This window comes from Sinohyriopsis cumingii, chromosome 16 (assembly GCF_028554795.1).
Source record: "Sinohyriopsis cumingii isolate HCF-2022 chromosome 16, ASM2855479v2, whole genome shotgun sequence".
In the NCBI taxonomy this organism is placed as follows: Eukaryota; Metazoa; Mollusca; class Bivalvia; order Unionida; family Unionidae; genus Sinohyriopsis; species Sinohyriopsis cumingii.
In genome coordinates, this window is record NC_142976.1 from 70,651,771 (window position 1) to 70,723,859 (window position 72,089).

Here is a 72,089-nt window from a genome sequence, read left to right on the forward strand (position 1 = left end):
TATACCATTCACTCCATGTTAAAAATTTCCCATGTTAAATTCCTATCGACACCAATCTCGATATATCATTCACTCCATGTTAAAATTTCCCATTTTAAATTCTCTTGACGCCAAAGTTGCCCACGACATTTTTTACTCTAATTTCCACTGACGCTGAACAGAACAGCCCCCCCCCCCCCCACACACACACACTACTAAGGTGTATATAAGGAAAGAACTCAGCAATCTGGTTCATTCCGATTTTGGAGTCATAATGATATCTCGTGTTCCTGTTTTGTGAGTCTACAGACGTGATTTGTGTTGTACTTATATATTATTCCAGAGGAAAAGCATTTGTTTGGACTGTTCAGTAGAAATAGAAAGTGCCCATTATTTGGACTGTAATATTATTTTGGAACTTGTGAATTATTCGAAGGAGTTTTCGATGGCGCCATTTTGACAACGTCATGATTTTTGTCGGACCAGTACGTTTCTGGTTTTGAAATTAATACATAATTTTTCATTCATTTTATCTTTATCAGAATTATTTTGGGTTCACACCATAATACTGTAAATTTCTCTCAAGTTTTCATTTATGACTTTGATAATTAAATTCTTTGTAAGTTTTACAAATCTTTTTCTGTGTGCTTCTTTCCCTTTTTTTAGTTTGTGACAATAGAATCGTTAATAATAATAATAATAATAATAATAATAATAAAATGTTGATGATGATGATAATCGAGTCACAGGATTTTGAAGTTTAGTCAAGAAAGACAAGCGCAAATATATATATATATATATATATATATATATATATATATATATATATATATATATATATATATATATATATATATATATATATATATATATATATATATATATATTATAATAGTAATAATAATAATAATGAGGACTTTGTATAGCGCCTAATCTTTAGAAGCTCTAAGCGCTTTACAACATTAGACAACACCTATAAGATAAAAAAACATAATGATATGATTACAAAAACAAACACCATGAAATTAGAAAACATTAAAAAAAAAACATGCTGAGAATATTTAAGGTAGGAAACATTATTAGGTCTTTAGGTTTGTTCTTGCAGTCGAAATAAGTGAGTTTTGAGAGCCCTCTTGAATGTGATCACTGTGTCTATGTGTCTAAGTTCAGTGGGCAATTCATTCCACATTGCTGGGTCCTGTTATGCAAAAGAACGCTGTCCATATGACTTTGTTTTCATACTTGGAATAATGAGCATACGATTGTCAGAAGAGGAGCCTAAGTATCTTGCTGGTGTGTACACATGGGTGAGGTCGGATAGGTAAGTTGGACTAGAGTCCGACAGTGAAACGTAGCACAGAGAACAAATTATGTGTTTGATTCTGGATCGAATGGATAGCCAGTGTAGGGTACAGAGCAGCGGGGAGGTGTGCTCTGATCGTGGTACTCTAAGTTTGATCCGAGCAGTTGTGTTTTGAACTTTTTGAAGTTTCTGGAGCAGATATTGAGATGAACCAGACAGAAATGAGTTACAATAGTCCAGTCTTGAAAGTACTAATGAACACACAAGTGTTTTAGTGGCATCAGCTGAAAAATATTTGCAAATTGGGCTGATGAGTCTCAGCTCAAGATATGCAGCCTTGCATATGTTCATGACATGTTGGTGCAATGTGAGAGTACTGTCCAGAGTAACACCTAGGTTTCGTACTGATTGTGTGAATTTAATGTTTGTGTTGCTGATATTTATTGTCTGAGTTAAGGATGTGAATGAGAAAGTCTTTGTGTTGTTATCAGAATGGCCTCAGTTTTATCATCATTCATCTGCAGCTTGTTACATGGCATCCATGATTTCACATCAGAAATGCACCTCTCTACACCTTGGATGGTAGCATCAACTTCAGTTGGATGGCTAGATTTGTATATTTGAGTGTCATCAGGTTACAGTTGGTGAGACACTGGATGATGAGCTATGACACTTGAGAGCGACTGAGTGTACATAATGAAGAGAACAGGTCCAAGAACAGACCCCTGTGGAACACCACAGCATAGATTAACTGGGCTGGAGTGTATTCCATTTGCAGATACAATTTGTGTCCTGTTGACCAAGTAGGACTTGAACCACAGTAAGGTTGTATCATGAATGCCAAATACATGCTGGAGACGGTGAAGTAATATATCATGGTCTATTGTGTCAAATGCTGCAGACAAATCAAGGAGGGTGAGGACTGTAATCTTTCCGCTATCCAACGCAGAGAGAATGTCATTAACTACTTTTAGAAGAGTAGTTTCAGTACTGTGGCAAGGGCGATATGCAGATTGTATATTGCTAAAAAGACTGTTTGAATTTAGGTGCGATACAAGCTGTCATAGAACAACCTTTTCTAAGATTTTTTATATGAATGGGAGATTAGAAACTGGGCGGTATTTCTTTAAATCGTTATGGTCTAGTGTTGGTTTTTTCAGCAGAGGCTTTACAATGGCAGTTTTGAAAAATGATGGAAATTCCCCGGATGAGAGAGAGGTATTAATAACATCAGTTAGTGAAGGCAATACTGGATCTAAGCACTCAAGCAGCAGTGATGTTGGAATTGGATCAAGTTCAAATGACTTTGGTGCACTCTTCATCAGGATTGTACGCACGAAATCCATAGAGACAGGTTCAAATGCTGATAATGGTTGCCGCTCAAATTCTGTATCCCAACTGTATGGTGACGACGAGTCAATTGAAATTGTGGTGCTAAGCTTATCTCTAATGGTTTGTACTTTGTCACGCAAGAAATTTGCAAACATGTCCGGAAGGTCAACTGGAGAGAAGGTAGTTGGAAGTGTTGTAGATTTGTTCCTTGACATTTATATATATAATTTGCAGATTTACTGGTCTCTCGAAATTTGTTTTACTTTTTTGTGGAATATCGCTTCAGTAAAACTTTCACTCCGCGTTTGTTTCAGTCTAGTTTACCTCATAGATAATTAATTGACCGGAAGTTGATATGCAGTTTGCCAAAAATGGCGGAGGTTCTAGTCAACGTGCAAGCCTATGCCAAACTCACACTTCATGCTGCGAAATATCCACACTGTGCAGTAAATGGCGTATTGTTAGCAGAAGATTCTAAATCTAAAGACCGGAAGACAATCAGATTTGTGGACTGTATTCCTCTTTTTCACCTGTCCTTGAGTTTAGCGCCGATGTTGGAGTCTGCGTTGTTGCAGGTATTTGTTAAACTTTTCACACGTTGCAAGGACTCGCTACAGATATAGTATCGGTTAGAGATATAGGGCTGGGGTCGTTACCTGTCTGGAATCCCTGGCTCTTTGTCATTTGATTGATACTCGTACTTTTATTTGGAACGAGCAACGGTACACAGTATTGATGGGTCCCATAAGGACTCGTACCGTTGTAGACCTTTTGCATATAAACAATATATCTTATGTACTATATATAATAACACAAATGGGGACATTTCTTCCATATTTGATGCATAGACATAAAATATGTAACCTAATTTAGGTAAATAAGCATTACATTATGTTTGTTGCACACTCTTGTGTGTGCGACACACTTATTGTTTTAGGGATTACTTACTTAGATAAAACGTTTTTGTGGTCAGAATTTAACTGAGTAACACAGGATGCCGCTACAAGTATGCCAGTCGTCGACTGTAAAGGGCACAAGTCGCTTATATCAATGAAAAATAATAAAAAATTACTTTATAAAACAAGTCTGTATCTAGTCCTACTCCTACATGTAAGACCTTGATGCTGATACTTATGTTTTAGGCGTCTGGGTCTTACTGCCCAAATAACATGCTGTATGGTGTGTTCCGATGTTGATTTACTCAGAAAAACAAATCGGAATTTCAGGAATATCTCACACACATGGCAGCCCATATCGGTACTTTCCTACAAATTAAAGTTATACTATCTTAGTCCTGCTTTACTTACTCTGATGTCTTTTTCCAACCAAATTCAAATTCTCACACAAGCAAATGGACATGTTTTGAAGTTCTGATGGTCTAAATTTCAGTTGGCTGGAATGCAATAGAAGCCAGGAATACCGAAATTGGTTAAAAGGATGATAAGAATCTTGAACGAAACAAGGCTATATAAACATGTTCTTTAACATTAATATATTATTATTCATTTCATTAAAGAAGTATAATTCAATTTAACCTGATTTTGGCATTCCCGGCTTCCATTATATTTCAGCCAACTCTAATGTAGGACAATGTAACTTGAAAACAGGTCCATTTCTTTTGTGAGAATTTGAATTTATTAGAGAAAGACATCAGAGTCTATAGACTCTGAAAAATTTAATGAGAATTTGATGGCCCACTATGGAGAATTATGATTTCAGGAAGGCATTTAAGAAATTTTCTGGGGGAAAAATTCAGGCAGATATTGATGAAGTATCAGTGACATTGTTCATAAAGACTAAGCTGTATTTTGTATTATCAGTTATAAGGAAACATTTTTATTCATTCTTGCTTTTCCTATGCTATACATTGAACTTCATGTATATAAAACGGTATTGTTGTATTTATCAGTAATTTTTTTTGTGCTTTGAAAAGTAATAAAAACATGTAAGAACTAATCTACCCTGACAGGTATTAGGATCCCCTCCCAGAAGCATGTTGCAGTGACTAAATATCCATTAAAATACCAGGAATAAACACAGAACTTTGTCAGTTTTATTTATTTGTAATTATTTATTATTCTTTAAAACATGTATTAAAATTGATATGTACAAATATCATATTCTTTAACTACAATATAGTCCACTTTCATCTATGTTGCATTTCACAAAATTTTCTGATGCTGGGCTTTGGATCTTATTCCTCCACACTAGGTCCCTCTTTTTGGACTCGCGTCAATTTTGTTAAGGTCTCATGTTTTATTCTGGACCTTCCCATCATTTTGATTTTGTCAGCACACTGAAGCCTCTCACGTGCCACAAATGTCACTGATGGCACCAACACAGTTGCAGCTAGGACTGAAAAGTCTGGAAATACATATCTGTAATCTTGAGGCAGAGTTGTACAGGCTTCTGTCATTGTGCAGTTCAATAATGTTTTGATTACCAATCAAGTTGGTGGTCTCATGTTGTCTCATGCCAAGAAAATGTGTAACTTTGCAGGTTAGAAGAACCCGCATGGAGTTTAATTTCCACATTGTTTACACCACTGGCATGTAGCTTACTTTTGTCCATTATAATAATTTATTTATTTTCAATCCAAGGAAAGTTTTTATTCCAAACTCTAAGCCAGGCATCACACAATTTATTACACTTGGCTACTGTCCGATCCAAACTATCAGCTCTAGCTACTTTAGCACCGTTCTGAATCTCATTAGAATCTTCATCAGTTTTCTGTTTAACCCCAAAATACTCATCCAAATTTGCAAACAGCATTTTGTCTAAGTCTCTGCATGTCTTGATTTTGAGGTTGCATACAATATTTATATGGCTACAAACAGAAATGAACACAACAACAGGTATCATGCTGGGCTTCGCCAGTGTTGCAAATTGTTATTTTGTTTTCCTTATTAGCGATAAAATATACCATCTGGCAATATTTTTGGTGACAACTTTTTTGCTGATAAAAGCTGTATATACAGTCTTGGGATTGTAGTGGAGAAATTCAAAGGCATCATGACTGGAAGCTGCAAATGTGGATATAAAAATGCACTGGAATCTTTTGTTACATATACATGAACAAATCCTTGTTTCATATTGCCAAACAACCCTAACAGTGCATTGTTATGTCATAATTCACTTAAGCTGAAGTCTGGCCTTGGTATTTTATGCTGTAATATAATGAAAATAGCCATGTAACTGACTAGCTACAATCAACCACCTCTGAAGGTGCGAACGGGAAATGACTACAGTCAATTAGGTGACTGAAATTTTTTTATAAAATGTACAGTACCAGAAAAAATAGTTTGCTGCAACTTCAAAGAAAAATGATTACCTTTGAAGCACCGGTACATACTAAGCAAATAAAAAAATCTGTCTCGGTGTTCTACAATTATTTGATGTTGCCACAACAATAACAAACAGGTTTTGGTTTGGTCCTTCAAAGAGGGTCTATTGCGGCACCTTCAATAACACACGTACCTGCATCAAAGCAAGCCAATGAAAATCAAAGGAAGTCAGCAACAAACTTAAAATAAAAGCATTGTTTAATTTTTCATAGTGATTTGAACATATTTATTGTGTCACAAAACTTTCCTGTTTGCAACAAAAAATGTGCATACAGAGAACTCCTGCAAAAAAGTTTGCATCCAGATATGCGTAATCAAGCATTTCTGAGATCTCTGCTTGTGACCCTCATACAAAGGAATTTATTTATTTTAGCTACATCTCTGAAACCACTGGATATATTGGGTTTGGAAGAAGGAAATAGAGTGGGCATTTCTAATCTCAACTGGAATACTATTCCAGAGCAATGTTCTTGAGTATTGGAAACTTTTTATATGTGCAATAAAATCAGACTTTAAATAAACATTACCACTGTTCACAAACTTCAACATTCTAATTCAAGGCAATGTAATAACTTTTGGTCTTGTATATGCATGTCAAATCTCTTTGATTTACCTATTATGGATTGTTCCACTTCCTGATCCTACATTTGCAAATTAGCAAAATGGGCTCACCCTCTGCAAACACATCTCACTAGCTCTTGTCAGCAAATTAAGTAATATGTGAAATGGTGGCTTATAACTGGCCTCCTTACCATTAATTTCCACTATTTAAACTGCCCAATGGATAGTTTTACATCTCTAATCATCACTGTTTACCGTTTATACATGATACATGTAATGGGTATGTACTAAAAGTGGTGGGTTTTTTAAATAATTTCTTTGAAAACTACTGAAAATCCTGTTTTCTTGAAACGATCATATCATGAGCTTTGGGGGCACAAAATCATAATTTTTGCATGATATGCCATGCTTCCATCTGATTAAAATCAGATCTTAATTTCACATAGGACAGTGGTGATCTGATTTAGACCACAAGAGGGTCAAATCATTGCTTACAATGACAGTTAAATTGTAAGCAATGTTATGAGCTCCTGTAATTTAGATTGCACTGTGTTATGGGAGGTATGTCAACATCTTGAAAATACATTTACACATTTCATCAGCATGATCAGTTTCCTCAGGCAAGTTTAATTTGTCACTTAATATAATTTAACACAGACAGTGAGGCAGAATTTTGCCATATGTATATACCTTTATGCCACCAGATTCCATCAAAGAGATAAAGCCAGCTCTTCTTCTGGTCCGATGTTGTCAATCACTGATCATACCACTTCAGTGTCCTAAGTGGTTAGAGCAACTGCCTCAGATGCTGGAGGTCACAGGTTGAAACCCCAGCCATGTCATGCCAAAGACTTATTAAAAATGGTATAGCAGCTACTTCATATGGTGCTTAACACGTATGTAAGGAAGACCTGCCAACCATTGTGATTTTGCCCTAAGGCTAATGAAAATGACCCTTAAAATGTGGACTTCTGGAATAAAAGCAAAAATTACAGAAATATAATTTGTTGTGGTAAAATCCGGATAATTAGCTTGTTCATGTGATTTGATTCTGCATTTCATATTAGATTTAGTTGAGTTAGGCAACCAGGCTTACTTTACAGTAGTACCTAAGACACTTTAAACTGCATATACATTCTCATAACAAGCGTCTGCATGATCAGACTGCGTCAGTTGCGAATACCAAATTTTTAAAGGGGCCCCAAGTGGTCTAAAGCACTCACTGTTATGGATCACTGCCATCTCACCTCTGTCTGTGTGGGTTGGAGTCACGGGTTCAGCCAATGTAGGTATGTGAGAAAGCTTGCCAGTAGCTTTGCGTGGGTCAGGGTTTCCCCGGGATTTTCCTCCACCTTTTATATTGGCTGCCATGTATCTTGTGCTGAAAAATTGCGTTAAACACTACAACAGCAACAACATCCACACTTTTAAACACACATTTTGAAACTTTACAAGTACATGATATTTTGATACACCTTACTGAACAAAGGTCAGATTTATGGGAAAATTCAACTGCTTTTCTGAGACAGCATTACTAGGGTTGGCAGGTCTGACGTAAGCTTCTATTTGTAGATCATATGCATTTTTATGTCCTTTAACATCTTAAAAAAGACCATATGCATGTGCACAATTTCAAATAAAAACAATCACTACAATTTACAACCATTAATTTTTTTTAAAAATTACACAAATTAGACAAAATCATGTACCAGGAGTTACAAACAGTATAGATACAATAACCATTAACAGCTTTGAAAGAAACGTCAGCATGAAGCATTATTCTGACCCAGATTTCTTGGTTAACTACACATGTATTGATTGTTAGGTGATGTCAGAGGTAAGCAGCCACTTTTTTTTACAAAATAACAGTTGTCTGGGACTAAACACTTGCTATCTGTTGCCAGGTATTGGTGTAATATCGTTTGTATGTAATAATTACAATACCAACTCTTCTGTGCTTTAATGAGATGCTTAATTTATTTATTTTACTGTCATTTTACTAACTTTTTCAGATTGATGCTTACTGCAAGAGTAAAGGTTTAATCATCGGTGGTTATTACCAGGCCAATGAGCATTATGAAGATAATGAGTAAGTATAGCTGGATTCTACTTTACGACAAAGGTATCCGATTTTGTCTGGTCTGCGTCATTTTAGACAGATTTATAGCCCTTATCAATCGGCTTCATACCTTTACATGGGATGTTGTCTGTATTAATGAGACCTTGTAAGGAGTTCTATTCCAAGTCATCATCTAGAGTTGTTGTGGCCCCATAATGACTGTCTTCACCAAAGTTTGGTTTCCTAGTACAAGTTTTTTTAAAGGCTTAATGGATTATATCATGTTGTGTGGATTTAGTTTTGTGTTTTTAATGTCATTTGTCAGCACAATAGACTTTTTCATCTCAGTGTGTTTGGTGGAGGAATAACTTGGGTTAGAATTACTGACCCATGGGAAGCTACTGGCAAGCTTTCTCACATACCCGAGCCAAGATTTAAACCCATGCAGCCAGAGGCAAAATGTCAGTGATCTAAAAATGCAAATGCTTGATACCACCCTGGGGCCTATGAACCCATTGTGATGCATCCATTAGTATAGTTCAGTTCAATGATACCTTAGCTTCAAACAGGCTTGCTTATGAAGAAAAGTTTATTTTACTTAGAGATTCGATCAGGGTTCTCAACAGATTTCCAAACTGAGGAGTCAGTTGATCTTTGAGTCCAAAATCTCAAGAGTCAAAACTGAAATCTCGAGTCAATTCTTTTGAACTGTCATGAGTCCATAGATGTGATTCCTCATTATTGGTGGAAACAAATGATGTTTAAGATTTCTTGTCTCGTACTGAATAATGAGAAATACATGTACAGTATTTTGTAAGAAACATACAATCAGATTTTTGTGAAACATTCTCTTTCTGACTATGTCTTAACTGTGAGTATCTTTTGTATATGAAACAGACAGGATTATTTTATATTTTATTATATTTTCAGATTCTCAACATATTCTCTTATGATCTGCTCAAATCATTTTATATTCAAGCATATACCCATACAACTATGAAGGTTATTATTCAGGTATCAAGGATGTACATCACAGAATTATCAGTTCACTTTTCCACTCATTCTTAAATTTTCTATCAAATTTCGGAGATTGACTCTCCTTCTCAGAGCTGACACTATCTTTATGTTTCTTTGGAGTCAGAGGGTCAGACAATTCATATCCGGCAGGTCATTTTTGAGACTGAGACAAAAAAGAAAATATACTTCTTTGCACAATTGTGATTTTAAAGTCCAGATGTATGCACCAAGTGTTATGTCCATTCAATTTTTTCTGAATGATCCATTAATTAAAACACTCAAGATTTTAAGTTTTGCTGTCTGAAGCAAATTAATCGCCAATAAAGCACAATCCCAAGCTGAGAACTGGCTTCATGAAAAGCCATAAATTCCTGTTTTGCCTAACTGATTATAATTTAAAGCGCAATCAAACAAACACCAATATTTTATCAGAAATAAATCTAGTGAAGTCATACCTGATTCTGAAGTTTTAAACTTTCCGCCAAGTGAAGCAAATTAATTGCCAATAAATTTAAGTTGGTTCACACCTTGACAACTGGCTTCGCGAGCCGTCATATGCTCTAGTTCTGACCAGTTGATTATAATTTGGTGTTCCAATGTACTAATTCTGATATTTGATCCAAAGGCAGTCCATTCTTGTCATAATTTTTCCCTCTTCCTCTATCATAAATTTCAAACATAATCTCAAAACAATTCAACCAAATAAAGTTGCACCTAAGTGTTAGCTCCCAGTTCACCCAGTTTATATATATCTTTCATTGGTACAATATTATTGGCTGTCACAGTTAGACTGTTCTCTAGCAGATGTCACTCAATGCCTCCTACAGTAAATTTGTTATGGACAGCACACTTTGAGCAAGAAACAAAGCCGGAGGTGAATCGAGGGTAATTAATCAAGATTGATGCTCCAGCCCAAGTCAGAATTTCTGCGTGTAAAAAATGGTTAATATTTAAATTTTACATGTCAAAACCCAAGGGTACATGTCTGTTGAAAAAAAATGTAGATCATACCTTGCATAGAAAATTTTCTCATCCATCTATCATGTAATGTTCTACATTTTGTGTTTGTTGGGAAATTAGAGCTGTTGTGAAAATGAGTACAGGTTTGTCATGATTTTTAATAAATTGTGTGGAGCCTGCATACATAAAATAACCCCAGAATTGTTTATTGATAAATTGTCCTGTAAAGTATAAGCAGCTGAGGCTGAATGTCTTTTACAACTTGGAAACTTCCAAGTTTAAGTAAAATACAGCATAAGAGAAATGATTTGATAATGCTTCAGATTTATTTTGCAGTCTTTTGCCCTTTCTAAAAGCATCATTGTACAATACTTTTATTAGTTAGCTGTGCCTTGAAGCAGTCTCTCCATTGTGATTGTCACATGTCTCCATGCGGTTGAAAGGTGTACAAGGCAATTCTCTATATTCAGATGCTGCAATTCTATGTTTGCCGAATTTCAATATGAGGGGCTTTTCCCTAATCCTTTCCCTGTTCTAGTCCCCTAATCATCTCCATTTTCTGTACCCAAACCACAGTGTGAAATATCATGTCTCTAATCATCTCCATTTTCTGTACACAAACCACAGTGTGAAATATCATGTCTCTAATCATCTACATTTTCTGTATCCAAACCAGTGAGAAATATCATGTCTCTAATCATCTCCATTTTCTGTATCCAAAGCACAGTGTGAAATATCTTGTCGTTAATCATCTACATTTTCTGTATCCAAACCAGTGAGAAATATCATGTCTCTAATCATTTCCATTTTCTGTATCCAAACCACAGTGTGAAATATCATGTCACTAATCATCTACATTTTCTGTATCCAAACCACAGTGTGAAATATCATGTCTCTAATCATCTCCATTTTCTGTACCCCAACCACAATGGAAACATCATGTGCCATGTATTGTATAATCATTGTCATGGGCATTTTTACATATATTTGGACAACAGTTATTCTTGTGGAAAGCCATAGATCAATCTAAGGTCATATGGATAAAAGATATTTAAAAAAGTAATCTGGGAGTAAATTCATTTTTTTCTTCAATCTTAACATTTTTTAATTTAGCTGGATACTCTAACCATTCCCACCAGATTTAATCTGTTAAAGGTATCAGTTCTTGTTTTCAAGCCAGTACTTCATATTTTATTTTCAGACTTAACAATATAGCCAAGTCTGTTGGTAAAAGGATACAGGATTGTTTTCCAGATGCCTGTGTATTTATGGTAAGTCTAGATTTGTTTAGCTACTGCTACGCCTGACTGAAAGATCATACTGACATGGGGTTTTCATCAGAGGGTTTCCTATGATGTCTGGTTAGTTCTAAATGAAAATGGTACAAATCTGTATCACAGTGGCCATCCTGAAAATCTTATTGCTACTTGTCCTTAACTGCTGATCATATCAACAAATACTTGATTCATGAAAAGACCTTTTGTGAAGTCCAGTTTGTCATTGCAATTCATCCTAAATGGAAAGTCATGTTGATTTTGCCTGAGGACTTATGGTTTGTCCTAAATAATAAATGATGCCAGACTGATGTCTCTTATTTCCACCATAGTGGCTATCTTGTAAAAGTTGTTATTGCTACTGAATGGATGATAATATGAATATGGGTTTTTCTCTGGTAGTTGTGAATTATGATGTTTGTGCTAATTGAAAATGGTGCCTATATAACATCCATTACATCCTAGGATCTTCATCCACCAGATGCACTGGCCACCTTGCATGGAATATCATGTGCCCAAAAATGGTGTTAAACCCACAAAACTTAAAATGAGTTGTCAAAAACCACTGAACCACAAAACAACCTAGTTGAACCAAATTTTGCCACTGTTAAACTAGAATAAACTGTCAACAATGATATGTTAAGAATCTCTGAACCAAATTTGACAGAAAGCATTATTGTGTAAGGAGCTTTCAAGTAATGGTGTAATGATTAGTTGGTATGTTGTTTGTACTGGTACACTACTGTATCACAATTCATATTGTGGGTGAATTGGGAACAGTTTATGATTGACTTCTATTTCTAGGAGTCACAAATGGTGGACTATTCCATCCTATATGCTCAGAGAATGTTCATTTACTACTATTAAGAGTTCTAGGGCAGCCCTTTCAAGTTATGAAAAGACCAACGCATTGGTTTGAACCACCAAATTTTCACATATCAGGTATTTTGAGCTGCAATGATGGGGGATTTGCTAACTGATAGTGATACCATGATTGAATCTCTCATGGGTTTTGGTCTTTGTCAAAAAAAACCTACGAACTGTTGAGTGAAGCTTCTTCAGAGAACCATCTCTTTCAGACTTTTTTCAAGCTGTCCTTGGTGTCTGTGAGATGAAGAAGCAAGCTTCACGTCCTGTCTACAGGAGAAGTTTGTCTGTGGTTCAATGTCAGTTACCTTTTTTCCTCCTTTGTTTACCAGGTTGGTTTTTTTTAAAGCCATAAAACCAGTTTCCATACAGAGATCTCCGGTCTCAGTCGTATCTATGCTGGGGATGATGGAGACCAACTCTTATGCTTGGGTTAAGGCATAACAGTTCTATTTGGCTTTTTTTGAAAGGAAGAAGGAAGGGTAGAAAATGTCTTTCCTCCTTCTTAAGGGCTGTCATCTTGGCATCTGCAGTCTTTAGGTGGATTGTCCTTACAATCAAAAGGGCTTATCAGTGTCTTACTGAGTGGGATATCTTGTTCATGATGACTAAAGGCTATGAAAGCTGCATGTTAGCGGTCACACTATTTTATTCTCCTTCTGTCATTGCTCTTTGGAACACAAGAATAAAGTCTTAGGGGTCAATAGTTACAGCATAAAATATTGCCCAAGCTGGTAATAACTTAACTGATGGGAACATTCCTATAGTAAGAATAAGTGTATCCTTTTTTTATGTCATTATCCTCCTACTGCACTGGCACAGTAATTATTGCATTAGTGACAAGTAATGTATTACTGATATTAAAATTTAGTTGCCGGAGTGGGGGGGGAATCAGATTAATTTTAACGATGTACTACTGAACTATCACTTTTGCCAGATTCCATCCTCTCACTCCACTTTGATGTCCCACAAGTAGACACTGTCCCAAAAACAGGATGACTGCTGTGTGTGGGCCTTGACATTGTTGGGTGAGGAACAGACTGGGTTTTGTCTTCCGTCTGGTTCTGGGCTTATGGAACTTTACATTTTATGGGGAGATGGAATTGTCTATGGCTTGGTTTGGTGCTTTACAGCACAGCAACACATGTAGGTTATTTATTGCCAAGGCAATTGGAGTAAAGTGCCTTGCCCAAGGACATTCCATGGTAACTGACCAGGTAGAATTTGAATTTCATTTCTGACATGATTCTAGCACACTAACCACAGAGCCAGTGCAGCTCCCTCCTAAAGGGTGAACCTCTACCACAGTGTATACCCTTGCCAGTATCCACTGTTCACAGGACACATTTGAAGTGCAGACAAAATTCTTCTTCCTTCAATATCATTATTTAATTTTATCAACAATTTTATCAAGTCTCCATGATGGTCCAGAGGGCAGTGTGATTTATTCCTGTTTTGAGAGCCTATATAGAATCCCTCGTTTTATGAATAGACCCTACTTGTGCAAAGGTCTTTTACATTACTACAAACAACATATCTTTATAAAGTCCCTATTTGTATTACTGCAAGAGAGTCACCCTACTTGCATGAAGGCCTTTTACGTTATTGCAGGTGATAGATAGAGACACTACTTGTATGAATGTCTTTTACATTACTACAAGGGAACCGCGAATGGCCTAGTAGTCTAAAATGTTCGCTGTTCCGGATCACTGCCACCTCACCTCAGTCTTCATATGTTTGAGTCTCAGGCTCGGCTAACGTGGGTACATCAGAAAGCTTGCCAGAAGCTTCTTGTGGATTGTGATGGTTTTTCCAGGGTTCTTTCTCCACCAGTTATACTGGCCACCATGTATAGTCTATCTTGCGCTGAAAAATGGCATTAAACTCTACAAGCTGATCTCTTTAAAAGGACTAGACCCTACTCATCAGACTGATCTCTTTAAAAGGAATATACCTACACATCAAATGATCTCTTTAAAAGGAATAGACCCTACTCATCTGACTGATCTCTTTAAAAGGAATAGACTGTACTCATCGGACAATCTCTTTAAAAGGAATAGACCCTACTCATCAGGCTGATCTCTTTAAAAGGAATAGACTCTACTCATGAGGCTGATCTCTTTGAAAGGAATTGACACTGCTCATCAAACTGATCTCTTTAAAAGGAATAGACCCTACTAATCAGACTGAACTCTTTGAAAGGAATAGACTCTACTCATCAGGCTGATCTCTTTAAAAGGAATAGACCCTACTCATCAGGCTGATCTCTTTAAAAGGAATAGACCCTACTTATCAGACTGATCTCTTTAAAAGGAATAGACCCTACTCATCAAGCTGATCTCTTTAAAAGGAATAGACCCTACTCATCAGACTGATCTCTTTGAAAGGAATAGACCCTACTTAGCAGACTGATCAAATTTGACAAAATGAATCCTGGCTTTTTTTTTATCTTGGTTTGTTGAAGACTTTGGGTTTTTTTTATAAAAATGATGTTTATCTGCCATCAAAAACAGTTTCAGTACTGTCAGTGAAAATAAGTATAACCATAAAACTCTTTTCTCATGGGCACTGAAGAGAATTTTTAAAAAAATTTCTACTGATACAACCTTGTTTTGGTTTTTGATATTCTCGCATTAACTTGTTTTTCTACTTGCATATTCATTTGGCAAGAGGAAAACTTGCATATATCCCATTTTTGCTGACAGTATTTCTTCTGATAGTTACCATTATTATATATACTACATTTCCAGAGGTAGAGAATAATAAGGAACTGCAATACTTGTATGTCATTGTCATTATAAGTTTTATTTAAAAAAATTCAATGAATAATTTTTAAAAGAATTAAAACTGTTATTGCTGAATTGTTTTTCTTGTTTATAACTGAAGTTTGTTATTTCTATACACATGTCCAGGTTGTAGTTTTGGATTAGGAACAATCATCCTCACAACAATTCAGTAAGATTGTATTAGGCACAATCATTTCATTATAAGGGGTTAGTTTAAAATATTTGACACAGATAGCTGTGATCATTTCTCCCACACAAAAAAATACTAGCAGAGCATTTCATCGAAGGAGACATAATTACAGACTTTACCTAATTGAAGATGATATCAGATAAATATTTCTTCATCTGGTTGGAAATAAATTATTGTCTAAATATACCTTCCCATTTGTACCCCCCCCCCCCCATTCAATAACGGCAGTCTATAATGTGATAAAAAGTGAACAGAAAGTCGATTCATTCATTCATTTATAATTTCTTACCTGGTTGTGACCAGAGTGACCCTACCACTGGCATCATGTGTACCTTTCATGATTAACAAACATTCATTTTTCTCAGACAAAAGAGTGATGTAGTTCATCCGTTTCGGTTACTGATGGATAATTCCATAATTTACCATAATGTTGAGAGTATATAGTTATATCCCTTTGCACACATGCACATAGAAATTACACTACTTGTTAAATCCATGTGAAAGGCAAATTTGTATCTTTCATTCTTTTACTTCGCTTGATTCAACATTGTAAATATCAGAAGCAGACAAAATAGTATTTTTTTCAATGTACATATATATGTAGTCGTGCATAAACCCCTTTGCTGAAAATGGACTTTAAATGTCAACTTACATTTTCCGTAATTAAATAAAATTTTATGATTATTTAAGTGTTCATTAAGTCCTTTGAGTTTTCAGATTGAGATACTCTTTTCTGTTATTAGACTGTTTTCTCCTTTGCAGATTGAGAACAATAAGGTATCCTTGGAGTCACGTTCAGAAGTTTACAAGACATATGTTTACAAAGACACAAATTGGGTTAAATATGATCAGTAAGTCATTCTACACATGATTTTGGTTTGATTTCAGTTTGATAGTTTATGTAGGCATATATGTGTTCAAGCCAGAGATGTTAACTTAAGAAGTACAGTTCTAACTAGGATTTCTAACTCTGATAGATGGTAGTCTTTTCTCAACCAGACTCTTGTGTCTCTCATTAGATTACCAACAAATGAGGGCCTGGTAAATAAAGAACAACAAAAAAAAACAAGACTTTTATTGTAACACTGTAACATGGTTTTACCAAAAATTTGGACAGATGATTTGATTGACTGATGGGATGTGGTGATGAGCTGTCATGTTTTGTGTAAATGTCAGAATTTCATTGCTTGATTGAAGTACACCTCTTGCATTGGTGTCTAATTAGAAAATAATGATTAATTATACTCTTTATTCTTTTAAGCCTACAATAGAACTTTAGCACATGGCATCATGATAAAGATGAATGTTGTATAAAAAATAAAGCATTAAAAAATAAAGCATTGTTATGGTAAATACATGTGTTGTATACATAAAAATTAAAAAAAGTTGTGTCAGTTTCATCAGCATAATGCCCTTTTTACAATTATCTATTTCAGACGTACTATTGAAGAAGAGGCAATCTCGATCACAAACTCTTTATTACAGGATGGTGCACATAGGGAATTGATAGATTTTGACAATCACTTAGATGATGTGTCAAATGACTGGAGGAATTTAACAGTTAATGAAAATATAAAGAGATGTATTTAGAGCATTTCATTGACTATGGAGAGAGAGAGAGAGTGAGAGAGAGAGATGAAAGTCCAGATATTGAAACTTGCAAATAAACATGATAAGCAGATTGTTCATGTCTTAAATTAGTTTTCCATGTGCAAGAGATAGGAATTTGCTTTTCTTTTTATGGCATTAGTATCAGTGACATCACATTAGGTTTGGCGTTTTTGTCTTGTATGGGATTTAAGCATTTTGCATACAACATTAGCATCCACTTTTCAAAGAAACTATTTCATGGATTTAATATACATTTTAAAAAAAAAAGAGGAAAATTTAATTTGAATTTAAGATTATATTTTCATAGATTTGTGAAAATCTAATGATTTAATATTTTTGTAGTTGTTTATCTTACATGATTTGGAAATGTATAAACGAAGAGCCTAGAATTTATCCCAACAAGCATACAGTGATAAAATATCCCTACTCCTCATTTCCCGTATTCAAGAAATACCAGCTATTACAGATTTTGTCAAGATTATTACAAGAGCAAATTCAACATTATGAATTACTCTTAATTCACTACCTTTCCTTGGATACCAAGTTTTGCCACCAACTATGAAATTAAACACTGAAAAGACAATAACTCTTTTGTTGGAACAATAGCTACCCACACCAATGGAACAATAGCTACCCACACCAATGAATTTAAGTAGAGATGAGAGTTAAATCTTTCCAAAGCCATAAATAATTAGCATTTTATTGATGAAATGCTTGAAAATCCATTTTGCGAATAACATTTGTGTAGAGGCATCTTCTATGTTGACATGGATTGGGAATAAAGTATTTTTGCACCAGTATGATAGACTGGTATATAGAATATAGTTTGCTTTAAAAAAAAAACAGGATGTAGATAGCATAAATCATTCAATCAGAATATGTGAAAAATTGTGGTAGAGATGGAAAGAAAAGGAAGATGCAGTTAATTTGTGAGGAAAACTGATGTTTTACTGTTTGGGCCAAAAACATGGAAAGAATTCAGGGTTCTGGAATTGGAAGAATGGATGAACCATTTACTTGCATTGGACACTAGCAAAAATTACTGTATGGTCATGTATAGACACATATAAAGATGCTGTATGATTGTATATATAATTTTATTATATTATTGTTAACAGACGTGTTATCCATTCCAGAGAGGCTGTCTAGATTCTGAAAAGTTTAGGTTATTTTTCCTTATAAGTATGCACATAATTTGGCAATTCTGCATATTCGGATCTTGGAGTGGATGTAAAAATTCATTGGATTAATTTTTACTCCATTTATTTGCATTGTACATAAAGATGCCAATAGGTATCCGGGTACTTAGCCATTGATAATAGCAAGGTTTAGCAAATGAGCCATCGGATACCCGTATGCTTTGTTCATGTTTTCTGCCAGTGCATGCAAAAGCACTCACTCAGTTTTCAAGTTGACAGTCCTCTCGATTGACCTGCAAATACATGTACTTTTTTAGTGCCACGCAGAGGTCTGCCTCTTCTGTAAATAATTGACCTTAATCCCATAGTTTGTTTCCCATGAGACTGTCCCAACTCTTTGATTGAGCTGCAAGTTTGGTAACAGAGGGTGGTTATTTGATCTTCCCACACAACTGACATGTATTCATTTGCAACCTTGAATAGGTTTCACAAATTGAATGATCGAAGTGTTACTTACAGGCTCCATTTTAGTCTCTAAATAATCATCTACAGGTGACACTGAGGCCAGGGAAATTAATTCAGGCAACATTTATGATGACTAGACTACAACGATTTACTAGACAGCAATGGAGGATTTCGGAACTTTATCAGACTATGAGGATCAATTCTTGGACTTTGTACCGTATAACATTAGGTAGTGATATTTATAGGATACTGTGAATTTGAAAAAAATATGCACTTAGCTTTAGGTTTGTATGCATTTAATACAATTGCCCATTGATCGGGTACCCAGGTAACCAGTCATTATGATCAGTTTGTACCTGGTATAAGGTTTCTAAAATTTTGACAGCTTTTTAGTTGTAGATATAATATGCAGTTTAAGCAACATATAAGTTAAAAATACAAACATTCTAACATTGTTGATCGTTTTGTCTGCAGAGTATATTTTTTTAGCATTACTGGTTAGGCAGTAGAATTTATGGGACATTGTTTCATCGTCTGTCTTCCATCTGACCATCACTGCAGCCATCTTAAAAATCTTGTTATTGCTGCTCCTCGCAAACAGAAGTTTTTACCAGAAGACTTGATATGATGTCTACTTGGTTCTGAATGAAATAGGTGCCAATCTGATATCTAGTATGGATGGTCATATAAACAATGGGTTTTTACAGTAAATACTATTGTGATGTGTTATTGGTTGTAAATGAATTGGATGCCAGTCTAAATGTCAAATATGGCCAACACTGCAACCAGCTTTAATTTTTTTATATCAATATTCATGAACAACCAACATCATAGGATTTCTAGTTGGCCCTAAATGAAAATAGTGCCAGTCGCATGTACAACGTAGCACCAACTGCTGCCATCTTGATATTGCTTAACCTGAATGGATGCTTTTATCAACATGGTTTTTTTTTATACTAAAAGACTACTTATGATGTTTAGTTGGTTCAAAATGAAAATGGTGTTTCTCAGATATCCAATATGGTCACTACAGTGGCTGTCTTGAAATTATTATCACTAATTCTCCTCAATGATTACATCACTGAAAACTTTGTATGATGTCTAGTTGGTTGTAAATGGAAATCGTGCCAATCTGACCTCCCCAAAATGGCCATCAGGAATATCTTATTATGGCTACTTCAAGTATCTGTCATATCAACATTGTGCATTCAACAGAAGACTTCTCATAATGTCTAGTTGGTCCTAAATGAAAATGGTGCACATCTGACATCCAGTATGGCCTCAATGGCAGCCATGTTGAAAGTCTTGTTATTTTTAGTCTCCCAAAACAGAAAGTTATATCAACATGGGATTGTCACAAAAGACTTCTTATAATGTCTTATTGGTCCTAAATTAAAATGGTTCTAATCAAATGTCTGGTGAAAATTTTGTTGTTGCTACTTTTAAATAGAAAAACATTTTGATATGGATGTCTTATCAGAAGAGTTCTTGTAGTGTCTGATTGGTCTTAAATGAAAAGGATGCAGATTTGATGATCAATATGGCATTCATAGTGACCATCATGAAAATATTGTTACCTCTACTTCCCCAAAATAGATGGCTATATCAGCATGGAATTTTCATCTGTCAAGTAATTATCACACCTTGTTGATTGTAAATGAAATTGGTGTAAATCTGACATCCAGTATGTCCACCACAGCAGCTAATTTGAAAATCTTGTTATTGCTGAAGAATTTCAGAGATTGTATCAAGATTCAGTACTTAGAAGGAAGAAATGGGCCTGTGTTGAATAGAAATTCTCTTTGACCAGTAGTGTGTCAGTCTTAGAGAGGGATTTTCCAGTAGAGTGTCAGTCTTAGAGAGGGATTTTCCAGTAGAGTGTCAGTCTTAGAGAGGGATTTTCCAGTAGAGTGTCAGTCTTAGAGAGGGATTTTCCAGTAGAGTGTCAGTCTTAAAGAGAGATTTTCGTTTATGCATTATATAGTTAGCTCTTTATGTAAAACGTTTGCTCAGCATTTAACTGAGAAAGTACATTTCTCTTGAGAATTACTGCTCACCTTTGGTTAAAGTAGGTCAGAATGAACTATTTTTCATTCTCCAATGATTTATTGTGTATAGCTCCATTTCCATGACACAGTTGCATGTAATCAACTGAAAATGCATGCATCTTGAGGTCTGCTATTCATTCTCTTGGAAAGCATTTCTCTGTGACTCACTTATCTGGCTGAGTTCATTATTATATATCTTTGGGTCTTGCAGCTGAAGTGCAGGTGAGAGACAGCATTTCACAAAATTCTTTTGATTTGTTTGGAAGTCTGATGTTAGTATTGTGACCCGCTATACCTCTAGCAGAATGGTATTAGAGATCTCAGGTATGCTGTTGTACATCACACTGTTTTCAGTCAGTTACATGAAATGTAGCAGTTGACCACATGTTGTGTTGATCCCTATGTGAAATTTGGGAAAATTTATCTACAAGAGCTGGAGTAACTTTATCACAGACAGTATTCTGTAGATATGAAAATATGCACCTCATTTTTAGTGTCAAAATAGACAATTATTACTTGGATTTTTTGTTCAGATAATTGAGTGTCATGTATCAGGAACTTATTTCTATTATTATTTTAAAGTTTTGACAATTTGTAGATAATGAATATGTAAAGGTGATGTATGCCATTTCCTAATGAAGTGATTTAACTTTGTATATTTTATGTGTCTTAGATTGTATACATATTTATTCATCGTCGATGATCGGTGAGCTATGATTTTTGTGTTAGTGCAATAATTATAGGACAGACAAGAATTGTTTGTATATATAAATACACAATATACGTCTGTATTAATTTGATGATTACTATAAAATTCAGTGACAAATTCACACTTTTTAAACTTTTAATGATCAAACATAGGCACAATTTTATCCTTAAATTTCTATCCAACATGATCTTCATCAGGTGTGGTGAAGATGTTATTTGTAATGGAGATTCTGATTTTGAATGTTGTACATTTCCCTGGACAGTTTGTAATGGTAGGTAATTATTGAAAGGCTGGATTAATTTATTACTACAATTAAGAACAGCTTCATTTAATACCAAGTAAATCATGTTATAATATTTAATTTTGTTATAATTTATTTTGTGCTGATAAATTCAGTTTGGGTATTGGATTATTTCTTGAAAAATTGTTAGTAAATAATTCCATGATGTAACTAATTCAGGTTTTGTCATTTTGCAGAATTTGAAGATGGTGACATGTTCATATGGCTTTATGTTAATTATGTGTTCATTACTCTTTACATGAAAGGAACAATATGCATGTTTTTAATTTACTAATCAGTCTCACCAACAGACATCAATAGTCAACCGGTATGGGCTTCCCACAGTAACTTCCGCCACTAGTGTAATATATTGTACCATGTGTTTATTACTACGAGTGTTCAAATGCTCTTCTTGTCCCACATGGTGTTATATAATCAGGCTGGAGTGAGACTTATCTCTACAGATAACTGGTCGGCCAAGACTGACTTGCTTTGAAATTGTCAACCTGAGGATGCCATCTGTGGGCAGCTTGTGATGTATTTGATTGAAGACTATGAGTACAGCTCAGTTCTTTATGGTGTTCATTATCGGAAACAATCACTGTGAAATCTCCAGTAACAAACCTTAGGGTTTAGCCAATTAAAGACAGATTGATCTTCAATATTGGTGTTCACAATACGATGACTACCAAAATTACTGTGTAATATATGAGAACTGTTGACTGAAATGAAACGACGGTTATTTACGATTATTGACAGTGGTATCGGATAAACGGATTACATTCTGATACCTGCTGAAGTATTTCAATAATGATACAGAAAAACCTGTAAATAATTGCCAGATGTAAATGGCTTGGCTTAGTTTATGATATGTAGATGTTTACACAATCAATAAACACATAATTGAACATGCACATGGATGTCACTGATGCAGGAGCTAGCCATTTCAGTTAAATTATTTATTTCAACATATCTACTTAAGAGGATTGTTTATCAGAAGTTTCAGTTTATTCTTTCATTGGAGTTCACATCTTTGATTTTCTCACTCAGTGTAGCATCACTAGGAAAAAGCTTAAGTTGTCAAACACTGGTTATTGTGCACATTACACGGGTTGATTCGCTAATGATGCTGATAAAAATATCTTTAAACTAATATATTTACCTTAAACAACATGGCTTTTAACAGAACATTTGATTAGTAACATTTATTAAAAATAAAAACCATTTCAAGTCTAGAGCCTAAAAAATCATCATATATGTATGCCCATGCAGTACATCCAGTTCCATTATCAATTTTGTGCATTTATATATATATAGGAAACAATTTCTCAACAATATTTGGAATATTTTATTTAAACTGTCATATACATCAAACACCTGTCTTGTAAACTGAATCTTGTTATAATTGAAGGTAAAAGACATAAGCAAATGAAACGACAGGTCAAGTAAGTACTGCATGCACATTATAACAGCCTTTAATTGTCCTTTAAGTATACTTGATAGATACAGTAAAGTTTGACTTCATTTGCTTCAACTATACTGCTTCATTTTGATTATTATAAATTGTATATATGTTTAGATAATTTGGTAAAAATCACAGCCTTAAAAATGGTTACCTATGGGAAGAGGTCCAAATGGTTTCTTTAAACAGGTGACCTCTTTATGCATGTTCACCTTTCAGAATTGGTCTTTGAATAAATGCATTAACTGAATCCCATTACTTTTATTATTATTATTATCAACAGATTTAGTTCAGTGCACTATTGAACAAAATCATAAAATATATATTTTTTGTATCTCCTAAACCTATGTTGCACACATGATTACTGTATCCAGATCACTTGAATCCATCCTCCGAGTGGCTGAGTGGTCTAAAGCGCTCACCGTTCCGGATCACTGCCATCTCACCTCTGTCTGCGTGGGATCGAGTCTAAGGCTTGGCTAGCGTGGGTACGCGGGAAAGCCTGCCAGTAGCTTCTTGTGGGTCGGTGGTTTTCCAGGGTTCTTCCTCCACCCAGTTAAACTGGCCGCCATGTATAGCCTATCTTGTGCGGAAAAATGGCATTAAACCCTAGAACAACAACAATAATGAATCCATCCTACAAATTAAATCAATACCAACTCTTTAAAAAATATCACAGGTTGTTTTGACAACATTTACATTTCAACATTGATTGACTGCATTAAAAAAGTGTTAAACACACTGGCTTTTTTTATGGCCAACTTTTAAAAATTAAGTTTACAGAGATGTTTACACTTCACAGTATGAGTTGACCAGTTTGAAAACTTGCTCATATCAAAAGACAGTCTCATGTGAGAGGTTTAAGACAACTATGGAATAGAGAGAAGCCTTGTATGCATGAAGTGTTCCTCTTTAAACTTGTGATTATGTATGTGTGTGTGTGTATATATGTGTGTGTGTGTGTATATATATATATATATATATATAAAAGCACTAATTAATGAAGAGGCAGTCTCTGTTTATGTTTGCATTATTTGCCAGTAGATTTGCTAACATTTGTATGCATTGTTATGTAGTTGCTCTTTTTCTCTCTCAAAGGAATGCAATATGTCATACAATACCTTCTATTCTTTACACCACAAGTATGTACAATACCTGGTCAATTCCTGTTTGGCAGGTTTTCAATGATTAGCAGCAAAGCCCCAAAGATTGGGTCAGGAAGACGTCATCCACAAGTGCATTTTTGGGTGAGATAGTTACTTTAAAATACTTACTAATATACTTAATCAAAAAACTTTAGTCAGCATCTAGTTTTAGGAAAGTAAGTGAGGAAATTTGTTTTTGCAGACATTAATATTATATACTTATAATGCAAATACCAACAAGTGACGATTTTAATGTGAGTCAGGTTTTGACCTAACAGGTGGGATTAAACACATTATCTCTTCCTAATTGTTTAATTAAGCACTATATAGCTACAAATTACAAGACTGATTATGTGTGAAAGCTTATATCATGGTCATAATCCTGTATTTAAACGATTCTGGAAGATGAATCACAATTTTTTTAAACTACATGTATATTGTGTGGCAGTGTGTCCAACTTTTAAAACAAATGATATAGTCTAAGCCCTAATTTAAAAGCAAATAAAAACTAGCAATAACAACCTTTAATATCATTGTTCAGCGTTTGTTTAAAGACCTTTATTACCATCCTCCAGTGCTATTTTAAAGACCATTATTGACTATACTCCAGCACTTGTTTAAAGACCTTTATCGTCATACTCCAGCACTTGTATAAAGACCTTTATTGATGTGCACCTTTCAAAAAAAACTGCAAGCTCTACCTGGTCAATTTCACTTCCTCAACTTTTTTTAAAAAAAACCCAGCCAATAACCTTTTTTTGTTGATTTTTTTAAATATATATTTGGTAATTAATTTATTGCACTTTCAGAAACTAGTATTGTCTAGTCTGGCAAACTGTTTTCCATCTTTTAATAACTGAATGATTGTGTACTTTAGACTAATTCAGGTTGATTTTTTGAGCATATGAGATCAGTTATTTAGTTAGCTGCATGCTTACATCATGTACAATTTCCACAAGTACAATATCCAAAGAAATTTTGTCACAATACATAAAAGTGACATAGGGGTATAAACACATTCTCTCAACTGTGCATGCTGCAAATGTAAGCAACTTCACCTTACATCCGTCAATTTTGTAAAGTTCATAGTAGCTGTAGAGCAATCACAACAGTCAAAATGTCATATTCCAGAACTAATATTTCATTTTTTAGTTCCAATAAATAATCTAAACAAATGTTTTTTCCCTCAAAATACAACATGAAATACGTCTGAAGACATGTTAAAACAAGATAAAAAAGTTCAAAAATTATAAAAAATTACTAAACTGTTCACTCCATGTACATATATACAAACATAAGGGGTGAACATGCATTTTGCTCCAACTAGTTATGTGACTTTTGCAAATATCACACATTGTAATGGAACCTACTTAACCCGAACCCATCCAATGGGAAATAACTTGATTCTTCAAAGAACCAACCGGACCCCATAAGTCAATGAGAAATTACACCAAAGTTGTCAACTAATTTTAATATTATTATTATTATTAATGATCATAAACACCAATGTCAAAAACTCGTTATAAATCTGTTGCAATCTACTCCTATTATATTAACATAGACTTTTATACCTGTGTACAAAAATTAACTATCTAATTATAGTCATTACAATAAGTCATGAACACAAATTACACATAATATAGATATGGCTATAATGTACCAAGAGTTACAACAACATACATAACAATTTAGACTACACCCAATCATATCGCAAAGTTTCAAGTCTGTGTCTTTATGGTGTTGGAGATTTATTGCCTTACTAATGGATGGACAGACAGGAAGACTTAATTTACACATTTTTAGAAGATGCATGTGGATAAAATTCATATTTATAAAAGTTTCTTATTTAAACATTATGACTGTCAATGGTAATTACAAAAATATTTCAGATACTATAAATCCTTTAAGAAAAATCCTTGGTGACAAAATAAACCTTAAGTGGATTGTACATTGTAATTGCATATTTCCTAAGTTTTATTATTTTAAAAATAAAGCATTTAAAGTTTACAGTTTTTGTATGAAGCTATCAATAGTTGATTTCATGGTATTTGTGTTAATTCCACAGATTACTAAAATTCTACTAATGTTGGCAATTTAATTTTTCTTCTTTAGGTGATAATTATAATGGATACTGAAATAATTATATTTTGTATAATATTGGATCACAACACATATTTTTAATGCGCATACAATCACACAAACCATCATTTTTCTCTTCCAAGACTACTTCAGTGTATTTTGCAAACAAAAACCAAACCAGTTCGTTTAATGCTTGTAGGTCATGCACAGATCTGATCTAGGTTAAAATACAAATAAAATCCTTGACCATAATAGTTACACTTCTGTGTCAGACAAGTTCACAGTTGTCTAAAGGGATAAAAGGATAATATAAGAGAGTCAGCGCCAGGCTTAAATTTTCACTCTTCAAAACAAAAGCTAAACCCAGGTCAGACATGGATCTAATCAAGGTAGAAGTAGACATAGAATCCTTCACCAAAACAGTTACAAATCAGCTAAGTTCACATAGAGTTTAAGGGACAAAGGGTTTTTTATTCTAATTTCTAATATATGAGTCACTGCCAGGTCTATACTTAGTTTGCTTATATATTTCTGTCAAACAATGATTTAAAATGTACTTTATGTGAGGATGTACCTGAAACAAAATAAAAAAAGAATATAAACTAAAACAAAAATATGAAATAAGATGCCCTGCTGAATGACATCTGCAGTATACAAGGAAAAATGTTGAGTTAAGCAAGTAAATTGGAGTTTAACAGTTTCCTTAATTAATATTAATGACATAAGAAACAGTTTCATATAGATAGTATGCACTGCAATAAAAGCCAAAAGGATGAGTACTGATAATTTCTACATACGGGCAACAACAGTCTTTACACCCAATTACGGTAGGTGAAAATATTTTGTTTTTCCAAGCATCGATTGGAAATCATGCTATGAACGAGACAATTACTAATGCAGTGTTTGCAGTTACAGGTTTGAGATAAACCTCTTTCATTTATTCAAATAATTTTCGATCAGTTGGAAGGATCTGGCTTCATTGTACATGCATGTTTTACTCCCTGCCATTTCTTCATTTGGCTGCCTCCTTCATAAACTAGTCCTTTTTTTTCTGCAAGATTTTTTTGTCCTCTAGGATGTGGGTGTTCACTACTCCCATATTTACATGGAGTCATCGGCTTCAACAGTAACAGCCACAGTTCGAATATTTATTTATTTATTCCTGTGAACTATTTAAAAAAATAAAAAATGCCACACTTTTGAAGTCTGAGTGTTTGACTTTGATTTTCTATATAAATCCAAATGTTTGACTACTTTATGGTCAGGAAATATAACTTGTACAAGGACTATAAATTCCCTAGAGTTGTCTGGAATTTTAAACTTTCTAATTTTGTGGGGAGAAAACGTGACTGACCTTGACATTGACTACAAGGTAATAACAGGCTGACAGTAAAGTAAAGGACTGATGGAGAATGTTGTACATATAAATTCCAAAGGTGCCGAAACATATACCATGACAAGATTGCATAAAACTACAAACACAATACACGACAAACTAGACTCTCTCTACAACTAGCAATTGTGGAAGTACCTTGGAAAATGAACTAGGCCAAGCCAAATTTGAACTAGTACTGGGAGTCAGGCAAGTTGATTTGTAAAACATCCTGTAACAGAGACGCATTCATTTACCATATGTCTTTGAGATATAAACAGAACCCAATAAATGAACTTTACACAAAATGTATACATTCTCACTGAAGAATAAACACCAGGTCGGAGAGAAACTCTTCGCAATCAAGATGCATCCCCTCACAAAGTTTTGTAATTCTAAGTTCTATAGCATGCATATATACTAAAAGATAAAATGCAGGCAACAATGACCTTCTTTTGGCATTGTGTGAAACAGATTATCCATTTATTGATTTGATTCTAGCATCAACATTGCCATGAAAAGGAATTTAAACCAGGTCACTTTAGTGTAAAACGGGGCCATTGTGACCTGCTTCAGCATCGTGTGAGTTATTTAAGAAACGTGTCATCACAGAGTTTAATTATTCCAGATAGCACAGTATGTTCAAGGCCTAGAACTTTGGTCAAAGTAAGTGGTTTTTAACGAAACTCATTGTGCAAAAACTGTTACTTCATTCTTTTTTTTTCTTTTTTTACAAAGCCCAAACTATGACCCTTTTTCTTTACAACAGACATAATTCAGCAAAATTAATTTTTCTATGAGTCACAATGATTTAGACCCTTGACTTTAAGTCAACAGGCCTCTTCCATACCATAAGTGCAAGCTCTACTCAAACTTTGGTTAAGGTACATGGTCTAAAAATTTAAGTTAATACACAATAAACATTCTTAATTTTATCACAAAAATCTTGACCTTTGTCCACAAAATCACTTCCCAGTGTGTAAGTGATTCACATACTTGGGTGAAGCTACATGGTTGAGAACTAAATATTATGTATGGATCATAGCTCTTCTATCAGCAACAGTGATCTTGATCCCAAAATAAACAGGCTTGTTTCTTACCCTAAGTGCAAGCCATCAACAAAGTTTGATCATGCTCTGTGGTCTAGAACCAATATTATTGAGCAGACACGTTTTTATTCTTTCAATGCGAGAAATCTTGACCTTTTAACTTCAATATGCATTTTCCTTACCCCAAATGCAAGCCATCCACAATGTTTTATTTGGATTGTGCAAAAAACGTTTTTCACTGTGGTGTTAACCTTTGATCTTTTGAACCAAAGATCAACAGGTTTCTTCTTTACCCTTCTGCAAGCCATTTTCAAAGCATGGGCCAAGTATGTGATGCAAAACTGATGTTATTGGGTGAAAGCCACTTTCTTTAATCACAGTGGTACTGACCCTGATAAATCAGCAGACTTCTTCCTAAGCACAAATGTTAGCTAAGCCAGTCACAAAGTATGGTAACTGGACTGTGGAGATCAAAGTGTGAAGAAATGAAAGTAACAGATAAATGGACAAACAACATAATACAAGGCTATGGTACTGCAGATACTGCATCAAGCAGCTTGTTTGATGATTCTACCAGAAAAAAAAAAAAGGAAAGTGCAAGATTGATCTGGCCAGTGAAAAGTGAAAGAGGAGTGTAAATATTAATCAATATGCATCCCCTTGCCAAATTTCACAATTCCAAGGATAACAGTATGTTTACCTGACCTAGATAAATAAAAAATCTTAAAAAAAATGTACAAAGCTCATCTCGTTAGCCCCTACTAAAAATGTACAAAGTTTGTCTCCTTAGCCCCTTTTCAAAATGTACAAAGCTTATCTCCTTAGCCCCCTCTCAAAATGTACAAAGTTCGTCTCCTTAGCCCCTGCTAAAAATGTACGAAATTTGTCTTGTTAGTCACATCTCAAAATACACAAAGTTTGTCTCCTTAGCCGCCACTCAAAATGTACAAAAGTCTCCTTAGCCCCCCTCTCAAAATTTACAAAGTTGGGTTTTCTTAGCCCTTTCTCAAGCAGGTAGGTGCTGTTAAACCTGTTTACCAGGAACTCTGAAGAAAGAAATGCTGATGATGGTATTGAGGGTTATCTGGTATTTTACTTCAATTTTGTAAAGGTGAGCTAAAAGGATATTACTCGGAAGAGCTGTAGCATTCTGCTTGTTCCTAACTGTGAGCCATCAAAGGACTGAACTGGGCACTATGGTGAGACAATTCAAATAATGAAACCGGGTTACTTGACACTCTCCTCCCCTTACCACTTTTACAAGCAAAAAAAAAAAAAAAAAAAAAAAAAATTACATCTAGCAATACAAAAATATATATTAAAACTACTTAACTCATTTGAATATGTAAACACCACTAGAAAGCAATAAATATGTTGAGATTTAAAAATATTTATTTCACCAGTCTTTTAATGCCAAAACAATGGATATGAAGATATCAAATATTTATCTCACCAGAGTCTTTTTAATGCCAGTTATAAATAATAAATACAAACTGTACATTAAAAAAAAAATCACAGCATTAACATGTCTATAACAAACAATCTGTAACAACTTTAACATGAAATATTAAAACAAAGAATGAAGATGTCTAAACATTTATTAGGACTTTTAAAAAAAAATTTAAAAAATGTAGTTTTCATTGTGCCGATACACTATAAAACAACCTGTATAAGCATGTTGAAACATCATTTTTCTTGAACCCACTGACCTATCTTTACAGATAAATGTTGGCAAATGTCCAATTAAAGAAAATTAGAATAATGTCATTGTTAGATCTTATGCCTCACTGATACTGATCAAATTCTGATAAATTTGTATTGTCCAAAGAAATAATAGTGAGGACTTGTTAATTTTCCACTTGACTGTCCCAAGATGTTGTGGCAAGTATTTGTCAATTTTCATGAAAATGCAAATGATGTTCAATTAACTTAGTTACATGTATTAGCACTAACACATGAAGTTCAATACATATGGAAATTGAAGATGTTAACCTATATTGCTAATAATGATAATTTAACTTTATATATGCCTATCTTTAGGCAGTGGTGTTATAGCATTGTCCATCCATTAGTTTGTCCCTGACTTTGTATATGCCCATTTCAAAGGGTTATTACAATAAGGTATTGTCCATCCGTTTATTTGTCCCAAACTATGTATATGCCCATCTCAAGGCAGGAGTGTTATGGTATTGTTCATCCATTTGTTTGTCTCTAACTTTGTATATGCACATCTCAAGGAAGTTGTATTATAATATGGAACTGTCCATCCAAAACTCTGTATGCACCTATTTGAAGTAGGGTGACATAATACTGTCCATCCATTTGTTTGAACATAGCTTTGTATACAGTCCATTTCAAGTCAGGGGTCTTATGGTACTGTGTTGTCCATCCATTTCTCCATTATTTTGTATATGCTCATCTTAAGTCTGAGGTATTATAAAATGGCACTGTTCATCCATTTGTTTGTCTCTAACTTTGAAGTATGGGGTATTAAAATAATGTATATAATGACCATCCATATGTATGCCCACAACAGTGTAACAGTTGGAGAGAATTTTTAATGAAATTTTGCCCTTAAATATATCTGGACAGTGTGCTGTGTAATAAAACCACATCCTCTGCTTCATGATATAGATAACCTTGTCTCAAGTATACAAATGAACCAATGAAATTATTTTCATACAACTTTATCCAAGTAATGTGTCATGTAACCGGCCACACCCTCCCACTACCTCATGGACGAGGTCACAGCAACAAAAAATTTCAGTTTATGACTTACATCCTTGTCTAGATAATAACTTCTGAACCACCAATATATGAAAATAAAACGTTAGCTAATTAAATATCACATTTAGGCAGCGTATAGCATCCTACAGCTACACACTCTTAGTGAAGGCCAAGGTTATGGCAATGAAAAATGTCATACTAATTTTCATCCTTGTTTACTATGTACTTTTTAAACAGTGAAAATATTTTAATGAAACTTTGCCAAAGTATTATAACTAGACTAGTGTGTTGCATACCAGTCAAATGTTCAGCCTCAAGGTCAAGGCAAGAAAAAACTACAAGTATAACTTGAACCACTGATGACAATGAAACTTTAGCTAGTTGTATATTATATACAGCTGGTGTGTCATATAACATAGCCATACCCACTGCCTCAAGGTGAAGGCCACAGCAAGAGAAAATGCAACTCTTGTATCCTTATCTGGAGTGCAACCTTTCAACCACTTTAAATACTTGTATGAAATTTTAACCAGGTATGTATCATTGTTAGATAGTTTGTCACATAGCACAGCCATACTCCCTGCCTCAGAAACAAGGTCATGGCATGAGAAAAGGTAAACAAGTTACCTCTATCCATTACTTTTGAACCAATGAAGATATTTTAATGAAGCTCTTGCCAGTTATATCTCTTTAGTTTCTCACAAGCCTCAAGGTAGATTAGTTCTAAAGCTAATTGTGTTACCCTCCTTAAATAAAGTCATTATTATTATTATTATTATACCACCTGCACTTAAAACCAAGTTCACAAAACAGCACAACATAAGTTATTGGTATGTTTCTTTATAGATGGCATTGCTTTGTAACTAACAAGAGATTTATTGACAAAACTTTAACCAGATTCACACCATATCATACAATAATCAAGTCACAAGCTCGAAGGCCTGATCATTAGTAATGAAAAAGTGGTAAGCATATAAAATCTAAGCATAAAAATACTTCATCACACATCTTCTACTGTAAAAGTAATTATTGCTTCTAAAGAATCATTGTTGCTTACCTCAATTAAAGGTGAAATAATGATAAACTTTAAGGCTGGTTTAGCTGGGGAAAACTGCTAAAATAAAATGATAGCTGGTCATTGAATAAAACATTTCTTAATAATGATTGTTCTAACAATAACTGTCTTAACGATTGTCAGTTATCTCAGTAGAAAGCTGACATTCAGGTTTTGAGTTACCTGACATGTATTACTTGGACACCTAGGCAGTGTTCCGTATGCATAAAAAACAAAATCATGTGTTATAACTCTGCTGTTTTTGAGCTGAGATTTAGCAAATATTTTAACACAAAGTATTAAGGGGTATACATTTCAAGAAAACAAATGTTTAGTTATATAGATATATAAGTTAATATCGTAAATGCTGCAGGAGGAAGGTCAATAAATAATTTGCAGAAAGCTTGTTAATACAATGTGCCAATGAATATGATCTTTCTATGGTATCAGTAATGTTCAAGAAAATCACAAACTTATTAGCATTTATCAAAATATTACCACTTACACGAATGGCTGTTGTGTAATTCAAAATAGTTACATGGCCAAAATGGGTATTTCATGAAAAGGATACATATATTCCACAGTAGAAACTCTCATGTATCCATCTAATGTAAACTGTACATATAATCCACAGTAGAAACTAAACTGTACATATAATCCACAGTAGTTGTTGTTGTTGTGGGGTTTAACGCCATTTTTCAGCACACTGTAGGCTATACATGGCAGCCAGTATTAATGGTGGAGGAAGAACCCGGAAAACCCCGGAAAGAACCACCGACCCACGAGAAGCTACTGGCAAGTTTTCTCACATGCCCACATTGGCTGAATCTTAGACTCGAACCGCTGCAGACAAGGTGAGATGGCAGTGATCCGTAACGAAAAGCGCTTTAGACCAATCGGACACTCGGGGCCCCCATAATCCACAGTAGAAACTCTCATCTATATCCATATACTGTAAAATGTACACATATAATCCACAGTAGAAACTCATATGTATCCATCTACTGTAAAATGTACACATATAATCCACAGTAGAAGCTCATATGTATCCATCTACTGAATAATGTATACATATAATCCATAGTAGAAATTATCCTGTGTAAACATCTACTTATAATGTGCATATAAAAACCTAACTCTGTAAACATGTACTAAAACTGTACACATATAATCCACATTTAAAGCAAGCATCTATATTTATATACTGTATCTTGTTCACATATAATCTACAGTCATGCTCACCTGCACCCATATGTTGTAAACTGCACTAAAATATGCTTGAAAATTCTCATCAGAATTTCTCATAATTTTATGTGGTGAATTTACTGAAAAAATTCTCTAGTGAATTATGGTCATTGTAATTAGCATGACCCCCATAGCAGTGTCTGTGGTTGGTGCTAGTAGATGCAAGTCTCAACACAGAACTCTGGACCTCGCATGGCCTATGCAGTGCAGCATATGCACGACTCTAGCCAGCATGTACAGTACAGTATATTATAGATGACACTAGCAAATATGTACATCATAGTAAATGCATGACACTAGCCAACATGTACAACATAGTATATGCATGACACTAGCCAACATGTACAACATAGTATATGCATGACACTAGCCAACATGTACAGCATAGTATATGCATGACACTAGCCAACACGTGCAGCACAGCATATGCATGACACTAGCCAACATGTGCAGCACAGTATATGCATGACACTAGCCAGCATGTGCAGCATAGTATATGCACGAAACTAGCCAGCATGTTGGCTAGTGTCATGCATATACTATGCTGCACATGCATAGTATATGCAGGACACCAGCCAGCAAGTCCAGCATAGTATATGCAGGACACCAGCCAGCAAGTCCAATATAGATATGCAGGACACAAACCAGCAAGTTCAGCATAGATATGCATGGCACTAGCCAGCAAGTCCAGTATATTATATGCATGGCACTAGCCAGCAAAGATATGCATGACACTAGCCAGCATGTGAAGCATAGTATATGCACGACACAAGCCAATTTGTACATCATAGTATATGCAGGATACCAGCCAGCAAGTCCAGCATAGATATGCCGGACACTAACCTGCAAGTCCAGTATAGTATATGCATGGCACTAGCCGGCAAGTCCAGCATAGATATGCATGACACTAGCCAGCAAGTCCAGTATAGTATATGCATGGCACTAGCCAGCAAGTCCAGCATAGATATGCATGACACTAGCCAGCAAGTTCAGCATAGATATGCATGACACAAGCCAGCAAGTCCAGTATATACATGACACTAGCCAGCAAGTCCAGCATAGTATATGATGGACACCAGCCAGCAAGTCCAGCATAATATATGCATGACACTAGCCAGCATGTGCAGCATAGTATATGCACGACACAAGCCAGCATGTCCAACATAATATATGCATGACACTAGCCAGCATGTGCAGCACAGTATATGCATGACACTAGCCAGCATGTGCAGCACAGTATATGCATGACACTAGACAGCATGTGCAGCACAGTATATGTATCACATACTAGCTAGCTTGTGTAGAAAATCCCTGAAGTCTGAGTTGCTGTCAATCTACCAGAAACACCCTTTAAAAACTAAATGAGACTGAAATGAAAAAATATATGAGCTCTTTAACGCAGACAACATTCTAGTACATTATGGAAAACCATGAACAGGGATTTCATTCAATGAACTTAATGAAGACTTCATTCAGGAATTCTGTTGACCAAAAGAGTTTGCAGATTCTTATGAACATTTCATGAAAAAGACCACATCTTGAGGACTCCAACCCAGACTACTATCAACTTTTGACTTAGTGCTGGTCCTGGTGGTAGACATGTACGTGGTTACTTTTTAAAAATTCAGCAGCTAAAATATAATCCCTGAGTAGTAAATGTATAATATCAGCCAATGCTTTTGAAAAAAATAAATTCTTTTAAGAAATAAATAAGTTGTACCTTAGTTATTGCGTTCATTCTATGGATCTCAAAATCCTGACAAGTTATAAAGTTTTGGGACAAGTGAATGAAATAAATTTAATCAGTCCCGCTGTTTTCAATAAATGCAGTAAACAAAACAACTGATCACATAAAGCCTGCAATACAGTTCATTTTTGAATTTCTTGTATGGTATGGTTGATAAGAATAAAAAAATATAAAGTCTGATTAATGATTTAAATACCTGTATATAAAACCAATCTTGTTAATATTACATTTACATTTTCAATGGCAAATGAAGCTCAAGATATACAAGTCTGTAAGTTGTGTAAAAGTGTCTAGTGTCAGAATTTTTGGACAACAGATTACGATCATATGAAGTAAAATGAAAACCTTAAAATCACTAGTCCTCTACATGTGTAAGTAAAACCACAATTAGCAAAATGTACACATCTGTTCTCATTTTGAAAACAACCTGGCATACAGACAACAGAATTTTTTTTAAACCTCATTTCTTGTTAATCCCCTGATGATTTTAAATGTTTTCTAAAATCAAACTGATAGGTGACCATGAATGTTGAACATGACCAAAAATAATCAATATTCATTTGCCCCACAAAAAGAAGAGGTCTTGTCAATGTTAGAATAAAAGTCAAACACTAAGCTGTAAAAATTACTTGATCTGTATTATGACTTTACACATGTAGCAGGATCATATATTTTAGAACTTTATGTATTCATGTTTTAATTAGACAGAAATGGGTATTTTATTATTTATTGTAATTAATATTCATTGATGAGTAAAATAAAGTCATCAGTTGCAATTATTGTTATTCTCATTTTACACATATTTAGCCACTTGGGTAACCTTGAACCAGGATTACCTGTTGAGTTTTGTTCATTGAGCAATGAAACTACCCTATTACTGTTCATGCTGTGTTGTTCTATTATAAGACAAGTGGTAAGTAACGTTCTGATTGGTTAGTTTGCTACTTGTCTGTATAAACAACAAATATGAACAGCATATTAGTGGTGGTCATTCCACTGGAGCTTATGAAGGGTACTGGTCATGGAATTGCAGTAAGAAGAGTGCCTGATGATTCTTTTGCTTCAAGGAAAAATGTGACTTGACCTTTGTCCCATATAAGGTACATAGATTTATGATATAGTTAATGCATCAGTTTTTTTTTCAAACATGTACTCTGTATATTTCTCTCTGAAATGTACAATGATTTATTTCAGTACCTTTCATAGGTTATCAATCTGTATATTCTTTTCTTTTCTGTCCATAACGCCTGTCTGCTCTCTACTTTTGCTCTACACATTTTGTACTTAGGTTTATTTGGTTCACTATCTCTCTATATGGACGATTAATAAATATAAGAGGCAGTAAGTCATTTGTATTGAATGTACTGTAAACTGAATGTATACATGCAGAACAAAATGCACTGATGAGGATAATGTTATGTATAGTTGTAGTAAATGGATTTTTATTGCATTTGCTGGTTATAAGAAAGCAGGAGAAATGTATTTATCTCTATTTACCAACCTCATGCACGATAAACCCAATTTCTTATAACAAATACTTGACCTGTATTTTCTATTATGTGAGTGGAAGGCAAGTGCTGTAACACACATATAAAAGGTTTCTTGAAAAGCCACTAGACAAATACACAAAAAATTAAGTCAATTTGATATTTTCAAATTTCTCTGAATTTGTTTTATATAATCTTGCACATAATATACAAATCTTTCTAAAGTAAATGCACAACCCAAAGGAAATTTGAGAAAATTTCTATAAAAAATTGTTGCAGTTTTTCTTTAAAACGGTTGATTCATTGTACCATGGGCAGATCATCTTCTCCAATGTCTACTTGAAATCACTGCTTATGAACCCTGATCTGTCGATTCATGGTGCCAAGGTAGATCATCTTCTCCAATGTCTACTTGAAATCACTGCTTATGAACCCTGATCTGTTGATTCATGGTGCCATGGTAGATCATCTTCTCCAATGTCTACTTGAAATCACTGCTTATGAACCCTGATCTGTTGATTCATGGTGCCATGGTAGATCATCTTCTCCAATGTCTACTTGAAATCACTGCTTATGAACCCTGATCTGTTGATTCATGGTGCCATGGCAGATCATCTTCTCCAATGTCTACTTGAAATCACTGCTTATGAACCCTGATCTGTTGATTCATGGTGCCATGGTAGATCATCTTCTCCAATGTCTACTTGAAATCACTGCTTATGAACCCTGATCTGTTGATTCATGGTGCCATGGCAGATCATCTTCTCCAATGTCTATTTGAAATCACTGCTTATGAACCCTGATCTGCCAATTCATGGTACCATGGCAGATCAGGGCCTACAATGTCTACCTGAAATCACTGCTTATGAACCTTGATCTGTTGATGCATGGTACCATAGCAAAGTTGTGCCTACAATGTTCATTTGGAATCCTAGTCGGAATATGCCATGACCTGCTGACATATTATACCATAGCATACTGGGTCTTTGTCAATGGTTTGGTGCATCCTATACACAATATGATCAACTAGCTACTATATGCTTCAGTTTATAAAGCCCCACTAATCATTCTTTTCTGTACAGACTGAATTGATTTAGACGCCGATTCCAATTTCTCAACAGCATTGTATGTAATATTGGCACAGAAGGACACATCCAAGTGCTTCAGTTTCTTACAATAGGTTTGAATAAGCTTAATGCTCTTGTCCGTCAGCTTATCACAACCAAATATGTTCAAACTTTGTAACCTTGGTAACTTGGTTACTATAGCTTCCATAGCTACATCAGTCAATGGGACACAATGGGACAAATTCAGTTCTTCTAAACTGGGATTGTTTTGAGCAATCATTATCATTCCTTCATCTGTCATCCCATGGACCATTCCAAGTTGTAGTACTTTAAGTTCTTGGAATTGAATTGCTTGTGTCAGTCCAAGATCCGTTAACTTGCTACAGTTGGTAAGATCTAAATATTGAAGGCCTGATAAGTTACTAAGCTTATTAACAATGTGACTTGACTGCAAGAGGTTTTGGATCTGTCCTGCAGTGAGTTTAGAGTCTTTGTCCAAGTCAGCAGCTGGCTTTCTAAAAATTTCCGTGCTTTTGTACTTCCTGGTACATCTACAAATGCCATGATCATGTTTATGGTCAATGTCAGTTGATGTATCATTCATCAACAAACCAAGAAGCCCCAGATCTGTAATTTCCTTGCACCAGGCCAGTCTCAAAAAGCGCAGATGCTTCAAGTAGCTGGAAATGGCATGGACACTATGATCAGATATTAGGAAACATGATCCCAAGTCGAGATGCATCAGGCTTCCCACACACTGACACAACTGGATAACAAATTTGTCGGTGATATTTGTACAACCACTCAGATTAAGATGTGTCAAAGATACAGACCCTTTTGGGTCATTACAAAGTCCTAAAGTCAATCCATCTGTTGTCAGTTGGTAGCATTCACAAAAATCCAGAACCTGAAGTTGAGGAAGCTGTGATAGTTGTTTAACACTGCCATCTGTTATCAGACGACACTTACTCAGCTTAAGGATTTGTAAATGGTGGAGCTCTGCTGCTATCATTTTCACAGCTCCATCTTCCAAATGTACACAACCACTAAAATCCAGGGATTGAAGACTTTTCTGATATTGGCATAGTTCCACAATTCCTCCAGTGTCTATGTCTTTACATCCAACCAACACAAGCTCCTTGAGTTTCAAGTCCTTTATACTGGCTATGGACTCAAGGTGGGAACTCGTCATGGAACTTCTGCTCAGATTCAAGGACACCAAATTTGCAGCCTGAATTTTAATGAAATCCAGAATGTTATCAAAAGTCAGTAAAGAACTATTTGCACATCTTGTTTCACCCTTTGGGTAGTATGCTGTGCTATTGAACGTAATCTGTACCGAACCCAGTGACAATTTCTCAACATTCTCACAAATTGTCATGACCCTGTTAAATGTTGCATCAGATAAAAACCTAATGGAAGATAAATTTATTTCTTTCACCTTTTTCAGCACATGCCTTAATTTCTGAATTTCTGAATTTTTCTCCAGAAGTTTTCCAGACATGAAGAGTGAGTCACAGCAACTTAAGTCCAAACTCACAAGCATTTCACAATGTGACAATAACTCAACAAATGTACTCTCTGTAATATTACTACCTTTCAGTGAAAGGCTCAACAAGTTCTTGGTCAAATATTCACAGGATTTGTGCATGACAGAACTGGCATCAAGGGAAGTGTCAAAATGGTGAAGCACCAGGTGTGGCATCTTCCTTCGGCTTAACCCTCGGATTGCTTCTCCAGTTGAAGAGGTAGCATAGAAGTGGATGATGATATCCCGCTGTAGAATGGGATCCAAAGATGCCTCATACCAGGATCGTGACACAACAGCAGCTTCCTTCCTGTCTGATACTGACAGGAAACGCATAATGTGGGCTACTACCTAAAAGAAGAAAGATTTTTCTTATTAAAAACATGGTGTAAAAATATTTTTTTACCTCTAAATTTATTGCTTATAATAACGATAATGATGTGGTGGTAAATCTGAACTAGCTTCAGATTATCTTTTTGTTCCTGCCATGAAGATTGATACATAAATGAAAATAAGTCAACAGACAAGTTGCATACAAGAGCCTAGTCTTTCACGAATGCCACCACCCAGTTTTAATATCTTATAAGGAAAGGTTAAAGTATTGATGACATTTAACTATCAAGTAATCATGTCAAATTACACCCAAGATAATACAGATTATATAGATCTCTAAATGCACTTCCAGCACATTCATGGACTCACAAATGTTAGTCCTGGACTACCAGTCTTCTAAGGTTAAGTATCTTGGGGACCTTCTATAGATGAGCCCTTAATCATCAATGTTAAACCTGGCCCACCCATGTTATTGTGGACTTTCTATAGATGAGCCCTACACTCGCAAATGTTAAGTCTGAGCCACCCAGGTCCTAAGGTTATCTTGTGGACTTTCTATAGATGAGCCCTACACTCGCAAATGTTAAGCCCGGACCACCCATGATCTAAGGTTATCTTGTAGCAGACAAATTCACTGTGCTTGATTTTGGCCTTCTAATAAATCCATACGTACGCTCATCTAAAACATCAGTTTTATACAGAAAATACTAGTACTTGGTTTACCCTGAGGACGTTGAAAGGCGTGAGCCTGATTATCTAAAAATCCAGCCTAGACTCTTGGTACATGTATTGCATTCTAAATTTGCTGTCTTCCGGTAATGTTTTACATCAACAGTCTTTCACGGTCAAATGATAGACTGCTGCTTGCATGAGTGCACTTTTATTACTCTTTCCAATTTTTGCAGATTAAATGGTCCATTTATTAAATGCATAGGAACAATAAATATTCAAGGTCCAACAGGCTAGTATTAGATGCATGTGACAGGTCATAAGATAACGAAGTTCAGTCTCGCTTCTCTGACCACAGCAATTTCCAAGACTTTAAGTTTCTGTATTTTTTAAAAAATGTTGGTATGGACATAATATTTAGGAGAATAAAATGCAACAAGATGTTATAATTTTTGGGAAATCACACTGGCCTCCTTTTCGTTTCAGACCAACTACATACATGTATAGCAAGAAGTGTTTTAGTGACAACCCCAAATCAATATGGAATAACAAGATTTTCAATATCACAAAGTCATGGCCACATGTCTTCAGGACAAAATAGGCATCAGATGTATGAGCATTTTATTATGAATTCTATGTGAATTGATATTACAATCTGCTCATAATTTGCCATAAGAAGATTTTCAAGATGGCCACCATGACAGCCACATTGGTTATTCAAGGGGAACTGTTGTTGAACAGGTTGCCAAAAAGATCTGCTATCATTTGCATGTGTTGTAAATTTGTTTATTGCAAACTTGAGTGTGAGATACACTTGGGACAGCTTAGTATTTTAGGGATTATTTACTTAGATAACACATTTTTGTGGTCTGAACTTAAATGAGTAACACAGGATGCCACCATAAGGATACGTCATCGACAGTAAAGAGCCGGAGTCGCTTATATCAAAGAAAAAACCAAAGATTTACTTTATAAAACAAGTCTGTATCAAGTACAAAGAATACGGCTAATCGAGCTCTGAAAAACAAAGATTTATATTCAGCTGCATCTGAGGCAGCCACCAGGTTACTTATTGCCCCTATTTCTACTGCAGACTGTGAGAGGGAGTTCAATCGCCAGAATGTGATCAAAACAAACTTACGAAATTTTATGGGTATATCTATGAAAAATGTAATGAGAATTTCTAGTGTTCAGAACTTTGATTTCTGGAAGGCATTTAAGAAATGGTCTGGGGAAAAAAATGAGGCAGATATTGATGAAATGTCAGTGATATTGTTCATCATGACTAAGCAGTATTTTGTTATAAAGAAATATTCTTGTTCATTCTTGCTTTTCATATGCTATACATTGAACTTCACGTGTATATAATGGTACTATTATACTTATTAATAATTATTATTGTGCTCTGAAATGTAATAAAAACATGTAAAAACTGTCTTATTGTCATATTTATATAGATTAAAAATAGTACCAATATACTATTATGCATATATATATTTAAGTCCAGGAATCATGGCATTAAATGGCTTCTTTGGTTGAAAAGAGGCTCCACATATTTTAATTTGGTGAATTTTGTGGCACAAAGAAAATATTTCCAGGGGGTACCCTGCAAGATAGCCATATTTGAACAATTCACACTATTTTCATCTTAAGTTCAATTTGACCTCATATAAAATCTGTCAGTTGTCCGTCAGGTCCATATGACAATCCATAAAGGAGTAATGATAACAAGATTTCCAAGATGGTCACCAACGCAACTATAATCTTCTCATTTTGGATTAACTAAACTTCACAAGAATACTTATAATAATAAACCTGTATCAATATGACCAGACTAGGGAGAAGCAGCAATAATTATTCAAGACTAAGTCTTTGAGTGAAAACTTGTGTCAATATGAAGAAGAAACAAAGATTTTTAAGATGGCAAACCATGCATCGTTTTCAACAAAAGTAACTGTAGATAATAGTGTTTTAGATGGAGCAGCAATATTAAACTTAAACTGAGGTCAAAGGTACTGGTGACAAGTACACTAGACAACATGCCAAAGCAATGAGCTCTTCTGATCTAAAGAAGGCTGTAGTTTGATAAGTCAGTTTGTCTTCGCCCCTTGGCAAGCTGAAAACATGCCTTTGGGACATTATTGCAATAAATTACAAATAAGATGAAATAAAAGAGGGAATGCTTTCAGATGATAGTTAAAGTTATAAAAAAGATGTAAGTAAAAAGTACATGTAGATGACTTAAATGAATGATCATGTCAATCCCTCAGGCTGTCTTGAGATTTATGGGGGCAGGGCCATCACATGTGACCCATAAAGTAACATTATACACTTGAAAATAAATTCTCCATGCAATCCATTATAAAATTAAAATGATTACAAATTTAAATTTGAAGAAAATAATATAAAATATTCTTTATCTTAAGCATTTTATACATAACACTGTCCGATATCATCACATACACACACCAAATCACATCATTCAAAATTAAACCATGTACTGTATATACATGCTTACAAGTCCAACTGCAAACTGCAGATCTGGTCTGTGCAGTTTGCTTGGAGTAATCATTGTAACAAACAGACTGATCTGTATGCACATTATGCGACAGCAGATTAGGATCTTAATTGTTTGCAGTCACTCAACTTATAAGCAAGTATATACAATATGTATCTTTAAAATCCACTGGACAGCAGAACAGTCTCAACTAGATAGTCTTTCCTGCTCTCAACAGTTGTGGAGGGGGTATACGGTAATGTAAGTATTCATATTTGCAATCAACAGAGATGATGGTAAGTAAATCAAAACATCAAATAAATTGCAATGTTCCATGTGTACTTTGGGGACAGTCCATTTAATGAGGGGATGGAGGTCTTACTTTGGATCAGGAGAATGTTTATCTTTTGACTAAAAATAACTCTTAAAATAACTGAACTGAAATAAACAAATTCTCCTAAACAGAAAGAGAAAAAATTTCAAGCTGTGTGCACCAGCATATTTTCCCTCACAATTAAATACCAGCTCCTTACCCACACCATTAAATATTCATTCATTTACCTAAGCAAATTAGCCAAATGGACTCTCCCAGTTTACAGGACCAATTCAATATGGAGTGAAATAAGTATCATGTGCAACAGTGGTTCTATACCACTAAACACCTTACCTTTAATGGCTAAATGAGTTTACCAATTACATCAAACATGACTCCTTACTGTTAATGCAGGTCACAGGGCTCCATATGAAAAGTATACCTGAGGCTAGTACAATTTCCTGTTGGACTACCGGTAGTACTTTTCATAATTTCACTGATAGTTAGGAAAATTTCAGCTGTCACATAGATATTTTATGGTAAATACCAGTAGATCTCTGTATTCTTTCCCTAAGATTACTACAAATGAATATTTTGGAAAGGAGTTGGGAAGTTAAAAACCATGTGTCATCTGACAGGTCATATTCTGGAAGGGATGAAAGGTTAGAATGCATATAGGTAAAAAGCAAATACAGATACATGTATGATGTATATACACAGACACAAAAATACAGACTTGGAAAATACTGAGATTGCTAAGAGAGAGAGAGAGATGATTAGCTGACAAATTAAACATAACCAAAACTTATATTAAAACCTATTTGAATATATGACCATAGCATTTTTCTTCATCTACTTTTCTACTAGATTCAACTGTATATTCAGATTCATCTCTTCAATTATATCAAAAATAATTAGAAAAGCCTGGCTATTCGTACTGATTTATGTACAATCACAACTGGATGATTCGAGTTACAGTATGTATCAGTCTCCAGTAATTATTGTTAACAAAATGATGATAAACACAGCTTGTGGGTACCAGATTTTTTTTATTAAAATGACCATGCTTTAAATAAAACCAGATGGCTAATCAAATGAGGCAAGTTCCTTTATGTCCAAACACATATGTCAAAGAAATCTCACGAGTTATATTAACAATTATAACAGTCACCTTAAAATCTGTGACATGCATGATCAAAATCTATGACAAGCAGCTTTTTATACTAGTCTGCCGATTCTGCATATTTTGGAGCCCTATTTTTAATCTGTCCATAGCTAGGTTTAAGGCTTGAAACTAGACACATCCATTATACTTGCATATATTAGTTAAATATTACTAATAAGTTACAAAAGACATGTATTCCCCCTTTGTCAAAATATGCTTTGAACAGTAAATGTTCACAATATCATGTCCACAAGAAGATGCCACTCGTTGCTGTTTATTCGAGCCTAAACACATAAGAATTAAAATACAAGATGGAATTGGAGCCGAGTTAGCTGGAACTTCAGAAAGATAAAAACAAACGCAGTTGCAATTGGAAAAAGAAATGAAATTGGAGAAAGAAAAGAACAAATGAAAAATACAAAGATGAGTAGAGAGTGAGACTGGAAAGAGAAAAGAAAAACAAATGCAAATAGATAAAGAAAGAACATCAATTTAGAATAAAAGAAATGGAGCTGGCAAGTGAAAAGCATATTCCTACATCAAATACAAATTTAAGTTTTGATGTTGCAAAGAATATTGGATTAGTGCCCCTTTTTAGAGAAAAAGATCAAGACAAAATATTTTCCTTATTTTAACAAGTTGCTGAAAATTTTAAATGGCCAAGGGAGCATTAGACTCAATTATTACAATGTGTTCTCATTGTTAAAGCTAGTGATATTTACCGTTCAGTGTAAGTTCAACAAAGTGGTGACTGATATGGTTAAAGAATGCATCTTAAGGGTTATGAGTTAGTCTCTGAAGCTGGACAAAGTCAATGAGCAGTTATTTGATAGATGGTGCTTAGCCAAAAAAGTTGAACAAGATGATGAGTCTCAAACAAATTAATTACTTGAGTTCAAAAACTGTCCATAGTGACATTAAGTCTTTTCCCAGATGAGCCCCCAGTTCTTATATGTTTAGGCTCAAGTAAACAGCAACACAAGAAAAGAGTGAAAACAAGCTTAGAAAAAATTTAACAAATTATTTATTTCCCTGGAAAAATGAAAAAAAAAAAAACTTACGGTTTTAAGAATCAAATCCAAAAATAATCCACAAATAAAATTGTATAAGTCCTAATAACAAAATGTTCTAATGAATTCAAGTCACAAAGAAGAACACAAGATGGAAGGCAATGATGTATACTGTATCCTATAGTGTGGTTGTTTACAGTTCCTTGTAGAAACAAAAAAAATAATCACGTGTTTGAATTAATGAAATTTCTTTGTCCAAGAATTCTGAAGGAGCACTCAAAATCTTTCCAGAGAAACAAATCAATCTTTTAGAATCCAAATAATTAAAATGTAAACATTAAAATGTAATTCCCAAAATGACACAACAAAAGAAACACCATTAGGTTTCAGTGTTTGAGAGATGAGATCTCTCTCTAAGCAATGGTTTAAAACTTTAATATTGCGCAAAACAGGAGCCCAGAAAAGGGTCATGTGATCATGTTTACATCATTTACTCACGGCATGGCCCTGACAGGAACCAATCATGTTACTCCACGAATAAAATATATAGAAAAAAGTTGTTTACTTCAATAAAGCTATTTACAAGCTTAGTCACGTATTCAATACAGCCTCAATTTCACTCTAATTATTCCCACAATAAAAATAAATTTAAAAAAAACTTTAAGTGACTGTTACTAATTTTGAATTAAGGTCAGCCTAATGTATTTACAAACAGGAACAGTCTAGATCAAACAATTTTCTGAAAATGTTTTTAGTACCTAATAAACAGAACTATATTATTTTGACATATAGTGAAATCGAAAACTAAAAAGATTTTAAAACTTACAATTAAATCAAATATACAAACACTTCCCACCCAGACAGACCAGTTTAGAAATAAAATCTGTCAGCACTGCTGACTGACGATAGAACCTGCAGATATTTAGGTAATAAATATGTTGTAAATGCTAAATAAATGTGCTGACATTTATACTGTGGAAAGATCAGAGTATAAAACTTGCAGAACATAAACATCATCCCTCACTCATGTACTTTCTCAATATTTTGACCTTGCCCATAAGAAAAATCCTTGCAAACTCAGCTTGCCCAAGCCAAATTAAATTTGTTCCAGTTTAGTTAATATTTGCAGCAATGAATTTTTCAACGTACACAAGATAATATAATTGTTAATTTTATTCATGTGATTTCATGTACAAGTCAATGATGATACGATGAGTAGCACAAACTTGGTAATAAATCAACATTGTTTCATGAACAAATAAATATATAATTATGGTTGCAGAAAGTCAGTGAGTGTTTGATTTCTTGGTAACACATGCATGATCTTACAATGGCTGTGATGATTCTTCCCTCAGTCAAATTGTAGCCTCAAATCACAACGTTTTAAATTCACAACTTGACCTGAATACCATTCTTACATTAGCGACCACCTTGGGGTCATGTTCTGGTGACCTTTAACCAATGTAAATGCAGCTTTCAGAAATGTGAAAGTGAATCAAATCATTCAGCATACACTGATGTTTTTCAGGGATGCTACTCAGTCTCCCAAACATTAAGATATAAGACTTAATCTAACTGGCTAATAAAATTAGCATTTATGGCAATAACACTGGTAACCAGCACATGACCTCTGAGTGGTGATTGTCAAATCTTCACACAAAACTATGTTCTGAGTGTTACATCTGATCCTATGGATAAAGGCTATTATAGACCAGTCAGCATTCTATCTTGCACTTGAAATGGTTTTTGTGCAATCAGCTCCAACCACATTTTGATAATATTTTTCATAACTTTGTTTTGAGAAAAGGGTATTGAATTTGATATCAAACCACACCACTAACATTGGTAGATGATTGGATGGGCACCCTAAATAGGTCCATACTAACTGACCTGGTTGTCAACCGTCCTCATCACTGAAAAACCCCATAAAACTGATCCAACTCAAAAGTGAAAACTAGTAAAACCAAAACAATGCATTAGACTGGGATCCTCATATAGTAACTGAGATAAAGCCTCTAATTTAATATGCCTGGCTCAAGGGAGATTGTGCCTGATGTGAATCAAAGAAAATTAAGACTTGATTCTACAGCTTGTATTCCTGCAACAAAATACAAATCACAGCACTATTGTTTTAAGCACGGAGGTATGGCACGTAGATGGTCTTCATAATGGTAAGGGGCATATATGTGGATAAATATTAATAATCGACTAGTCTTTCTACAATGTGGAATACATTTCTGCATATCACCAGCACAACTAAATTTCAAAAGCAAATCACATTTTTTTGAAAAACATGATAGGTACTTTACTTAAAGGAGGAATCCTCTTCATAGGAAACTATATACTAACTGGAAACAGACAAGATTTTACCCTTATGAATTCAGTGAAAATATATATATATATATATATGAACGAGTGTGTGTGCCACATTTCTTTATGGTCATAAGAATTCTTTACACTTGCAAATGTCAATAAACATAAACCCAGATTATTAATGTGTGATTAGGATTTTTAAGGTAGCTTTAACAATTTTTCAGTCGTATTGCTACAATGTCTGCAGTGTGGCAGTTTATAGTGATGTCTAACACTGGGGCATCATGCTGCAGACATGTAGCATGATGTCCCACCCAGTCACATTGTCTGTCCTGACACCAGGCCAGTCTGAACACCAACCTCCTAATGCTGTGTGCCTAGCGAGGCAGCTTTAACTGTTTGTACCATTTCTGTAAGTCTTTGGTATGATTCGGCCAGATATCAAACCCATGACCTTCCACTTTCGAGACAGAAGAGCTAACCACCAGGCCACTGGAGTGGTCCAGATTATTAATGAGATAATATTAATGAAAGCTCAAAAATTGTTACATGATATGAAAATGGGGTTGGACACAGTATACCCATGTGTACACACCAGCAAGATACTTGTGCTCCTCTTCTGACAATCGTATACTCATTATTCCCACTATGAAAACAAAGTCATGTGGACAGCGTTCTTTTGCATACCAGGGCCCAGCAACGTGGAATGAATTGCCCTCTGAACTTTGACACAAAGACAATGATCCCATTCAAGTGTGCTCTCAAAACTCACTTATTTCGACTGCAAGAACAAACTTAAAGACCTAATAATGTTTCCTACCTGAAATATTCTCGGCATGTTTTTTTATTTTTTTTAAATGTTTTTCTAATTTCATGTTTGTTTTTGTAATAATATTATGCTTCTTATCTTATAGGTGTTGTCTAATGTTGTAAAGCGCTTAGAGCTTCTAAAGATTAGGCGCTATAGAAAGTCATTATTATTATACAGTATGTCCCAGATCATAGAGGTGCCGACAAACGCAAACTTATTTTAGCTTTAATTTGTCCCGCACGTTAACGACTCAGCAGACATTTTGTCTTATTTTATCCTCACTTTTATTCACGAAACTGTTCACCATCTGAATGACATTTTGTTTTTACAATTCATTTTTTTTCCAACTGCATTACCTCAGAGTCATTACAGCTGGAAAGATCGCGCCAAATATAAGCAACTGCACAGATTTCAGTCTTTTCTTTTTTATAATTGCGGGTTGCATCTACAATGAAAAATACTTTGTTTTATTGCAAAATCTGGTACTTCATAATTCATCTTCCATAACTTAGCTAACAGCAGAATGACGATGAATCAGGAAGACTGGGCAGAATAGAGGACACTATAATTGTATTATAAACACTACGCATGCCATCCGTGTGAAAACATTTTATAAATCTTACCTCGACAGGCAAATAGTGTGCCATGTTATGACTTTGATCACTCTCAGGCATGCTAAACAACACAAGTCATAAATGAATCTGTGCTGATCAAACTTGTAAGTAGCATTCACTCTCGTCAACTGCTTTGAAAATGTTAGTTTAACCTCTTCTTTTAAAGTCAATAGAGATGTTCCGAACATTCCACAGCTGGTCTAGTAGTCTGGTTCCCTGACCTCATAACAAAGATTAACGGAGTGGAGAGATTTCAGTGAACCAGACTATTGGTCTAGTCGGCTTTCCTGACCTACTCTTTGGTTACGAAGGACAAAGAGTGGTCCCATGAAAGAAAATGGGTCTATCCTAAAATCAAATTACTATTTAGGTGGGGAACAGGGACCCTTATGGGAAAAGTACGTGATAATGACATCATAGGGCTATGTCACATGGCGCCACACAAAGTGAACAGGTCCATGAAAGAGTCCGGAAAAACGTCCCCATAGGGAATACACTCACACAACAATACACGCAAACCATGTTTCAAATCTTACTCCTCTTATAGTAATACCTTCCTACTGTACAGCTCCCTTACTGTACAGAATTTTCCCCTTTAAATGGGAATCTAAACCCTTTAGAAAATCTTTGGCAATAAACTAATTAAAAAAAAAGAGGCAGCCTAATTCGAGTTGGGAGATACACATAAAAAATAAAGAGTATTGACACCACCCGAACACAGCTGACCTCATTTCCCAAAACTAGTAATGCGAAGAACACCACATCATATGGCACTCATGATACATTAGGATTTTTTTTTTTTCTGTAAAACCTTAGTACACTTCAGTCAAATTATCTAACCAGACTACATAAATAAAATTTTTAAAATTTGATCCAATAATAAGGATCTTAGAACAAGTGGAAAAATTTGAAATAGATGGCTATCCCGACACGAAAACAAAGTATAGCATACATACAATATAGCATATACATAAATAGCACACATGGGATATTAGGGGACCTCTAGCCAAGGTCAACTAAAAAGAATAGGGAAAGAATCCCGAGTTAGGTGATTGAAACCTATTCGGCTGAACAACCCTATAGAATACACTATGGAAATCAAAAATACCCCGTCAAAATTCGTAAATCTTTTTGACCGAAATTCTTTTGAATAAAGTAGACAAACACATCTAAGGGGGGCACAATTACACACAACACCTTTTATTTTTTAGGACGGGGTGGGGGCATCTGTCTGGTGCACCCCTCCAAAAAAAAAAAGACTCAAGACTTTTCAAGACTGTCCCAAAACACTCTTCCCTACCCAGAATGCATTTATGTAATTTATATTTATATAAAAAGTGATCAGTAAAATTCTGCAATGTATAATTATCGAGTAATATCAGCTTTTTGTCTCTTGTAGGCAAGAGATTACCTCGATTATATGGGGCACCTGGGGGACCATCGGGCATCCACGTTAAACGTCAAAAGGCACTTGGGGGATAATGTGAATTTAACATGGGAGGGCACTTGGGGGACATTGGGAAATTTAACATGGGTGACATTGGTTGATAGGGACAAACAAAACAAACAAGACAAAGGGGGCCGAGTGGTCTAAAGCCCTCATCGTTGTCATCTCGCCTCTGTCTGCGTGGGTTGGAGCCAGCGACGTAATGGGCCCCCCTCCACCCACCCAAATTTGCATGTGCTGTAAAACTGCTGTAGCCTATACAAGCCAGTCAAGTTTTATCTCCCCCCAATCAAGTTATGCCCCTCTCCCCGAAAAAATTCTGATTCGGCCAATGTAGGTATGTGAGAAAGCTTGCCAATATTTTCTCGTGGGTCGGTGGTTCTTTCTGGGGTTTCCCGGGTTCCTCCTCTACCATTTATACTGGCCGCCATGTGCTGAAAAATTGCGTTAAACCCTACAAGACAAAGACAATACATTTTTTATGTAAAGGGTATTTTCGAGGCATAGAAGTGGCCATGAAAAGGACCATTGGTTTCTTTTTTTTTTTTTTCAATTCTACCTGATCTCTTTGTCTTCCACCAGTTTTTTGCATTGTATACCAACGTCACTTTCTTTTCTTCCTTCTTAGGCACCCAGTCTAGATGGCCCATAGCTATGAACTTGTCATGCACCTTGATCGAGCTGTTATTCAACCTGTAAACATTTTTCTTTATCTTCTTATTTTCCTTTTTTTTTTTCCTTAACTTTGCCCAGGTAGCCTGATCTTCACTGCTTCTTCCTCCAGGACTTTTTTCACAAAGCACTCAGCTCTAATTAAAGGATATAATTGAGCCCCATGGGACATATTAGCATGAGTGGGAATAGAATCACACACATACTTATCTTGATACAGTCTGTATCACATAAAGACGCGCGGTAGGGATTGATACAAGACGTCGCTGTAACAATAAAAACCGAGTGGGTTTTGGACTAAATGAATAACGCAAACACAATGTGATGGACAATGAAAATGTATAAAATGAATTTAGAAAAAAATATATGGTGTATGAATACAACGATGCTCTCATGCTTGATCCAATCACTCTACACAAACATTCAGAAATTGAAAAACGAAAATAGGATTCATGTAATCATACGTATGGAAAGTGAGATTCAATTAATATCAAGAAATGCAAATATGTTTCAAATACTAGTATGCGCTGTAAGTGAGATTAACATAATCTCCTATAATATGCAATGTAAGTGAGATTCACATAATCTCTGGAATACAAACAAGATTCAAAATAATCTCATGTAATTGAAAGTGTAGTCAATTGAAATATTTGGAACAAACACATGCCTCTTGACACTTGTACGATTCATAAAACTCATGAACCACACAGTTTCACCGAGTCCTTGGGTTGGCACACGCTTTTATCGGCCGCTCACACACTTTACGGATCCACCAAATGTACAGACATACGTATACACATACGTACAGACAGCAGACAGCCTCCTTGTATTGGTTATTTCTACATTTGTGGCTCCATCACGTGTACAGACAAACGTATACACATACGTATAGACAGCACGCAGCACTGAACAGCTACCATCAGCCCATTACATCTTCAGTCAGCTCTACACAGCCCTGAACAGCTTCAGACAGCTCAACACAGCCCTGAACAGCTACAATAAAACCAAACTGGTCATAATAATGGGTTCTGAAAAATCTTTTGATATATGCTAATAAATTAAACTCTAATAGCAACTTGTAATTCAAAGTTCACAACGTTTCAAATCTGGGTAGTAGTAAATGCATCATTACACGATATGGCATTAAAACCTGAATAAGCTTCACATATCAAATAAAATAAGAATTTAACACTTACCCCTATGGCTGGAGAACACAATGCAGAACGTTCACTCCTTGACAAGAACCAAAACGACCAGTGTCGGTTAGAAATGGAATCTATCTTGAATCCATATGAGAGTGAGTAATAGTCATGGTAAAATACCCGTGTATACCGTGCTATTAGTGTCTCTCGCCGTAAGTAACTTTTGACGAGATACATGCAAGTACAGTCGCTTACCTGGAAAAACAATTATTCACCCTACGTAATGTTGTACGCATGTACAACGAAAAATAGTCAAGTCGTTCTAACGTTAAAGCAAGTTATTTCTTGCCTTATTCTGTGACAGTCACCCCAGTTCCGTGCATATGTGCTCATCGGGGCACCTGTTTAGTAGAAGAGTGAGAATCAGTCCACACACTTGTTACTGCATGGCCGAGAGAGGAAAGGTGGGAAAGCACTCGGATGGAAGCTCCAAGCGCAGACCGGAACGCAACCTGAAACACCAAGACGTGCAATCCTGCCTGGGTTATTAATATCAAGGGCAATTCCTACTGCCAATTCTGTGTAAGCCACAATTGTAATTAGAGTCACGCAGAACTTTAGGTTAAGATTCTTCTATTTCGAAAGTTTTGCGTACAGGTGCCGAAACAATAAAGAATGAAGTGACCGAGTGAATTTTGTTCATCTTGTAAGCTTTAAATAGTCTGAATTTGGAACGGTAAATAAAAGGGTGGTGGTAGGTATTGATCATGGTTCTATCAAAATGGGTTTCAACCTAACTGGACTCCATGTTATAAAGATGAATTGGTTACTAGCCCTGAAAAGAGCTGTTAGAACAACAGGTTGAAGATTCCGTGCTTCTTCGTGCTGATGTTCAGGGAATGCCTCGAATCCGTGAATTTATCAAAGTTGTTCTGCAGCTTCAATAAAGGTCGACAAAGGACGTTGTTCGAATGCTACATCGTAGTAAATGGAGAAGATTCGTATACCAAACTGCCATTGTTGTGGCTTTGGCCTTGATTTTCGTGTCGTCAGGGACCTCCAAACCAATATTTGACCGGACTGACTTTCTTGGATTCGTCTATGGCCTGCTGAGGTCACAAGTCCAACAATCTCTGTCTGTCTGGATCGCATCCCTCTTCTACCTCAGATCCTTCAACTTCCTCTTCCTCCTGTTTCTGTGTGATCGTTCTTCTTTAGTTGGTGCAACCGTAGTAATGACGGTGGTGCATGGGAATCGTACAGCGGTGATGACAGTTTGTACGTCTTTTGCGTCTGTTGTTTCTTGCCGTGGTGTTTGAAAGGTGGGTGGATTGATAGTCGTCAATTCGACCGGTCGGCTTGAATGACTGGAGCTACAGCTGCGTTTGTAGAGTGGTCAGGCGTCCTTTATAGGGCTTCATTCCTTCTCTCCATCCGCTTGTTTTTTTATTTATTATCTCGTCTTGGTCCGCACCGAACGCACATAAGTGCCATTATCATCGAAATGCATATTTGTTTCAAGCCACCTTATTTGTCTAATTTGGGACCATATGTATTTAGGTAGGATAGACTCACACAGCCCGTTAGAAAAAGTTTTAGAAGAATTGGTGTTAGTATTATGTCTTCAGTTACTAAAGTAAGATTATGTCCTATTGTCCAGTGTTTTGTATAGAATTCCATGTGGTTGTAGTCTGAATTATAATTGCGACTTGGCATTTTGAATGATCAAGGCGACTTGGTAAATCTGTCACCTATTGGCACTGATAACGACAATTGACCCGTTTTTCGAAATTGCCTATTGATCAGGTTGAAGTTTGAGACCAGGCGTTTTGGGGTCTGCTATTTGCACATTGCCTACTGGTCAGGTTGAAGTTTGCGACCAGGCGTTTTGGGATCTGTTATTGTACATGGCCGGTTAACCAAATGGAGTCGTACATTGTGGATGCCTCAAAAAATGTCGTTAAGTTCCGCGACGCGCACAGGCTATAGGCCTACTAGACACGAATAACTAGAATCTCAGCTTTACCTACAACAGCCATTTCATTCCCTCTGCCCATCTGTCAGGGCCAAATCACGATTATTTCCATTTGGTTTGTGTTTTGAGAATGGATGTTGTCTATACTTTACCATACTTGTCTGTTTCTTTGAGGAATGCGATGCTGTTGTTGTAGGTTGTTGCCATATTTCTATTTTCGCTTTGGTTGTGGACGTCCGGGTATCTGTACGGCGATCTAATTTCCCGTTGGTTATTCCTGAATCTTGTGGCTAAATGGTTCGTAGCATTTTTCGATTATAACTCCTGTTGTATGTGTTTTGTCGTGAATTGTTATCATGGTGACATAGTTCCTTCCGTCTGAGATGTAGTAGTTGTCTCCCCTGTTAATATCTCTAGTTCATCTTTGGATATGTTTTTCAATGTTCCAGTACGTATTCTTAGAGCTTGGTGTTTGATGGTATCAAGTTTTTGTTTAGTTGGGTTTATTTTGCAGATGCATAAACTTGACATCCATAATCATTTTTTTAATATCTAATTAAGGCTCTATATAGTATAATACGAGTATCTTGGTCGGCTACCAAATTCGTCCATTCAATGTTTCTTAATAAATTTAGATCTTGAGCGCATCTTCCTAATAGTTCTTTAATGTGCGACTTCCAAGTCAGAGCTTCTCAAATAACATTCCCAAATGATTTTTTTACGAAAGTAATTTGTTTATTCTGAAGGAGAAGATTTAGATCATCCCCACCCCCCTCGTTATTATATGAAGAAAACAACATTCCTACTGTTTTACCTGTTGATATTCTGATACCCCACTTGTATGCCCATCTGCTAATTGTGTTTAGACTTGTTTGTATTTCGTTAATTGTGGTTTCGCTTGCCAGGTTGCCTGCTTTCTATATACCACTGTCGTCGACGAATTGAGAGATGTTTACTTAGGAAGGTTGGCGGATTTTTAAAGGTCATTTATCATTATATTAAATAGGATGGGGCTAAGAACACTTCCTTGGGCGGTACCGTTGTTTAAGTTAAAGCTTTAAGAGCATTGATCACCTATTCTAGTCTTTTTCTGACTGTTAGGAAATTCGGTATTCGGCGGTGCATACGGCCTGTAATTCCATAATGATTCAATTTTGCCAGTTAGGCTGTTGGGCCATACCAATTTAAAAGCTTTTCTAGGTCCAGGAAAATCTCAATCAAGTGTCGGTCGCATTTTTGTCTGGCATTACATCATTTGATCTAGAGTTGACCTTTTGTTTCGAAATCAGCTTTGGTTTTTAGAGATGAGGTTGTTTCGTTTTTCTTTCATGATATTTAAGTCTATTCTTGATCAAAATTTCCATTATCATACAGGTGGGTTTTTTTCTCTCAGGGGGATAGGTCTGTAGGAAGTTAGATCTCTTGGATCTTTACCCATTTTTGCCAGTGTTCCAGATGAGGTTTATTGAATCAAGAATCATTGTTTCCATGTTTCCTGCTAGGTTCTTAAAGGGGGTTTCGCGGTTAGTACCTCCCCTTGATAACACTAGAGGGCATCTCGGTGCAAACTCACTTCCTGATAGTTCAATCAATTAAGAGGGCAGATGTAGATCTAGAAAATGTGAAAGACCGCTCACATTATGCAAGCAGGATCGATATCTCACTATCTTAAAAAGAAATTCTTTCAATATTTGATCAATTGTGTTTACATCTTTTATTTATTTTTTCACTAACTTGCGCTGCTTCCAGTTTTCAAATAAATATTCTCTGCCCATTGCAGAACTTCAGTATCTTTCTATTACTACCTTATGTTTTAGTTTGTATCATTTGATTGTGCGAAAGTGTATTGCTGCGTAAAAAGGTCTTGCAATTTATCTCGCTTGAAGAATAATGAAAATATGTTTATTTTTTGCATCTTCAATCATAGCAGTTAATGAAGGTTGAATTACAACGAGAAAAAATTATAACATCTTAAGATCCTTTTATTATTGATTTAGAATGTTCCTTTTCTATTAACGTTCATTAAATGTTTCAAAATGCACAAATGTCAACCACGCTTGAACAGACAGGCGCAAATACGAGTCTCCTTGATGATTATTTTAATTTTATTTCCTTGAACGGTTGCAAATTTTAGATTATACAGTTTGGAGAAATATCGATGTTAGACACACTATGCATGTATAGGACATTTGTGGTTCTCACCTATCTGCCTGTCTGTCTGTATGTATGTCTGTCTCCTTTCATCTGTTGCATGGGTATTTATATCCTCGAAAGGATGTGTGCTCGCATACGTATATTACATAAACATACTTCTGGTTAAAAACGAGTATAAAATGATGCTAAGATAGAAAGAGTGACTGATAGATAAAGACAACAAATATGATTATTTGTGAGTATCCATTTATTATTGACTTGTAGAGCATGTTCTCACAAGAAGTCTCTTTTTTAAATCATACTGTTTGCAATTTTACATCCGGTCACGTGGATCAGTATTGATTTAAAAGGCGAACCAAAGTAATAGGACGGAATCTGTGAAATAATTGGATCTTTAAAACTTACATATTTGATCCAAGGAAATTTAAACAGAATTAAACTAATTTTTAGAAGGCTGTTCTAGATGAATTTGCTGGTGGCAATCAGAAATGTTATCTAGAGACCCCAGCAAATTTGGGAGTTATTACGTGTCAGCATAAGCAAAGAAAAATCATGCTGAAAGTTATTGCATGTACTGTCCAATATTTTGTTTCAAAAGTCAAAAAGAAAATGAAACAAAAAAATAAAACGTCATTGGGCATGTTATTTAATGTGAATATTGTACGATATTTACACCAAAATATGAATAAATATTCCGTCTGGATTAATTACACTCCTTTATCGTTATGAGAGCTAATGTAAGTATTGCTTCGTAAAGTTCCTCTGAATACATTAAAATACTGTGTTCCATTTATATATAAAAAACTTTCTGGTTTAAAATATTCAGTATTACAAATCAGCTGACGTATCGAATTCGTGTTATAATTTTCTTATCGAACTTGTGTTATTACTTTTTTATCTCGTGTTATAAACGAACTATTACTATTAGCCTTGCGAAAGTAACTGAGAAAGAAGGATATATTAACATATGAAAAATGCAAATTGTTGAGATTGTTTTCGCTAAAGTTATATAGCAAAAAATGTGCAATAAATGTTTAAAATCGGAGAGCAAAGCGAAATGTTCCTACAAATGTATCTGAATTTTATGGATAATGAATATATATTATCAGGTATTGACAGTGTATTTAATTTAATTATTTGATATCAATTAAATATAGAAAGCAAATATTATTTAATTATCTGATATAATGTAAGTATGGACACTAAACCTAATTATCTGATTTAATGTCTATAATTATTCTCCTAGTATGAACAAAAGATGTTTGACATATATAATTGATTCATTGGTTTAGTACAGCTAAGATTCCTTCCTTTGTTGACTTTATGGAATCGGGTCACAATTAATATTTCCAGGTCAGTACCAACGAATGTAGTTCTAGTCTATTTTTAGAACATTTTTCCCTCTCTGATTTTGGTGGTGATAGAAGAGTTATATTTATGCTTTTTTGGTAGGGATTTAAAGATAATTGTTTATTCTTGAGAATATGAGCTCAAGGTGTTGTATGTGTGTATTTCGGCGACAGTGCACAGTGAGTAATAAGGCCTTGGTGATGAGCCGGAAGTGAAATATGTGTTCTGTTTACATGTTGCTCTGTTGACAGTCCAGCATCTCAAAAAAGAGCAGGTCAACGTTTGACGAGAACTTCACCGTGAAGTCATCTTTGAAGGTATTTTAGATTAACATATGATTTGTATTGATTGTCACACAGTGGAAAGGTCAGTACTGAGAAACAAATACAGAGAACATATAGTAAAATTGTGTTCTATGTCCTTATGTTTCGCGAACCAAGTGTAGAACGGTGAACTATCCGGAACTGGATTTTTGTGTGCGCATGCGCACTGGAGCTAAGGGAGGTAATTTTAGGCGCTACGATCAGTAACTCTGTTACAACCGTGAAACCCCCTATATATATCTTATCCCAGTTGGTTTCTCCAGGTGAAGTTGTTTTCTTTGCTTTGAACCACTTTTCTCCATTCGTATATTTTAAAAAATCATCTTTTAGTTAGGATTCGTTGTCATTTATGTTCTTATCTGTGAACAACTGGGGATATTTTGTTTACACGATTATCCGATGATTCTGGAATTATAATGTGTGGTTACTATTGCTGGTCATCCTTGCGAAGTGTCTAGCGAGAAGGTCTGCTTTTTCTTTGTCAGTGGCCGCTCATGGGAATTTTGGTCTTACATGCATTGCTTTTCCTTTGATTGCTTTATTTTTACCCCATACCTGTTTGGGATAGCTTTCATGGTTCAGTGATGAGCAGTAGTTGCGACAAGATGTTTCTTTTGCGTCACGTATTGTTTTTGGCAGTTTATTTGAAACGATTGGGTGCTTTTCTCTTTTCCTTGATATCAGTTTGCATTCATCTCTCCACCGTGAAACAGGAAGTTTAGTTCCCTGTTTCCTGTTTTAGGGATACTCATAGCCGCCACTGAATTCAGTGTTTTGATGACATTTTCGTTGTAGTTGTCAACAGTGCTATTTTTATATTTGTCAGGGTGTTGCTTTCAAGGTCTGCGCAAGGTCTTACAATCTACTTTGTCTAATCTCCACAAAAATATGGTAGTTTGTTGGATCATATATCTATTAATGTTAATTGTAATGATATAGGGAAATGGCCGCTAGTAGTATAGGGGGCCACTATAGCCTCAATGGAAATGAGCATTACAAGACCCCCCTGGGCCACTATAGCCTCAATGGAAATTTAACATGGAGAAAAACCCTGGGCCACTATAGCCTCAAGGGAAATTTAACATGGAGAAAAGTCTTGGGCCACTCTAGCCTCAAGGGGATTGAACATGGGAAAAAAGCATGGGCAACTCTAGCGACAAGGGAAATTGAACATGGGGAATTGTAACAGGGTCCAGACCTGATGGGTCTATGGAAAGGGAACAGGGGGAGAAGGACATAACACACACATACGCACACACACACACACACACACACACACACACACACATAAAATAATAATTCGGGGTTAGGCAATTGAAAGTCAATCTCTTTTCGAGAAATAGGAGTGGCCCTGAAAAGGGCCTTTGGATTTATGTTAATATGCCCTTAACATAAAGGGCATCTGTGGCATCTTCTTGTCCTCAAGCTGCGTCTTACAGCAGGGCCATACATCAGAGTCCTCTTGAGGCAACCTTGTCTCTCTGTGTAGACTCTTCGTATCCACAGACTGCTGGTGGTCCTGTGGACAACGGTCCACTTGGATCGGACATACATGAGCATGTCCGTCCTGAACATCATTGAAGACGCGAGGGTGGAAGATTCAACGTCAGTCCACATCTTGCGGCTACGAGAATAGGTGAGTGAGTGATTGCACTGAACTGCGCTTATTTATAGGGAGAGGAAGGATTGAAACGGATTGAGTTCGTTGACCAATCCAAACACGCGTGACGAAATTCAGTCAGTCCGCATCCAATCGGAAGAGAGCAGTCTGTGACGTCACGTGGCCTATATACATTCGCTAGCGCCTGTGCGCTGTCAATCTATGCGACAGTGATTCAACATGACGGAAACTCAGAAAACGATCCATGGGGGTGCACCGACGGTGGATACTACCCAAGGGAACCCGGACTTACTTTCAGAAGCCGTAAACTGGGATTTTATGGATTTTCTGACCTCGCAAGAATTTGTTCCAGAACCTTCGTTATCATCTTTACCGCACGTGGAGAATTTTCGACAGAGACAGAAAGAAGAATTGGAGAAATTTATACAGAGACAAAAGGAAGCAGAACAAGCTTTTCTGCTACAGCAACAGCAGCAAGAAGAAGAGGTAAGAAGAAAAAAAAACAGCAAGAAGACGAAGAAGCAGCAAAGAAACAAGAGGGTGAAAGTCAAACGGTCACGGTACTGTTGGACATTTTAGCGGAGTTAAGAAGTCTGAAACAAATGTATCAGACTTCTTTATCACGACCGAAGAGAATACGACCTTCCCGAGCTAAACACGCCAACCCTGAGACTAAGCCTACCTTACCACCCTTAGTGATTTCAACCCAATCATCATCATCAAAAGTAGGCCTCGGACGTGGCAAAGGCTTAAGACAGTTAAAGTTGATTGCTTAAACTCACCCCTACACCAAGAAAATAACGGCCCTTTTCAGGGCCACCCACTTCTCTCGAAAAGAGATACCATTTCAATTGCCAATAACTCAAAATAACAACCCATTTTACCCCTATAGTACGTGTCTGTGTATGAGTGCGTGAGTGTAGGTTCTTATTTTAAAATCATAACCCAAAGTCACTTATCTTTTATCATTAATGTATTCTGTTATCCATAGTTACAATTCAATTCACAACATAAACACTCTTAAAAAAGTTCATTCACTTCTATTGTGTCATTATTTACTCTCTCTGTTTTTTAGATTTCTTCACAGGCTTTACCTCTTCTTCCTCCTCACTTTCTTCCCTTCTTCTTTTCTTCTCCTGTTTCTTTTTCTTCACCTGTCTGCTTTCTTCCTCTTCTTCTTCCTCTTCTTTCTCTGAAGAATCCCTCTCTTCTTCTGACTCTTGTTTCTTTTTGGGGCAATCTGGAGACCAATGTCCTTTTTCTTTACAATAATAACAGGTATCTTGACTTTTGTCTCTTTTAACCCCTGTTTTTCTTTTTTGACGTTTTGGACACTCTGAAGACCAATGCCCTGTCTTTTGACAGATATAGCAAGTATCTTCACTTTTATCTCGAAAGGAAGGAGAGTAGTCCGAAGGCTGGTCTGAAGAGAATTTTCTAATAACCCCTCGCAACGCTCTGATGAAACGTTCCATCTGGCTAGTCTCTTCCATCGTTGTGATCAGGTAGAGAGTGAAATGAATAGTGAAAGGACAAGACACGTACACTTTTATATTCGCTGGTCTGCCAGGACTATAAAGTAGCTCATGGTGTTTAAACTTGAGTCATTTGACTTTTTGCTTTCAAGATGAAACGATCTAATTCATTTGAGAAGAAAGAAGAAGAAGAAAGTAAGAGGCAGAAACGTGATCTATCGCCTCGTACCAGAGCTGAAGTCTTGGCACAAATTCATGCCAGTGATTTTGAAGACGACATGAGTGAACCAGAATCCAAGCCCTCTCAACCAAGTTCACCGCCCTTAGTTAACCCTGACAAATACTATTCCATTCGAGAGACAGAAAAGCGCTCCTCTAGAAAATTTAGAACCACGGCTTACACCTACACGGTGAAGTTTAAAGATTTCAAGTCCGAAGTACCCTTAGAGAAAGCAGAAGGGTTCATCACCGAGATGTGGGATTCTTTACTCACCGCACTCAAGCGACAATGTCAACCCAAAGAAGACGATTGCTTGACACTATCCATACAACACGATGGTTTGAAGTCACCTGTTTGGATCGAGTTTAGCAGACCCACAGAACTGACCCCTTCCAAAGTCATGGACAAGATACAACAGGTGCAACAATCCAATGACCAGTTTGACATCACCGATGGAAAAGCCACACTGAAAATGGCTCACGTCTCTCTTCCTCAAGGGACTGGACGCAAAAAGATGTTATTGGTGAACGATCTTCGCAGCATTAAGCGTAGCCTCGTCCAAATTTACAACCCTCATGACCAGATGTGTTTAGCCCGGGCTATCGTGGTGGGGCGAACCTATGCCAACAAGAACGACACGGCAGAATGGAAAAGAGCCTGGAAAACTATTCGACAATCGGACCGAGCCAAACAACGAAACGAAGCAGAACTCCTGTTACAACAAGCGGACCTGTCCAAAGACACACCCTGTGGCATTCCTGAAATGCAAACATTGCAAGATGTCCTAGCTCCACGCTACACCTTGAAAGTGCACCCTCAAGAAGTGCGCGGACCTCTGTTGTTTCGAGGCCAAGATTTTAAGGATGGAAAATACATTCACCTTTATCATCACGATGACCATTTCGATACCATTACCAATATCACTGGATTCCTGGGATACAGATATTACTGTGAGAAATGTGACCGTGGTTATAATAATCGAGAGCAACACAAACATTGCGGATGGAAATGCTCAGGATGTTTGGCCTCTCCACCCTGTCTGAGCGAAGGACCAGTGCCTTGTTCAACTTGTCTGCGCACGTTTGTCAGCCCTACCTGTTACCAACAACATTTGAAGACGCAAGGTTCACAGCAGAAATGTGCTTGTCAACTGCTGAGATTGTGCCCTACGTGTGGACAAGGCATACGTACCAATAATGCCAAGGCACACGTATGTTCAGCAAAGAAAAAATGTCACATTTGTCACCACATCGTGGACCTGGAACATAAATGCTACGTGCAAAAATACCAACCAGAGAAAGAGGATGGTCACAAAAATGAAAAAGGCAATTTCATCTTTTTCGATTTCGAATGCATGCAAGAGACCGGCATTCACATTCCTAATTTCTGTGTGGCTCATCGAGCGTGCGACAAGTGCATTCAAGAACCTATTTTCAGTCACTGCCCTCACTGCAGCAAGATTCCTGGAGGGCGTGAAAAAATCTTTCGGGGACCGAACACGTTAGCCGGTTTTGCCCAATGTGTCTTAGACCCCATTGACAAGACGTGGAGCCAAGAGGACATCGAACGTTACGGAGATTGTCATCGTCATGCCACGGTGATGGCTCACAATTTCTCCGGATACGATGGACAGTTTCTTTTGAGGTATTATACGGAACAAGGCACCGAACGACCTAAAGTGACTTTGAACGGAGCCAAAATCATTTCCATGCAAGTGGGACAAGTACAGTTTAAAGATTCCATGAGTTACTTGGCCATGCCTTTGAGTCGAATGCCCAAAACGTTTGGAATGACAGAAATGGCTAAAGGGTATTTTCCACACTTTTTCAATACGGAAGCCAATCAACACGCCGTTCTACCCCATTTGCCTGAGGCTAAAGATTACGACCCCGACAACATGCGTACCAAACAACGAGAAGCTTTCTACGCTTGGTACCAGGCTCACGCCTCGGACCCTTTCGACTTTCAGGAAGAAATGCTAAAGTATTGTCGTTCCGACGTGGACATTTTACGGCGTTGCTGTGGAAAATTTCGAGAACTGTTCATGGAACACGGAGGGGTCGATCCTTTGAAAGAAGCTTGCACCATTGCCAAAGCGTGTTCCTTAGTGTACAGACAAAGATTCATGCCTGAAATCACCGTGGCGGTCATCAGTCCTCAAACGACCAACTATGTCAAACGTCAATACTCGGTCAAAGCCCTACGTTGGTTACATTACTTGTGCGACAAGGAAGACAAATGGATTCAGCATGCCCGCAACGGAGGGGGCGAAAAGACCATTGGAAGGCATTCGGTAGATGGCTGGGACTTAGAAAACCCCAAGATCGTGTACGAGTTTAACGGCTGCTTATTTCACGGATGTCCCGTCTGTTACCCTGACCGTAAAACTAAAAATCAGTTTCTACAACGAACCATGGAAGACTTGTACCAGGCCACTTGTCAGCGACGCCTAAAGTTAGAACAGGAAGGATACCAAGTGGTGGAAACGTGGGAACACGAGTACGATCACCGTTTGAAAACCGATCCCGAGTTTAAATGTCTCGTGGAAAGTTACAAGCTGGTGGACCCCCTGAACCCGAGAGATAGTTTGTACGGAGGAAGGACCAATGCCACCTGTTTGATGTACCAAGCCGACGAAGAGAAAGGAGAAGAAATGAAATACTTGGACGTGTGTTCGCTGTATCCCTACGTGTGCAAATATTGTCGCTTTCCTGCAGGGCACCCACAATTGTTCACGGAACACATCGACCTGAAAAACATTCGACAATACGAAGGCTTGATCAAGTGCAAAGTTTTGCCTCCCACGGACTTGTACCATCCCGTCTTACCTCACCATTGTCAAGGCAAACTGATGTTTCCTTTGTGCCGAACTTGTGCCGAAACGTGCAACCAAGACCAGTCTTGTCAGCACACCCAGGAAGAACGGGCCTTGACGGGGACCTGGGTCAGCATAGAATTGTTCAAAGCTCTGGACATAGGATACCAACTGTTAGAAGTGTACGAAATTTGTCACATTCCCAAGACACAACAATACCACAAGGGTGACCCCACGCAGAAAGGGATTTTCGCAGACTATGTGGATGCTTTTTTGAAACTGAAACAAGAAGCCAGTGGCTATCCGTCCTGGTGTCACACTGCCGAAGACCAAAAGACATTCAAAGAGAAATACTATGCACAAGAAGGCATCTCTTTAGACCACATCGAGAAAAACGAAGGCAGGCGATCGTTTGCCAAAGTGATGTTAAATTGTTTGTGGGGCAAAATGGCACAACGTCCGTGTTTACCCAAGACGGAGTATTTGACTGAACCTTCCCGCTACTTTCAGATGATTCACGACAAAACCAAATACATGAAACACGTGGACGTCGTTCGCGAGGATTTGATCTTGGTCAATTACGAAGAAGATCTGGACTTTGTACAAGACGACCCTTTTGGAAATGTCATCATTGCGGCTTACGTGACAGCTCATGCTCGCTTAAAACTGTACGAAGCTTTAGAACTGTTTGGGGAACGCGTCCTGTACTTTGACACGGACAGTTGCATTTACATCGATCACCCGAGTCAACAGCACCCTGACATCGAAGGAGACCGTTTAGGAACCTGGACAGACGAGCATCCCGACGACAAGATTCTAAGTTTCGCCAGTGGTGGTCCTAAAAATTACGGTTACGAATATCGGGACAAACAAGGAGAAGTGCACACGCAGTGCAAAGTGAAAGGATTGACTCTGAATTATCGTACCAGTCGAGTGGTGAACTTTGGGGTATTGAAAGAAGCCTTGCAGTCTGGAGAGGACGAACACTTTAAAGTGACCACCTATCAACCCAACAAGATTGTACGTTTACCCAATCACCACATCGTCAGTCGACCCTTGGAAAAAGTGTATCAAATCGTGTACCAGAAGCGAGTGCGACTTCCCAATCATTTCACCTTACCGTATGGACACGTCGGTATTGGTCTGTATATAAAACGGAACCCTAGGCAAGATCGATAGTTCATTGTGACTACCAGGACCAAGTGAACAAGATGAATACTTTCAGAGAAACACAAAACAAGTTTAGAAAGGCACAATTCAAGTGTGGGGTTTCTGAAGTGGAATGCGCTTGTGAGCCTTGCAACTTTTCAACCTGTTAGTGACAGTACCAGAAGAACCCGTCACCCAGGACAGGACTGTCGTGGACATTCCTGAAAGGTCATTCCGGGAGGACACTTGTGTGACCGTACCTCATGTAGAGACTGTAAGAACATTACACACTGTCCCTAGGACATCTTGCTTACCCAGAACATGTTGCACAGAGACTTGTTTATATTCCACTTTGATCGTTTTGATGTGTTTTTTTATTCCTGTACATCACTATTTGGCTTTTATGTATTTTTGTCTTTCGTGTTGTTCATATTTGAAACATTCAATAAATGTGTCCTGAAAAAAGTATATAAACTCTCGTCTTGTTTTTTTCGTGTCACAAGTGACATTCCTAACACAATGGCTACTTCTACTGTCTCTGCTCCCTCTTCCTCCACTGTCAAAGTCATCGACGAACACTTAGATCGTACCAGTTGGGAGGCTTTGTATCTTCGTCATCCCTTTAACATGCTCATTGCTGGACCTAGCGGTTCAGGCAAAACCGAATTTGTCAAACGTTTGATCGAACATAAACATCATTTGATCGATCGACCACCTCAACGCATCGTGTGGTGTTACAAAGAGTGGCAATCGGCGTACAGCCTCTTGCGAGAAAGTCAAGGCGATTCCATCGTGTTTGTGGAAGGCATTCCTAAAGAAGACGATGGCATCGTCTCTGACTCCCGTCAAACCCATTTGGTCATTTTTGACGACATGTTAGGAGAAGACGAAGAAGAAATTAAACTGTGGTTCACGCGCAAAGGGCATCACCGTAATGCCAGTGTCGTTTACATCACTCAAAATTTGTTTCAACAAAGTAAAGCCCATCGCACCATCAGTCTCAATGCGCATTACGTGGTCTTGTTTAAAAGCCCTCGAGATAAATCGCAAGTGCAAGTCTTAGCCAAACAGTTAGGAACGCCTTGGCTGACTCAGGCGTACGACGATGACACTCACACTCCACACGCCTATTTACTCGTCGATTTGAAACCTACGACCCCCGAGGATTTGCGATTTCGTACCCACTTGTTTCACCACTGGTGCCAAGATGGAGGGCCTGTCCTGTACACGTCTCCGTCCTCGACTTAACTTCATTCCACAAAAAATCTATAAAAACCTCAGACCCTTTACGTCTGTCTCACACACAGTGTGAACATGACGTCCCTTCAGTCGCATCTTCCCGTCAAATTGATTCGTGCCTTGTACGGCATCACTCGAGAAAAAAATCCACAAATACGAGCTCATGTCTTAGAAGCTAGTCTCAAAGAAGTCTTACGATGGTTCACGGTGACGGCACGTCAATTACTCCAAGGGATCATTCAGATTCCTCATCAAACCAAACGCTTTTTCGATCGAAACAAAGTCGCTTTAACCCAACTGGCCGATCCCCGCATTGACACTCAAACCAAAAAAACAAATCATTTTGAAACCTGGAGGGAGCGGTACTCTAGGAGGGGTCATCATTCGCTCTCTCTTAAGATGGGATCCTAGTGCTCCCAAAGTTTTCCCCAAGACAAAAAAAGCAGTCAAACGAAGCTCCAAGAAGAAAAAGAAAAAGACCAGGTCCCCAAAAAGACCCGTGTCTGCAAGAACTTCTCCAGTGGCGGGACTCTCCTCTTACCAGACACCACCCCGGAAAAAGAAAAGAAGCCCTCAGAAAAAGAAACAGAGAAAAAGTCCCCAGACAAAGAAAAGCCTACAGAAGAAAACTAGTCGCAAGAGAGGCACTTCGGCCAGGACGCAACCTTACACTCGCAAACCACGACCTGCCACGGCAGTAACTGCGTCTCCGGTAGCCTCAGGTTACATCACTTCTCCGTTGATGTCACCAAGAACCGAACAGTACTTGGAGACGTTGATCACACCAAGAACTTCTCCGTTGATGACCCCAAGAATTTCCCCAGTGGCAGGACCCTCCAGTTTCGCAACAGTGGCTGCGGCTCACAAAGTACCTGCTCCCAAAGTCAAAATCCAAGAAAGATCGGGCATGTTACAAAGTTTACTGGATTTGTCCAAGCAAGAACTGGCTTGATTTCGTCCGTTGCGTACCCCTACACGACGTGTCATGCCTGTCCTCAAGTCGATACGACGTCAAGACAATCAGTGGCGACGCGCTTCAGTATAAAAAAGGTCTGTGACTAAGTAGGGGTATCAGTGTTTTTGGTGCTGAAGACTCAAAGATGTCACCCTCCAGAAAGCATCCCTCTTCTAAACCCCAAGGAAAGAAAAGGAAAGGACTGCCTCCTCGTTTAGTCAAACATGGGGACATGTTATCTGTCCTGTCCAAAGCTTCTCCACCTCTACGAAAAAAACTCATTCAAACAGCCTCCAAAGAGGTCATCGATACCGTGTGCGAATGTTGTTTGAACGCCTTGCAAGGCACGATCCCTTTCTCCAAACACCAGAAACAATGCTTAGGTAAATATCGTCACGTTCTTCGCCAAATGGTTCAAAAGAAAATTCCCATTCGTCAAAAGAAGAAGATGTTGGTCCAACGTGGAGGCATTTTACCCCTCTTGTTAGGTCCCTTACTGAAAGGAGTCTTGGGAACCATGTTGGGGGGACTGGTGGGAGCAAGATAAAAAGGCCCTCGGAAGTCCCAAGATCTCAGAATTGACCCCTGACAACCCCATGGAAGGACGAAAACTAGCTTTAGTGCCTTACAAACGATGGATGGAATACCATCGATGGCAATAACAACGCACTCCGCATTTACCTCCCAATCCCCATTTGAGCGAGATGTCCCAGTTGCAACACGAATTGCAGTCCTTGATGGATCGCCAAGATTTGTCCGAAACAGAAAAATCGCAAAAGTACGGTCAACTCTTGCAACGACTGCAACTCTTTCACCAGAAAGCTTTAGACGAAACAGCTCTACCCACTCTGAAAGATTTTAAGACCTTGATGAAAAGTCCAGCACCATCACCAGTACCAGTACCAGTACCACCACTACCAGTGACCAAGACAGAAAAAGGAGCAGAAGAAGAAGAAGGGTTTCAAACTCCACCAGAAAAAGTACGCAAGTTAACAACACCACCTACCTCCAGAATTGGATGGATTAAAAAGATGATGGCCACCCCTTCTTCATCACAATAGAAAAAGAAAGTGAAGACAGAAGTGAAACAAGAACCGATATCCCCCGCTCAGACATCCTCCTCTTCAACACCTATTGCCGGTCGCACACGCAAAGCATTGCAATCCAAGAAAGTACCCCAAGAGAAAAAGAGTAGCATCCTCCAAGAGTGGGTGTCTTATTAACACACAAACACAAAAAATGGAAAAAGTCTTAGCCAGCATTTACTACGATCCCTCTCATCCTGCAGGTTACGCAGGAGTTCAAAAATTGTATCGTGCTGCCAAAACTCGATTGAAAAGTCTCCGTTTACCTCAAGTGCAACGATGGTTACAAGAACAAGCTACCTACACTTTACACAAACCCATTCGACGCAAGTTTACCAGAAAGTCGCACCCGAGTCGAAGGCATCGATCATCAATGGCAAGCCGATTTAGCCGATGTCTCTCATTTGGCCAGCTACAATCGTGGCTACAAATATTTGTTTTGTGTCATCGACGTCTTTTCCAAATTTGCCTGGGTCGTGCCCTTGACTTCCAAATCCACCAGCGAGTTAGTGCGAGCCCTGCAACGAGTGTTGAAACAAAGTGGTCGTCACCCTCTTCGATGGCAAACGGACAAAGGTACCGAATTTCTGAACCAAGCTTTCCAAAAAGAATTAAAGAAACGTGACATTCATTTTTTTACCACCGAGAATCCCGAAACCAAAGCCAGCATCGTGGAACGTTTTCAACGCACTTTGAAAGAACGCATGTGGAAATATTTTACGCATCACCACACTCTGAAGTACATCGACATCTTACCGCACCTGGTGCAAGCGTACAACCAATCTTACCATCGAAGCATCGGACGTGCCCCGCAAGACGTGACTCCCGACAACGAAGTGTTGGTGTTTGAGCGCCTGTTTGGTACGTCCCCGACGAGGGCTGTCCCCAAGAAAAGTGGAGAGTTGACCGTAGGAGATTGGGTGCGCACTGGCAAAACCAAACGCACTTTCGACAAAGGTTACTTACCTAACTGGACGACCGAATTGTTTCGTGTCACTGGACGAGTGCATGGCCGTCATCCTGCCGTCTATAAATTGGAAGACATGAACGGACAAGTGCTCAAAGGAACGTTTTATTTGCCCGAGTTACAACGTGTCACCAAAAAAGAAGACGACGTGTACGACATCGAAAGCATTCTCAAACGCAGAACCCGTAAAGTAGGCAAACGACGTGTCAAAGAAGTCAAAGTACGTTGGAAAGGATATCCACCCAGTTTCGATTCTTGGATCGACGCTTCGCAAGTCATCGACTATAAAAAGAAGTGACCATCATGCCTTTTCACACAGACGCAGCTACGTCGACCACTCCTTCACCTAGTTCTTCTCTGCAAGATTTACAAAAACAACCCTTGTGGGTGTGGTGCGGAGAACGAGTGCCTAAAACGCAAATCGTCTTTTTCTGCCAAATCTTCGTGGTGTATTGTGTCATCGGGGCAGCCATTGCCAATTTGAGTTTGCAACAAGGAGACAAACAATTGTGGACCATTTTATTGAGCAGTTGCATCGGTTACCTGCTTCCTAATCCCTCCCTGAAATTCACCTCGAACGGGAACCACGGAAACCTTGCGTCCAGTGCCAGTGCCAGCCACTACTCCAACAACAACCCCATTTTGAGCGGAGACACGCCTCTGACGTCCAGCAACCCCTCGGACAGCCACAGAACTCTGGAATTATGAGTCACCAAAACCAATTTTACTTAACGTTACCCAGTGACAGTTCCATGGAGGTGTTTCCCAAGAACACGTTGTGCTGTTACACGGCCAAATTACCTCAGACCATCCCCTTAGATCACGAAGCCCATTGGGAAGTGGCTTTAGTAGAAATCATTCACCCGACCCAAGTCCTCAATGTCCTTCCCAATCAAAATCTTTTTGATGTAGAAGTTCATGACGAACAATTGCAACAGTACTTGGATACCTATGGCAAATATGACAAGAAAACCCCTGGCACAAAAATCAAAAGTACACCACCTATCACTTGTTCATTCCTCCAGGCTATTATTTTAGTGGTCAACATTTGGTGAGCACCATAACCTCCAGATTTAATGTCGTGTTTCTGAAAGCTTTGGAGAGTGTCAAAAAAAGTGTCACCATGGAATGCCACAAAGCAGCTCGTCGCTTCTTGATGAAATTTGACGGGAGTAAAATCCTGTCCATTTTATTTTGTTCTGAATTGTTTGACATGTTGGGCGGAGACATGGACATGAGAATGGCCATGCTCAAGAAAAACGAATTGCCAATCGTTTACGACAACGAGTCTTTTAGCAAGTTATTTCGTGCCCCGGTAGAACTGAACCAAGGACTGAATTTGATGTTTGTGTACTCCGATGTGGTGGAGTACAACGTGGTGGGACACACCTCCGCACCGTTACTACGTGTCATTCCTTTGAAAGTGGATTCTGCCACGGCCACTGACGAAGAAGGTGGAAACACTTACCACGTCCACCGCGAATTTGTACATCCTCACTATTTGCCTGTCAGCAAGTCTTATTTGGACACGGTCAACATTGCTATAAAAGGAGATTTGGGACAAAATATTCCATTCACCAAAGGAAAAGTCACGGTGAAACTCCATTTTCGAAAACGGTTCTCTCACGACTCGTAAGTCATGTATCCAGTGTACCGAGGGGTTGCTCGACAGCGAGGACACGGTTTAGGAGATATGTTGAAATCAGCCTTTCGTTCGGTGGCCCCGGTGTTGAAACCGATGGTGACACGCGGATTGCACGCCTTGAAAGATGCGGCACTGACACAAGGCAAAGAATTTCTCCAAAATGTCATCATCGACAAACAAAACCCTAAAGAAGCTTTCTTGAGGGCAGGCAAAAATGTCTTGCTGCAAACGGGCAAAGACCTTT

At 37.0% G+C, this 72,089-nt stretch overlaps 2 protein-coding genes across 2 annotated transcripts; one reads left to right on the forward strand and one right to left on the reverse strand.

Moving 5' to 3' along the window:
• Positions 1-2,970: 2,970 nt before the first annotated feature.
• On the forward strand, positions 2,971-23,636 carry LOC149780744 (ER membrane protein complex subunit 8-like). The gene is made up of 5 exons (XM_089937807.1): positions 2,971-3,189; positions 8,532-8,608; positions 11,757-11,826; positions 16,435-16,523; positions 17,109-23,636. Exons 1-5 carry the CDS (start codon positions 2,986-2,988, stop codon positions 17,260-17,262), a joined length of 594 nt encoding a protein of 197 aa, XP_089793933.1. The 5' UTR covers positions 2,971-2,985; the 3' UTR covers positions 17,263-23,636.
• Positions 23,637-30,401: 6,765 nt separating this feature from the next.
• On the reverse strand, positions 30,402-49,787 carry LOC149780745 (uncharacterized). Its single transcript, XM_089937806.1, has 2 exons — positions 49,621-49,787; positions 30,402-40,237 (listed from the first exon to the last, which is right to left on the reverse strand). Exons 1-2 carry the CDS (start codon positions 49,669-49,671, stop codon positions 38,339-38,341), a joined length of 1,950 nt encoding a protein of 649 aa, XP_089793932.1. The 5' UTR covers positions 49,672-49,787; the 3' UTR covers positions 30,402-38,338.
• Positions 49,788-72,089: the final 22,302 nt, after the last annotated feature.

Excerpts from the sequence above, each read along its gene's own strand:
- LOC149780744 (XM_089937807.1), top strand. The coding sequence starts at position 2,986 with ATGGCGGAGGTTCTAGTCAACGTGCAAGCCTATGCCAAACTCACACTT. Across the intron at positions 8,609-11,756 it reads GAGCATTATGAAGATAATGA|ACTTAACAATATAGCCAAGT; the intron begins GTAAGTATAGCT and ends TTTTATTTTCAG. Across the intron at positions 16,524-17,108 it reads AATTGGGTTAAATATGATCA|ACGTACTATTGAAGAAGAGG; the intron begins GTAAGTCATTCT and ends TATCTATTTCAG.
- LOC149780745 (XM_089937806.1), bottom strand. The coding sequence starts at position 49,671 with ATGCCTGAGAGTGATCAAAGTCATAACATGGCACACTATTTGCCTGTC. Across the intron at positions 40,238-49,620 it reads CACACTATTTGCCTGTCGAG|GTAGTAGCCCACATTATGCG; the intron begins GTAAGATTTATA and ends TTCTTCTTTTAG.